Genomic DNA, 63,766 nt, shown 5'->3' on the forward strand with positions numbered 1-63,766 from the left:
GGCAGGACACCAGGACAGTAGGAGACAACCAGGACCGCCCCAGATGAACCTCTCCTATGGGGCACTTTATCCTCGGGCTCTATGGGGGGCTCCAATCTCAGACCCGTGTGGGGGTACTCTCTCAGTTTGGGGTTGCCACGCCTGGGTGGTGTAGGTGTCCAGGCCTTGCGTGAATGTGGGGCACAGGTGGGAACCTGCCCTCCCACAGTAGACGTGGGGTCCTCCACGAGTAGCTGCAGAAGGCTGCTCAGGGCTGGTCCCTCAGGCGGGTGAGAGGGAGGGGTTTTCTCAGTGGGACCACCCATTCTCTGTTCCTACCTTGATGTAGATAGCCTAGTTTATTTGATATCTGCATCTACTGCGTAGCTGAAACCCTAGCTCCAACTCCAACCTTTCGATGTTATGGGACCGAGCCACCCTTGAGGGTGAAGGGGGCCCCACAGGCTGACTGTGCCAACACAAGGCTGCAGGGGCCACCTTCTCCCCCCTGGCAGCCCCTGCAACACCACCTCCTCACTGGCAGCTTGGCTGGCACTAGGATGACGACCCTGGCCAGGCTGGGCGTCCACCTACAAGGGGTGACAGGACCTCCCATGGCAGGAGTCTTCCTGGGGAGAGCCAGGTCCAGTGGGGAGGTCAGCGCCAGTAGTGCACTGTCCACAGCTCAGGATCCGAATGGCCTGAGTCTGAAAGGTTCAAAGTCTTGGGGGTCCTGAGGGTCTCTCCGGGCACTGGCAGAGCAAGGTTGGGACACTGGGCATGGGTGTGGGTGTGGATGCGATGGTCAAACCTCCCTCAACTTGGGAGAAAGGCAAGGCAAGACGGAGCCTTTCATCCCTTTATACTTAATCAACCCAGCCCAGTGTCAACCAAGACTTCCAGTGCCTTCTGGACAGTACAGCAGTGCTCGCAGCCCAGTTTATTCCCAGGCTGGCCAGGGTGCCTGATTTTCTCCTGCTCCAGCATGGGAGTTTCCAGCATATGGCCTGGACTGGAGCAATACCCACTCACCCCTTCCACCTCCCCCCATGCGCGCGCACACACACACACTCACACGCACACACACACATGCACACGAACACTCACATGCACACGCACACACATGCACGCACACACGCACACACACTCAAATGCGTTCACACTCACATGCACACACACTCACGTGCGCACACACGCGTGCGCACACGCGCACACACACGCACATACACACACTCACATGCACTCACACACACAGCAACAGGGGTGTTTGCGATCCTGGTCAGGCCTGGACAGGATAGGACGGCAGCTCCTGCACTTCCCTCCAGGCCATAGCGGTTTCAGCCACACAGTAGATGTGGATGTTAAATAATGTTTGTGGAGTGAAGGATGAATACGTGAATGAATGAATGAAGGGATGAAAAATTTAAGAAAAACCTGGAAACTTCTTCCTCTGTCTAAAGAGGTATAGGGAAGCTTATCAAACTCCTCAGGTATGAAACACCTGCCCTGTGGCATCAAGTAAGACGGGGAGAGAGAGTCTAGGGTAGTGCTTCCGGCAGGGCCCCCTTCCCAGCCAGGGTCTCCTGTCTCCTGGACTTCTCTCAGAGGGTTCCAGGGCTTGTGACATGCCCTCTCCAGGGCTCCCTCTCTCTACCTGAATCCAGCCTGGCCTCCAAAAGCAGGCTGACTTTGCCTGAAATCACATAGACCCAGGCACACCTTAGGGGGCAGGACCCAGAGGGCAGCTGTGGCAACGGAGAGCTGGGCGTGATAAGAGAGGTGGGCATGAGGGATGAGAGCGTTGCCCAGTGGCTCAACTCATTGTTAGCAAGAACATGGGGCAGAGAGAGACAGAGAGTGGCAACATCCTTTCTTCCCTGATCTCGGGGGCCACAGTCACCTGCCAGTTATATGGCTGCAATAAGCCAGTAACTACAGGATTTGTGCAGCTGTTTGCACGAGGCACAATGCTGCAGGGGAGAGAGCACAGAAATAAGAGTCCAGAGGCCTGAGTCCTAGTCCCAGTTCCTTTACTGCCTGGCTGTGTGACTTTGAGTAAGTCCTCCACCTCCTTGAATCTTGAATTCCCTGCAAATTGGGGATAGCAAAGCTCCGTCTCTCTCCCGGGATGTCAGAGTGGGAGAGGGGCCTTAGACAGCAGCCAGCAACTCTTCCACTTGACAGAAGAGAGGCTGGGGCCCAGAGACGGAAGGGGCACGGGCAAGGTCACACAACAGACCAGTGGCAAAGCTGGGTTCAAAGCCAGGTCCCTGACCACTAGGACAGTGCTTACTCCCCTGCCTCAGTCTCAACAGTGTAGATTCTCACAGAAGGAAGAGTTTTCTGGAGGCATGCGGCTCTGGTCCTCCAGCAGGGAGACCAGCGCGTGCCCAGCAGGCTGCATGCAGTCAATCCTGTTGTACAAATCTCAGAAAGGAAATGGAATCTCAGGACCCATTCTCCCCATGCCGGCAACAGGACCCCTGAGCTAGCTGGAGGTCCCTCCTGGTGTCTGGTGTCAGCCTCACTCTCACCTGCTTAAACCCATGGGTGGTAGTTCTGTCCTCAGTGTCTAACCCCAGGCTTAGTCTAAAAGCGATATTTGCCTGCCCATCGAGTGCAAAGCTCTGTGCTGAGCAGAGGATAGCCTTCTTCACCGCACAGGGACAATCTATCTGGGTTGGATTTTCAGGTGCTAGAAGATGGTTTCCAGAAAGAAGATAGAGATAAGATGGTGAGTCTTGTTTTGTTTCTTTTAATTGTAAGAAATCTCTGATCTATTGGGTGCTGAGCACATCACAGAATACTTGCGTGATCGTCAATGGCTCCTCCTCAGTCAGAGCCACACGGGCCTTCTACTTCTTTGCTTTTGCTTTCTTTCCTTTGTTTGCTTTGTAGAACTTAAGAGAGTCCTCTTGAGCTGGCTGAGCAGTGATGGGGAGTGGGAAGGGGATAGGAGCGTTGAGATTTAAAGTCTTCTTCTGAAGTTTCAGGTCCAAAATATCAAAAGTTATCTGGATCTCATACTCCAGCAGCTCCTTCAGGCATTCGATTTGGACATGAATGGCCTCGTTGATGAGATTTTCTAACTCCTGGAAGAAACAGAAAGCGGCTGGTGAATGGGGCTCCGGGGAAGGCTAAGGCCCTCTGTGGATAGAGTTCCTCAATAGGATCCAATTCTCAACTCAGCCTCCTCCTTTTTCTGTGTGCTAGGACCTTCCACGTCCCCCTCCAGATCTCCTCTCCATCCTACTCTGTGCTCTGGGTGGCTGCGTCAACCAGCTACCTTGACCTCTGGCTTCTGGTTGAGTCAGCCAGTGGGAGGTCCTGGCAGGAGATCTGAGGGTGGGAGGAGAATGAAGCCTCTCACCCTCCTCCCAACCAGCTGTGGGTTGGCCATGACCATGACCTCTACCTACAGGCACACCTGCTGCCCCATGGCCCTCTCCTACAGCCACTGCTCTCTTTTTGGGTTCCAGTAATTGCTTCTCTCCTTCTTCCTTCAGGCCCACTGTGGCAATCACCCTGTTGATTACTAACATTGTTCTGGGCCAATAGGCCAGTCCCATATCCCCTACTTCCTGGTCAATGCAAGCTCCATCTGAAGATCATCCCCCTTCCTTCCCCTTTCCCTCCATCTCATTCTCACATCTCACAGTTCCAGAAGCAGGCTTCATTGGAGGGGACAGGGGAAATTGCTCAGAGAGCGGGGTGTCCCCCAACCAGCCAGCCATGGAAAGAAGGGAAACTTAGCCACCAACTGCCACGTTAAACAGAAGAACCTCTCTGTCATGTCAATCAGGATCATGGCATCCTGGGATCCTGGAGATATGGACCATCTAACTGTGTTTCTTCAAGCTCCCTGGCTGAGCAACCAGACAGAAGAGGAGAGGTCATGCCTGTCCTGGGGATGCCAGGGGACGTCCTTGGAGTATCCGCTTGCCTAGAGGACGTTTCTCTGAGATCTCATATTTGAACTTAGAATCTCATGCAAAATCTTACATTTACCCCAGAATGTCTCCTTGGTTGTTTTTATATAAAAATAGTGTTCTTCCCCTAAGTCTTTAGGGAGGATTGTGTTCCAAGAGGAGGCACCATGTTTATTCTATAGTGTTGAGTGTCCCCAGCTAAGGCACACCAGCAGGGGCACAGAGTGGAGGGGACTCCAGCCCACAAGCTCCACCAGGCAGGGACCAGCAGCAAAGTAATGGAGGCCCACAGGGGAGCTGGGAGGAGCAGAGAAGAGCAGCTGTGCGGGGAACAGGAGGCGGAGGAGAGGCAGCCCCTCCCATCTGTGGCCTTGCCCACGTATTCTAGAGCAAGGTCCCAGGAAGGAGGTGAAGACAGACTGCTGCTTGGGTTCTGTTGGATCCTGGCTGGAAGTCTTAATGTACTAAGATTATGTGGCAGCCCGATGTGCTTTTTATCCTGGAAACTTAACTTTACCTTAGAAGAATATCTTGTGTTAATTGTTGTGTTAATTGTTCTTTAGAGATTTTTCCAATGTGTTATATATATGTAAAGGAGAACTTCCCAGGGCCGTTCACTCTTTGGCTGACAATTCAAAGCCAAATCCCTTTTGGAACCCACAGGCCTTGCGATTCCCTACCCCCACCCCAGCACGCCCCTCAACACATGCACACATGTATATATACACAGGTGCACATACTTGTCTCTTTGTTCAAAGATGATGCAACAGTGATGATATCAGTGCCTATGTATAGTTAAAAAATAAATTTGGACTGTGCCAGGCCCTCAAGAAGTTGGCTGCCCTGGGCCAAGCTAGTCACCATTTATTGAAGAGCTGGTCATCGGAGACTCTGACTCTGGGAGCCCCTGTGGTCCTTAAGACCCGTTAAGAGGGCAGTCCACTTTCTTAGATCCACACACCAGACATGGATTCTCCTTAGATCTGGTTTCTCCCTCGATCTCGAGCCCCATCCCTTTGCCCACCTCTTCACATCACCCACCCCGAGCTGTCCCTCATGGTCCTTCTCTCATCTTCCCCCCAGGCCTTGATGGATGCTGGCTCTGCAGGCAGGTGAAAGGCACAGACAGACTCCGTGGTGGTTCAGAGCCAAGCGTCTTTTTTGGTGGAATCTGTCACTGATCGATGATGCAGTGAAAAGAACTTGGACTTCGGGGTCAGCCAGTCCAAATGTGGACTCTACCACATGCTAGCTCAGTGACCTTGGGCGAGTTGATTAAATTCTCGGAGCCTCAGTTGTCTCATCATTGAAATGAGGACATGAATTATACCTCACAGGGGTGTTTTGTGAAACCTGCATACAAAGCCTGCAGTAGTTACTCAGTGACTGTCCCCTCTACCCGCTCCCTGTGTGCAGACAACAGGATTCTGTCTGTGCATCTGACTCCAGCCTGGACCTTCTCTTGGGAGGAATGGGCGTTTGCACGTGGCAGGTGAGCATCCTCCCCACCTGGGGCACAGGCTCACCTCTCTCTTCAGAACCCGGCTCCGCTGCACGGACGCCTCCGAGAACGTCCTCTGTAGCGCGTGCTCCTGCTCCAGGCGCAGCGCCTCCTTCAGGAGCAGCGCCTTGGTGCGCTTCTGTCCCTCAGCCGCACTGAGCTCGGCCACCTGCTGCTTGTGCTTCCAGATCTCCCTGTCCACGCCCTCGGCCAGCGGGAGGGGCTGGGGCGGCGCACACACCTCCAGGTGGGTGACGGTCAGGTTGACGTCCTGCTCCTGGCCCAGGACATACTGGTAGAGTTTGTAGTGGCGGATGAAGGTGTTGTGGAAGTAGTCGCAGAGGGCCAGCAGGTGGGTGGTGTTGAACTGCCCCTGGTAATCTCTGAGCTTGTTCCCCAGGATCGTCACAGCCTCAGTGATGGAGCAGCCTGGGGACACAGAGGGGCAGGCATCGAGTGTGAACCAGGGTAAAGCTGCATTGATAGCGGATCAATATAGGCTCTGAATGCAGGCACTCTGACACCAGAGCCCACGTCCTACCGGCTATTCTATATTGCCATTTATTAGCTCCTGAAAGCTATGTAGTGTATCAGATTTCCCTTTTTACCTTGGCTTCTAGGAAGCTCAGAGCCAATTTTCTGCAGTAACGTACATTTATCCCATTTTTGCTTATATAATTATCCCACTCCTTACCTATATTTTTACTTTTAACTCTTGTTTTAAAGACTTACTTCAGCTGTCCTTTATATTGTTTACACTTCAAACCCTTTGGGAAGGAGACGAGAGGGTAAAAAAGGGATTTTGGAAAGAGTTGAGCATGAGATGATGGAGAGACAGATGTTCAGGCCACCGTTATACCGGAGACTTGTATCACAGAGTTAGGCAAATTTTGTTTATACCACGCAGAGATCAGCTCTGAGGGCAGCACCCTGGGCAGTGCTCCTCAGAGGGTGGACCTTCTCCCCCATGCCCTCCCGTTCGCTCCTCTTGCTCACCACGCCATCAGAAGCTCAGGGGAGTGGTGTGGTCAGGGAGGCAGGTGATTTGGGTCTTAACATGAGGGTGGTTCAGTACAGGCTCAGGGCTAAGTGAAGTGCGTGCCCTGGGGAACAGAATCAGGCAGAGAGGGACCAGACAATGGACAGAGAAAGAACATGGTCCCTGTGTGAGGAGACCTGGGTCTTCACACAGATGCTCCCTGTGCTCCCTGAAGCACACTGTGAACTCGGCCAAGGCTCTCCTGTTCCCTGACTCAGTGTCCGCCTCTGCAGAATGGGAGCTTGGGCCAGTGACCACCAAGTCACATGCCTTTGATGATTCCCCAGTCCCATCTCAGAAGACAGAGACCAGTGCTGAATGCAGGGAGCCTGGCTTTCCTCCCAGGGCAGAGGCCCAGGCTGCCTGCAGATCCCCCTCCTCATCTCTGCTGTGTGAGCCCCCCAGGGGGCCCTAGAGGAGTCTCCCTCCTCCCCAGCTACAGTGCTCTGGCCTCCTTTAGGGGGCTGTCTCAGCTTTGCCCACGCGGTTGTTTTTCAAGTCCTCCCCACCCCCATTCTGTTTTCACTTTGGCTCCTTACTCTTGGCCTGGAGTGGGAGCATTTACCTTCAATCTCCCCAGAGTACTGAGAGGGTAGAGGCAGCACAGTCTCAGAGAAATATTAGTAGATGGAGCAGCACTCCACTTTGAACCTTGTTAGAATGTGCTGGAAAGTGTCCCTTGGATTTAGGCTTTGGTCTCCTGGGGGAGGGAGGAAGGGAGGCCTCTCCATCGTGCAGAATTAAAGGTTGGTGGGCTGTGCTTTCCCCTTCTTTCAAGGCAAATCAGCAGGCTCAGAGGCCTGAGAGAGTGCTCCTATCTCAGGGCGGTGTAGGGGAAGGGCACTAGGTTTGAAGGCCTGAGACAACTCTGTCCCTTCCTATCTGTGACCTTGGGCCTTCATTCCCTCAAGTGTAAAATGGGGCATAATTGTATGTACTCCATAGGATTATTGGGAGTATCACATGGGGTGACATATCCAAGTGCCTTGTACAGAACCTGCTACAAGGTAGTAATCAATAAATGCTGTAGGAAAAGAAGAGTTTGCTTCTGCCCTGTGAGAAAAGTCTCTCCTGGCCATATCTATCCTTTCTTCCTTCCATCTCTCCATCAGTCTGCTCACCCATCCATCCATCCACCCATCCATCCATCTCTTCATCCATCCACTCATCTATCATCCATCCATCCATCCATCTCTCCATTTATCTATCCATTTCTCCATCCATCCATTCATGCATCATCTATCCAGCCTTCTCTTCATTTATCCATCCTTTGCTCCATCCATCCCTCAATTCATCCATTCATCCATCCATCTCTCCATCCATCCATCCATCCATCCATCCATCCATCCATCCATCCCTCCATCCAGTCATCTATCCATCTCTCCATCCATCCATTTATCCATCATCCATCATCCTTCCATCCATCCATCCATCACTCTATCCATTCATCCATCTCTCCATCCATCCATCCACCCACCCATCCATCCATCCAAGATCAATTTGTCAAACTGTTACTGAGTGTCTATTAATTACTAGGCACTATGCTAGGTTCTGGCAATACTATGATAAATAAGACACATCCCTTGCCCTCAAAGTGCTCACAGGAGAGACACACAAGTAGATGTTACAATACGTTTGTAAAGAGGAACAGAATCAGGTGAAGAAGAATGCTCAGTTGAGGATAGGGGTTTTCCTGGAGAAGAAGATGCATGAGCTATATCTCAGAAGCTGAGTGAGACTAAGTTGGCAAAGATGGTGGGGGAGGCACTTCATGGATACAGACTGAGTGAGAGCAGAGAGGCAAGAAGCTGCGTGGCATGGGCAGGGAACAAGACAGGGTTTGTTGCTGTTGGCACCTAAAGATGGAGGCAGAAAATGGCAAGCGTTGAGTGGAGAGGTGGGTGGAAGACAGATGGGAGGGCCTTGAATGCTGCGTTCAGAAGCCAGGGCTTTGTACCCTAGGCAGCGCAGGACCTGCCCAGGGTTGTAGGCAGGCAGTAGACGTGGTTATGCTTGCCTTGAGCTCGATCACATTGACGATCATGTGGTGGCCTGTGCAGAGACTGTGGCCCAGTCCAGAGGGGAGTTGCTGTGGCCTGAGAGTGCCAGGGCAGCAGGCCTGGGCAGAAGGAGCAGATTGAGTGGCAGGACTGATGGTCGGATGTGAAGCGTGACAGAGACCTGCACAACTCCCAGGTTCTTACTGAAGGACACTTGGGGACATTCACCTCTGACATGACCCCTGTCCTCAGAGAGCTTCCAATCTGTGGAAGAGGAGACAGTTGGACAAATGACATCTACCTTTTTATTCTCAGCCCCAGCACAGGACTCTGTGTACAGTCGGGGCCGATAGGTATCTAGGGAGTAAATGAACACATTCTGATACATCAAGCGCAGTGAAGGGGCTGTTCATTTATCCATTCAACAAAAATTTCTTAGGGGCTTTCTCTGTGTCCAGAACTCTTCCAGGTTCCAGCGAGGCAGTGAAGGGCTAGGGAGAGAGCACACAGATAGTATAACTCTGCTCAGTGCTACACAGGGCTGGGCGGGCACCCAATAGGAAGAAGTGACCTTCTCAAGGAAAGTCAGGGAGCAGTTCCCTGAGGAAGTGATGAAGGAGTTGAGATGGGCAGTGTCAGAGGAGTTACCAGGCAGAGAGAGGTGGGAAAGGTGAAGCAAGCAGGGAGAACAGCATGTGCAAAGGCCCTGTGGTTGGAGAAAGCATGGACCATTTGAGGAACTGAAGGGCTGGGGTGGGGAGTTGGCAGGCTAGAGAGCAACTGATGAGGGGCCCCCTGGTTCTAGATGAGGCTGGGAGGTGAGCAGGGACCTGGCCGTGCAGGGCCTCATAAGCCCCTGAGGGAGGAATTTGATCTTCAGCCTAAGGGCGATGTTGTTAAAACATTGACCCTTTCACGATGTGAGTCAGATCATGGTCCTCCTCTGCCTAACACCCTCTGCAGGCTGCCTGTCATACCTCACACGGCGAAAGCCAAAGTCAGCCAGAGGCCCATCCATCCCTTCCTCTGACTCAGTTTCTCCTCTCCTCCCTCTCCCTCTGCTCCTGGCACACTGGCCTCAGCCTAGTATGCCCTTTCCAACACAGGACTCACCTCTCACCCCCGGGAGCACCACTGTCTCACAGAGGCCTCTCAGACCACCCCACCCAACACTCCCTAGAGACTAGTTATTTTGCTGTATCAAGCAAGAGTTGAAAGCTAAGTTTACTGAAAATAACTTTTAAGAAATTAATTTTGTCAGTTGTTTTGCTAGAAAAATGACAGTTTTGAATGATATTTTAAGATTTGATTGCATTGCTGTTACCATTGTATATTTTGTATAAATTGCTTCTTTGCATATGTACAATTTATGTAAGTAAATAAATTACACTAAAAGTTACTTGGAAAGTTCAGTTATAATGTTAAATTACATGTTGATAGCTTCTTAATTTAACTTAAAATTTTTATTTAGTCATATTTTACCCTGCATCGTATACAAAGAGTAAGCTTTACATATGTATAAAGTAGATACACATAGCGTATGTAATCAGATATACAGAAGACCTATGGTATGAAAATTTAGTAGTGGTGGGCAATTAGGGAAAAATGTCTAAAACAGCTTCTCAATATGATCCAGCAATCCCACTTCTGAGTACACACCCAAAGGAGATGAAACCAGGATCTTGAAGAGATGTCTGCTCTCCCATGTTCATGGCAGCATCATTACACTAGCCAGGATATGGAGACAACTGAAGTGTCTGTTGATGGATGAATGGTTAAAGAAATTGTTTTATACGCACACACACTGGAATATTATTCAGCCTTAAAAAAGAACGAAATCCCGTCATTTGCAACAACACGGATGAACCTGGAGGACATCATGCTAATTGAAATCAGCAAGACACAGAAAGACAAATACTGCAGGATTCCACTCCTATAGGGAATCTAAAAGAGTGGAACTCACACAAGCAGAGAGCAGAATGGTGGTTGCCAGGGGTTGGGGGAGGGCAAATGGGGAGATGTTGGTCAAAGGGTACAAAGTTGCAGTTATGCAGAATGAGAAAGTTCTGGAGATCTAACGTACAGCATAGTGCCTATAGCTAACGAGACTGTTTTGTATATTTGAAATTTGCTAAGAGAGTAGATCTTAAATGTTTTGACTACAAATAAATGTGCTAACTGTGTGAGGCAGTGGGTGTGTTAATTAGCCTGATTGTGGTAATCATTTCACAATGTATATGTATATCAAAACATTACATCGTGCATCTTAAATATTTATTTTCAGTTACTGACAAATTGACAAATTTTTATTTGTCAATTATACCTCAATAAAGCGGGGGGGGGGATCACACAAAAATAGTTAATAAAATAAATAAAATGGCTCCTAAGGGAGACAATGATAAAAAAATAAGGTTGAGATGCTGCTTTAGCATGCTATGGTGTGCAATGCACTTTCCTCCCCATTTTCTCACTCGATTCTCACAGCTTGTCACCTATATCATGGAGACCCAGCTGGCACTGGGGCAGTGACCTATGCTTCCCTTGGCCTGTCTCCTGTGCTGGGAAATAAGCTGCCCAGGCCACTGATCCCAGGAGCCCCTTCAACCCTGAACCTGTGTCCCAGGTTGGCAGTGGGGAGGGAACTGGGGCCAGTGGGAGCCCTGTGTTCCAGAATCACCCAGAGCTTTCTAAAAAATGCAAACTCACATACACACACACCCATCTCAAAAAAGGAAGTGCTGGTTCCGGGGTGGCGGCTGGCTTGGGAATTGCTGCCTGCTGACTCTGATTGGAGTTATGAGCCATATTGAGCCAAAAGAACTCAGATGTTGACACACAGGGGCCATCAAGTCACTAAATGACCAACTGGCCGAAGGACAGAGCCAAAGCTCCTGAACGCCCTGCTCTGCCCAGTGACCTTGCCATTCGGCGCCTGCTGTGACACACCTGCCGAGTCTCTTCCTGCACCTGGGTGAGCCTCCTGTCACTCGGATTCTGTGGGCATTTTGTTCTAGTCCTTGTTGCTTTTGGAGAGGGGTGGTTAAAAATGACACAGAATATACAGTCTGTTGTGTTTTTTATGGTGCTCATGTACATTATGTAACTACATAGCAAGAGTTGAGGACGCCTCTGAAAGCAACATGCAAGCGAGTGCCCAGACGTGGGGCACCACTGCGCCCGCCGAAGCGCAGAGAGGAGGAAGGGAGAAGTGCATCAGAGAGCGGGTAGGTCCTCCCATGGGGGAGGGGAGCGCCCTGACCCAGGAGGCTGGGGGCGGGGAGCCGAGGAAAGTTGCTGCACAGCGGACGCTGGACCCAGTGTGGAAGAATGAGGAGGAGTTTGGAAGAAGACGGTGGGAAACGGCACCCTGGAAGAGGCACAGCAGAGATACAGGCAGGAGGCAAGTGGCGGGCGGACAGCGTGGGCATGCGCACAGATCCACACGGGTCAGAGGTCTGAGGTCCTGGGAGGCAAAGCTGGAGTCCGTGGGTCTGGTCTGGGACATGGAAGGGCTTGAGGTCTTCGGTTTGCAAAGGGCAAGCCCGTGTATACCATGTGAAAGAGCTAGACTTCATCACAGAAGCCGGACTCTCTAACTGGAATTCCTGAAACCCAAGGACCTCCAAGGATGGGCTTCGGGACCCACTGGGACCTCCTGGAACTGCATCCAGAATTTCGCATGCACATTTTTTTCTGGGGAGAGTGTGCATAGAGAGAATCATCAAATTCCTGAAAGGAAGGTTAAGAACCGTGGCAAAGAGCTGTGGAGCTGCTCAGAAGTGTTAAGCCGAGAAGTGGGAGGTCAGACCGGTATTTCAGAGGGATGGTGGCGGTGCCTGGAGGAATCCCTGGTTGGGGGTTGGGGAGCAGGGTGCGGTCTTCATCGAAGATCATCGAAGCTGGACTCCAGGCCTTGGGGAGGCGACTCCAGGCCTGTGCGATCTTCCTGGGGTGAATCATGGCACCTCCTCTGGGCTCTGCGGAGCTGATCCTGCGGGAAGGTGCCCTGCTTCTCCTCCGGCCTGGCAGCGAATGGGGCTTGGATCACCTGCATCCTCCACTTCGGGTGGCCGTGAGTGATTCGTGAGCTGAGGCCAGCCCCTGGCCTTCTCTATTTGGCTTCTGGCAGCCATGCACAAAGCCCAGGTTTGAAAGAAAACGTCTGCGGGCCCAGTGCGCTGAGTGCCCTCAGCAAACGTGTGCAGGTGTGCCCAGCTGCCTGCTGTCCTGGGGGATGTCCTCCTCTGGGCATGAGCTATGGCCTCAGCCTACAGGTCATGAAACACAGTGTGGGCCTTGTCCCGTGTCAACAGGGAGGGAACTCCTGGGCTGAATGCTAACTTTCAACCCCAAGACACTCTTTCAACTAGTTCTGGTTTTCAGCAAAGATGGCACCCCGCTGGCTCATGAGACACTTTCTTGGCCCCCAGACCACTCTCCATTTGCCGCAGGTCGAGAAGTCCAGGGTGACTCAGAAAGCCGAGGATTAAGTCTCAGGGAGAAGCCTGTGGCTGCCAGGGGACAGATCTGTACCTGCAAGTTGCTCTTCAATAACAGGGAGTGGCCTTCATTTGCATTGGCTGCTAGGAACTTCCTGAAGACAGTCCGCAAGCCCCTGGAGGCCAGCACCTGCACAGGGATGCGCACGGGAGTGGAGGAGGAGGGCAAGGAGGAGGGAGAGCGGGGGCTGGATGATGGCCCCAGACGCTCCAGAATCAGGGCAAAAAGGCACCGCGCTTGGACCGGGCTCTCTGGGTGCCTCCCCCAGCCCTCGCCTGCAGGGTCTAGGGCTGGGTGGGAGCAAGGGGGATGCCCCACGTCCTGGTGGGTCTGGGAACGGTGAAGAGGAGTTGCTCCTTCTGGGTGGGTGTGAGGGGAGGAGCCAGGGGCCGATGGTGCCCCTGACAAACCAGTCCGGTTGCCCCTGCCTTGGCTCGGAGGGCAGGAACCAACTCAGGCAGCAGCCCGGCCTGGCTTACCTTTCCAAACACTTGAGTGCCTACCAGGGCCGGGAGGGGGGAGCAGACAAACGACAGACCCACCACCTCCACCCCCATCCTGAGCCCTGGACGCTGCCCCTGCCCTCCTTTCCGCTCTTGGGAAGGCTGCCAATCTAATTCAGCCACAGCGCCAATGACAGCCACAGCTCAGAGACAGGCTGTGCTTTCCTGGAGGCAGCGGAGGGCTCCTGTTTAGGGAGCTCCCGGTGTGCTCTGCGTGTCCTGGGTCATCTCAGGCTCCGCCCAAGGCCTCCCAACTCTCGGAGGCAAGTGGAGGCACCATCCCCACTTCGCCTGTGAGAGAAACTGAGGCTCCGAGAGGTCAAGGGATTTACTCAAGGGCACACGGCTGGTGAGTGGCAGAGCCCCTTTCAGCCATCCAGCTCCAAGCGGCTTTGGGCTCTTTGTAGGCCCTTGGAGGTGGACCCTCGAAGGGACCCCCAACCCTCTGAGTCACAGGTTTCCAAAGGATGTTCTGCAGTAGGTATTGCACAGAAATAAATGTTCCACGACCAGAGACCTTGAAGACATGTTGGATCAAGAGAAATTAAACAGAGCCCTTAATATGCTAACGGGCTCAGCAAAATATGCTAATAGGCTCAGCAAATGGCTGAAAAGGGTTGAACATATTGAGCTGGTCTAGTCCTTTAGAGGCCCAGGGAAAGGAAGGGACTTGCCTAAGGCTCACTGTGACAAAGTCAGGACCAAAGTCAGGAGCTCCAGCCAGGGGTCAGAGGTCAGGGGTCAGGGACCTGGCAATGGGGTGGCATCCCTGTCACCATTGCAGCCTGGGGATGAGACTGATTCTGCTCCTTGTCATTACCCACCTGGCCCTGGAGCTTCTTGGTAGGTCAGAAACGTTTCAGAAAGGGGCGTGGGGCTCTGCTTGCTCTAGGAAGGGATGAGCTGGGCCAGGAGACACGGGTCTGGTTCTGCTCTTGGGAGTTTTCTCTGTGACTGCCCTGCTGACTGCTGGCCGCGGGGACGACAGGAGTCTGGGGTGAGAGCCCCAGAGCTCCCCGCCTCTGCTTGAGACCGCTCCCTGTGGCTCCTGTCTGTCCTGAGGTCTCTGGGCTGCGGGCCTTCCCTCCTCCCTGCGCAAAACAAGCAGTTCCTTTGGGGCCGCTCCTTTCCAGGGGAGTCCAGTGGTGGAGCTGCAGGGAGAGAAGAGTGGGCTACCTGCTTTGGCCTGACACCCCCCAATCTGGGGAGGAGGGCCAGCAACATCCTTGCCGACCTCATCAGCTCTGCTTGGGATTGGTCAGAGGACCACCAAACAGGCTGGAGATGGACCTTCCCTGCTGCCCTGTGATCCCAGGACCAAGGACTGGATAGCACTGCGTCTTGCTGGCCACATGCCCTGTTCTCCACCGCAGTTCACAGTCACGTGCAGGCCACCAGTGAGCCTGGGGCAGCCCCTGGACTGAAGACAGTGTGGACGCTGGGGGTCATTCCTCAGAGCTTGGCCCATCTATGAGGGGCGATGCGGGGTGCCAGGTAAGAGCACAGACGGGGCGTTCAGACAGATGTGGGCTCACGTCTTGCTTCTCTTTCTTAATCACTTACATAGGCTATTTGGCCTCTCTGGCATCAGTGTTCTTATGCATGAAATGGAGGCAGTAAAAATGCCCACCTCAGAGGGTCAGATGAGGGCACGTGTGTGCACTGCTTCCCACAGTGCCTGGAGTGCAGTAAGCACTCAATAAATAACGTGGTCATCGTTGTCATCGTCATCATCGCGAAGCCTCTACTGGTGTTGCAGCTCCCCGAGGGCTGTGAGCTTTCTGGACCCTGGCTTTCCAGAGAAAATAGCAGGACCCTCAGGCAATGTGTCCCGGAGACTGGTTTTCCTCAGTCCAGTCCCTCGGAGGTCCCTACCTGGCGACTCTCTTTACCTTGCTGGGGGGTGAAGCATGAGATACAGAAGTGCTGTCATTCCTGGTCACGTGTCTGCTGAGGGGGACGGATGGCTTCGAGTCAGCGGGGTCCCCAGTTACGGGGTTGGGGGGGGTAGAAGGGGCAACACTTCTGATCAGACCATTTACTGAGTGACTCAACAGTTCATGGCTCTCCCCTGTGTCTCTTGGGCATCCTCTTCTCTTCCCCCTATTGTGAGCTCCTCAGTGGCAGGAACCTGCTAGAATGGACCAGATTTCCCAAACCTGAAGGATCTTTCCAGAAAGCTCTGGATATGTGGTTGCTGCCCAGTGCCAAGCACTTGGTAAATAATAATACAACCAACCTACACTGACGTACTACTTTACAGTTTTAAAGCATTTTAATTATCCATCAATTTATTTAATTGATCACAGCCAACCTATGAAAAAGGTAATTGCTGCCATTTAACAGATGAGGAAACTGAGGCTTAGAAATCTTATGCAAAATCAGGACTCAAACCCAGATTCTTCGACCCCAGGATGAGTATACCACAGCTACTGCAGGATTTTTCAGGAGCAAATGGAAGATATATGGGATATTCAGAACTACAGTACTTCCACTAGGGCTTTTTAATTTTATTGTGGTAAAATATACATACATTCCTCCCAAGAATTAAAAATAGAGATGCCCTATGACCCAGCCATCCCACTACTGGGAATCTATCCAACGAACCTGAAATCAACAATCCAAAGAGGCTTATGCACCCCTATGTTCATAGCAGCATTATTCACCATAGCCAAGAAGTGGAAGCAACCTAAATGTCCCTCGAGTGATGATTGGATCAAGAAAATGTGGTATATATATACAATGGAACACTACTCAGCCATAAAAAAGACAAAATCGTCCCATTTGCAACAACATGGATGGGCGTGGAGGGTATTATGTTAAGTGAAGTAAGCCAGAAAGAGAAAGACAAACACTGTATGATCTCACTCATATGTGGAATATAAACCAACACATGGACAGAGAAAACTGTATTGTGGTTACCAGGGGCAAGGGGGGTGGGGGGTGGGCACAAGGAGTGAAGGGAGACATATATATGGTGATGGACAAACAAAAATGTACAACCCCAAATTTCACAATGTTAAAAACTATTAAAACATCAATAAAAAAATATATATATACATAACATAAAATTTACCATTTTAACCATTTTTAAGTGTACATTTCAGTGGCATTAAGTACATTCACCTTGTACAACTCACCACCCGCCATCTCCAAGACTCTTCTCATCTTGTAAAACTGAAACTCCATACCACTTAAACACTAACTCCCTATTCGCCCTTCCTCCCAGCCCTGGCAGCCACCATTCTACTTTCTGTCTCTATGAATTTGACTGCTCTAGGGACCTCATACAAAAGGAATCATACAGTATTTGTCCTTTTGTGACTGGCTTATTTCATTTGGTATAATGTCTTCAAGGGTCGTCCACATTGTAGCACATATCAGAATTTCCTTTCTTTGTAAGGCTGGAATGGATGGATGGAATGGAATGATATTCCATTCTATGGATAGACCACATTTGGTTTATCCATTCTTCTGTTGATGGACATGGGTTGCTTCCATCGTTTGGCTATTGTGAATAATGCTGCCATGAACATGGGTGTCTAAACATCTCTTCGAGGTCCTGCTTTCGATTCTTTTGGGTGTATACCCAGAAGTGGAATTGCTAGGTCATATGTAATTCTATATTTAATTTTTTGAGGAACTACACTACTGTTTTCCCATCCACTAGATTTTTCGTTTTTCCTTTTAAGATAAACCAAGAGTCACATTAAAATAAAAATTTACCCAAATGCTAGGATTAGAAAGATGTTGTTGTCTTTTAAAGAGTTCCTCTCTAGGTCTCAAAGGGCAAACACAGGGCCACGTATTTTAAAGATCGTGGTGGGCTTTTGCCCAAGCTCTTCTCTTTGTTCACAGTGGTCCCCCTATCTTGTTTGCTTAGCAAACGCATCCCTCCCTGCTTCTCGCCCCCATTCGTCAAGAAGTTGCATGCTTAATGCTAAAGAGCTTTGGCAGGAGGGACAGACTCTGGGGCCAGAAGGTCTCAAGGTTAATGCTGGTCCTGCCTGTTAGTGTGTGACAATTTGCAGGTTACCTAATCTCTCTGAAACTCAGTTGCATCATCATGAAATGGGGACAATAGTACCCACCCACCCAAGATCACTGAGAACATTAAATGAGATGGTCCACACAGAGAGCTTAGCGCATCGTGACTGCTGAGTGGATGTTCATACTTCTCCGCCCCCTAGCCCAGTGGTCTGGCAGTGCTTGCTGGACAATGGCTGAGTGAGTGGGGCAGGATTAAGCTGATTCAGAGAGGGTTCAGAGGGCAGAACAGGAGCCATCAGTTGGAAGGCTCAAAGAGACAGATGTCAGTTCAGCAACAGGAAGAACTTTCTAGAAGTGAGAGCTTTATCGGTGGAGTGGGTCTTGTCTTGAGGAGTGAGGAGGCATTTAGCTGGTGAGAGGATTCCTGAATAATGTGTGTGTGTGGTGGTGGTGCAGGCGGCTTGGATCAGGTGACCTCTTGGGGCCCTTTTGACTCTAAGAAGCTATGGTGATTTCTACAGAGCTGACAATCCCCCGTAGCCACATCTGGGGTGCTGTGGGCACCTCCTGGCCAAGCTCTGTAGCTGTCTCAGGTTTGGTGAGGCAAGTCCTCTTCATCATCCTTGTCATTATCATCCTCGAGATGAAAACAACCAAGTGATCCCACGTCTTGGGGACATGGCACTGCACCGAGGCTCAAAATCAGCTACTGGGGGGTTCTGAGACCGACCAGCAAGTTCAGCTGAGCAAGGAAGGACATGGGAAGTTAGAGGCAGGGCATAGGGTCACTCCAAAGGGCCAGAGGTCTTGAGGACACCAGTACCATCCGCCCACACACAGGTGGCAGATCTAGGCCAGGACACATTAGCCAACGGGCACAGCTGGGCCTGTGCCACCTACCACACTGGAGCCAGCCTGCTGGGGGCCAGGAGCCCAGATTCATGCTGTGAATAAGTAACAGATGACTCAGTTAGGAACCCAGCCCCCAGGTGTTCCACCTGGTTCTTCCAGGTGCTCAGCTCTTCCTGCACGCCAGCAGCCTCATTCCACCCACTGCAGGGTGCTCTCCCGGGCTTCATGCTTCTCAGGCCCTCATGTGCCCCGTGTACTGATCTCTCTGGTCAAGATAGAAGGTCGCGTGGCGTGGTGAGTGCTCTGCTGTCAGACAGACCTGGGCTCAAACCCCAACTCCACTTTCTGGAGCAGCAACCTGGGGCAAGTTACTTAAGCTCTCTAGGTTTCAGTTTCTTCATCTTTAAAATAATGCTTATGATACAAGGTCATGGTGAGGGTTACAGACTATACATGTGAAAATACCGGGGTCACAAAGCTCTTCCTGTTCCTCTGCAGGACGCACGCTCCCTCGGGGAAGGTCGGGGAAGGTTTCTATGGAGTAGTCTCACCTGGTCTGCTGTGACCGCACTCCAGCCTGGATTAACATGGTGTTCTCTCCACCCCTTTTCCCCCAACACCAATTCACATGTTGAAGTCCTAACCCCCAAGATCTCAGGATGTGACTGTCCTTGGAGGTAGGGTCTTTCAAGAGGCAATTAAGGTTAAATGAGGTCATGTGGGTGGGCTCTAATCTGATATGACTGGTGTCTTTATAAGAAGAGGAGATTAGGACACAGATGCACACAGAGGGAAGACCATGTGAGGACACAGGGAGAAGACAGTCATCTGCATGCCAAGGAGAGAGGCCTCAGGAGAAACCAATCCTGCCAACACCTTGATCTTGGACTTCCGGCCTCCAGAACTGTGAGAAAATAAATCTCTGTTGTTGGAACCGCCCAGTCTCTGGTCCTTCGTTACGGCAGCCTGAGCAGACTAATATGCTCGAGGAGGTATCTCTGAAATGATAGTTGCTCATTTGCCCTAAGAAAGGCTCTCCCAAGATCTCAGGCGATGGCCTCTGAGGAAACTTCCACTCTCCATCGACAAAGCAGTTGCCCCCAAAGGCCCTCCCTCCGGGTCTAGTCTGAGGGGTGTCGGGTTCAGGCTGCCTTGGAGAAGGCCGCTGGGGCAGTCACCATCCGAAAGCCTGAGGTCTGCCTGCTTTCTGCTCCAGCTGGGCCTGAGTTGTTGGGAGCTCCTGCACGCAGGGTGGGGTACATGGGGGCTGGCAGGGGAGACCCTGGGCATGGCCATGAGTGTGCTGGGAGGAAGAGTTCATGCAGGAGAGCTTGGGGGAGCCATTGGCTCTTGCCAGCCCCAGGCTGTGGGGGGCGGGCAGGGTGGCTGCCTTACATCCTACGGCTGTTTGGATGACACTTCCTGGAGAATCAGGAGTGGCCCTGGGTGGAACCACAGATACCAGTGATGTGACATACTTCATTGGGCACTCGCCTGGCCGCCTCGTGCCTCCACTGACCGGTCATCTAGGCCCACTTCCTCTCAGTCCCAGGATTTGGGGGCCAGGCCAGCAGGAAAGGCATTCCTCCCAGCCCAGATGTCTAGGTGGAGCATCAGGGAGAGGCCAGTGCCCGCCAGACGTGGACGATGACCAGAGGCAGAAGCTGTGAAGTGGCTGACATGATGGTTGGTGCAGGAGGCTCCCCAGATGAGCAGGTGGGTGTGGGCCCGGCAAGCACCTGCACTGGCTGGCACTCCTCCGGCCTCGACTCTCAGCTGAGTGAGGCCTGAGGCAGAGGAGGCTGTTCCCCCTATACTCCTCCCCTGCTGCAGTGTGCAGTCAGAGATGGGAAGTGCGGGGCCTCCCTGGCCCTCTAAATCTCTGCAGCTCCCCAAGGTGAAGGAGAAGACCTCAGGGTCCCCATGTGCCCCAACGTCTCTCCCCTCTCCTTTCCTGGAGCCTCGGTGGGGGATGCAAAATCTGCCCGCTTCCTACGATTTCCTCCCACTAGGACGGAGCTGGCAGCCTTCTGTCCCTCTGCGCCATGCCTGGTGACTTCACCTTGGGCCCCAAGGAGACAGCAGGATGGGATCTGCCCAGGGCTTCCCGGAGACTGGCAGAGGAGGTGCTGATGAAAGGATTCTTTCTTCTGGCCTGGGGTTAAAACCAGAACGTCCTGGTGAGATGTTTGCCAGGACAGAGTCAGCTTATGCTTTTGAATGGGCTACCCTTCCCCCCCAGGACCAAGGCTCGATTGGGCCTGCAGATAATTCAAGCTGGCGGCTGTCCTGGCAGAGCTCTGAATCACTGTTGTGCAAGCACGACCCTCCTTATGTGCTTCCTGCCAACTTTGTTATCTAGTATGCAAACACAACTCAACCAGCTTAGCCCCAGATTAACTAATGGAAAAAACAAGTCCCTAGAGAAGCTACCTTTCAAGAATGACAGCCCAGTGTGGACCTCAGCCGAAACAGAAGCTCGAATGTGAGCTGGCCGGCCAGTGGGACCTGGGCTATCTGTGTCCTGCACCCCACGACCTGTGATAGGTGGGACTTGTGCCCCGGAGGAGGGGCAGGTGGGATGCGAGATGGGAAGGGCTAGGACTCATTTGGGACCTGACCAGCTGTCTTGGCCAGCTCTCCCTGCCCCTTGTCACCTGGGTCCCCTGACAAGGGCAGTGAACAGATGCCCTCTCCCACATGCTGGCGGGCAGCGACGCTTGCTCACATGTGTGCCCAAGGGCGAGTCATGCGTGTGGGGCAGCTGGATTAGTGGCCAGGCTGCAGGCTGTCTGGACCCCTATTCTGCTGACCCGTGATTTGAACCCATCTGCGGTCCTGCCTGCAGGGTGAGGGGAGGATGAGAAATGGCACAGACAGCAAGCCTCCTGAGGGGCAGCCTGCGCGGCTGCTTCTGGTCCTGGACCACCAGCGTTTGTGTTCGTATCCTGCTTCACCTCCACGAGTGATGGACACGTGGGAGCTGACTCTGTGTCCTTTGTCGAGCACTTGCTCTCTGCCTGTCACTCTGCTGTGTGTTTGTACGCCCTTCTCATTTAACCTTTCCAGCTGCCCTGGGAATCGGAACTATTATTGCACTCATTTTACAGACGAGGAAACGAGGCACAGAGAGGTGAAATAACATTTTCAAGGTTACACAGTAATAAGTGATGGATTTGAACCCAGATCTCCTGACTGCAGAGTTTGGTGCCTAATCACTGCGCTATGCTGCCTCTCACATCACCCGGACACGCAGCCCTCAGTGAAGTAACCCGGGGACGAGGCAAGACCATAAACTCCTCTGCATACAGAATGTATTGTCTCCATGGGCATCAAGAATCTACTCATTCATTCATTCATTTCTTCATGCAACACTCACTGTGTGCCACATGCATTGTTTGGCACTGGGGGGGACAGATAAAGAGGACAAAAACAAAGAGGATGAAGACCTCCCTCCAGGAGTTCAAGCTTCCCATGGTCTAGCTTCCGTGCTGTCCAATCGTAGGCCTTTGGGGGAGGAGTTTAGATCTGAAGAGAGGAGGGGGGAGGACGGCTTGATGGAAACGGGGTTTGAGAAGGATGAACGAGGCAGCTGTCGCAGGCGGGAGTACGGTGAGCATGCATGCGGACACCCAGAGAGGACGCAGCTGCAGAAACCCAGGTGAGGTGTTGAGAGCCTTGGGGAGGTGTGGCCACGGCTGGGAGAGAGTGGCCAAACTTGGGCCTGATGCTGGAGGGCGAGGGTGGTAAAGTCCGGGGACCTGGAGGGTCTGGGAGTGTGGGAAGGCCCTGGACTCTGAGTTCAGCACAGCGGGCATCTCAGAGGAGTGGACAGGGCCTGGGGAGGGGCAGGCTGAGCTGAGGGTTGATTTGGAATTACTGCCAGCACATGGGGTGGATGTCAGAGGTCCCTGTGCCGAGCGGACACTGGCTCAGTCGGCCCCCACTGGGGTTGGGGCCGAGTCAGGAGGTCCTGGGGCCTGGTCAAGAGAGGAGTTTACCCAGAGCTGGTGGGCACAGGAAGGGACAAAGGGTCTGTGGACCAACTCCTTAGAGACTGGTCCAAACCTGGAGTGCAGCTCGGATAACACGGATGGGAGAGAAAGAGAAGATCAAGGTCAGGGCTGCACTGGGCAGAACTAACCAGGCAAAGGCAGAGGGTCTCGGGAGTGAAGCGAGCCGCTCTCTACGAACAGTGCTGAAGGGTTGCCTCCTGCTGCAGGCGTAGGACCCACGGCTCTCGGGGGACAGCTGAGCCCGTAGGAGGAGCGGGTATAACAGTAATAGCCACCCCGCTGCACGTACACCGGCTTCCTTGGTACCAGTCACTGTTCGAAGCACTTTCCATAAATGAGCTCATCTAATCCTCACAATGATCCCATGAGGTCAGTGACATTCTTGTCCTGGTTTTACAGATGAGTGATCTGAAGCACAGAGAAGTTAAGGGAATCACTCAAGGTCACACAGCAAGGAAATGGCAGAACCAGGACTTGAATCACGGCTCCAGAAACGTTGAGGGCAAGCCCAGCCTGAGACTGGAGTTGACTGCACAGTGAGGAGGAGAATCCCCAGGGAGGAAGGAGGTGCCAGCTGAAATTCTACCCCTACCTCGGGGGGATTGATGGGCTTGTTCGTGCTCTTGCAGATATCTCCGTTCTGGGTTTCCTGGAGGCAGTGTGGACACGGCTGCCATGGAGATGCCATCTGGGGCAGCCTGGTCATCTTCTGGAGCATCAGGCATCATCCTGAACGGCACCGTGGCAGAGCCCAAAGTGCACAGGACCCAGCGCAGGAGGCCTGGTTCTAGTGTGCTCTGCACCTGTGGGTTCTCCCACCACACCCCCACCATCTGCTCCCTCCAAGCCCGGAGCCAGCCTGGCATCGCTCTCACAACTGGTCGGTCACCAGGGAGCAGAGCTGGGGACAGTCTTCTCTGCCTTCTTTCTTGCACCCCTGCTTCTCGGACGAGTCTACAGTTTGCTTGACCTCCTGGGCCTCCCTCCAGCTGAAGTGTCAGGCCCCTCGTTCCCAGCCCATTGTCCTGCCCCACTCCCTGCGAAGCAGGATCATCCAGCTAGTGCTGGCTTCTGAGGAGAAAGGGCCCCGGGACGGTTGGTGTCTGCTGCCCTCGAGAAGGAGCCGATGTGACTCCTGTGCATTTGGAGGCTGATCTAAAGCAGGTGCTGCCTGAAGGGTGCCCAGCCACCTCTGATCGCCATCTCTGAGTCACATCACACTCTCTCAAGTCTCTGGTCTTGGTCCCTGTGGTCCCCTCCTAAAAGTAAGAGCTAGCATGCACTGAGCACTTACGAGGCACCAAGCACTCTGCTGTGAGCTTTATGTAATAACCTCCTTTAATCCTTAACACGCTCCTAGGCAGTGGTGCTCCTGCCTTTCCCACTCTCTAGATGTGTGATCAGAGGCTCGGAAGGGATGTGACTTGCCCAGGACCACACATCAGAAAAGGACTGAACTAGGCTCTGAATCTTCCCTCTGGGTGTTGAGCCTCCCGATGGACTCTACTTTTAGTGAGTTGAATTTCAGGCATGGGGAGCCCACCCAAGAGCTTTTCCTACTTGATGTTTCTACCAACCACGTTTCACAAATTTCGAGATGATTTAAAGGTAAGAGGAAGAACTTGTGAGCTGGCTGGCCCGGGATCAAGATTTAAAAGATGTTGGGAGGAAAGAAGGGTGGGCCAGCATTGACAAGACGGAATCAGTGGGGCTGACTGTAAAGTCCTGCGTGTACACTCCACCTGCGTGTGTGCAGAGTCTGCCAATCCTGCATGCGCACGCAGCATCTGCTTTGCCATTGCAGAAGGGCAGGATGGGAAATATGGTTCCCATGTGGGACTGCTTGCCCGATATGAATCAATGTGACCTTGATGCTGATAAACTAAAGGCACTATAGGCTATATAAACAGGAACATCATCACCAGGACAGGGGAGGTGATAAAACTCCTAATCACTTCACTGATTAAAATGCTGGTTGTATTGTATTTGGATCTGGATGCCCTGTTTTAAGAATGTTATCGACAAACACAAATATGCCCAGAGAAGAGCAGCAAGAAAGGGGCAGCGGTGGGGAGGTGGGGTGGAGGGGTCTATGGGAATGAGGCCATATTAAGAATGATAAAATGCACTGAGGCTGTCTAGTCTAAACGTGGAGACATGACAGCCACATTACATAAAACTCGTTCAATATCGGCAGGGCCTGCACTCTGCTGCCAGAGGGCGGACTGAGCTTTTGAGTAAAAGGTGTAGAAGGCAGATGCAGCTGGATATACAAAAAAAGCTTCCTAGTAACGAGAGTGGTTGTACCAGGGAGTGAACTGCCTCGGAGGGAGGGAGCTCCCTGTCGCCCGGAGGTGCCAGCAGCAGCTGGGAGAACCTCGTTGGCTGGTTGAGGGGCCTCTGAAGCAGAGGGAATTAAGTTTTCTGATCACCAGGTCTCCTTCCCACCCCGGGGTTTAGAAGTCCCTGAGGTGTAGACAGGCCGTTTTGGCGAGGTACGCGATAACCAGAAACGCCGACTGCTCCAGCGCCCTCTCATCTCCTCCGTGTGAAGCTAGCTTGTGTTATCACCAGCTGTTTTTCAAGGGCTCGGCTTGAGGAAGGCTCCGATGGAAACTTGAAAGAGCCCGAGCCCCCACTTGCTTGGGGCTGACATTCTTCTTCCTACTCGTCAGTGTTTGTTCTGGCCGTGAGCCGCTGCAGATCTCACCCAACGGGGCTGACCTCTGTACCTGTGCGTTGCTGTGAGCAGGGGAGCAGGACCCAGAGGGAGGCCTCAGGGGCGGGGGCTGGGGGTGGCTAGGGGGGTGAAATTTCCCAAGGATCCCTGAAACCAGCCCATGAGCAATGCCATGTCTTGCTTAAGCCTTCGGACTGGGACCACGGTGTGGGCATGCTGGCCTGGAGGAGAGAAGTGGAAGGGCACACGGGCAGCTCAGAAATAAAGAGAGGCTGATCCGAGTGCACACAAGATGTGCAATGGGGACACGGAATGGCTTGAAGCCGGGGAGTGATGGGATTTTATTTGTGTCTGAAAAAAAATCACTGTGCCATTTGGTGGATGGGTGCAGAAGCACAAGATTTGAAAGCAGTGGACGAGTCGAGGATGGAGGTGGGTTAGAAGGGGTGGTAGATGAGGAGGTGGTATAATTGGCGAGATTAGGGAAGGACACTGAGGTGCTGCTGATATGACTGGTAGGTGAGCTCTGGGTGCACTGGGGACGGGGACATCATGCATTGGGGACAGGGCATCCTGAATTCTGTTTGCTTGATGAGAAGGACAAAAGAAGACCTCAAACATGCCACACATTAAAAAAAATACTTAAAAAATAATTTCAGGGGCCGGCCTGGTAGTGCAAGCGGTTGAGTGCATGAGCTCCGCTGTGGCGGCCGGGGGTTCACCAGTTCGGATCCGGGGCACGCCCAGACGCACTGCTTGGCAAGCCATGCTGTGGCAGTGTCCCATATAAAGTGGAGGAAGATGGGCACGGATGTTAGCCCAGGGCCAGTCTTCCTCAGCAAAAAGAGGAGGATTGGCAGATGTTAGCACAGGGCTGATCTCCTCACACACACACACAAAAAAATTTAAAAAAATAACTTCAGAATAAAGAAATGAAGGAAACTTTCAAAAAGAATATGTAATCAAGACAGTGTGGTATTGGCAAGTGAACAGACAAATAGGTCAATGGAGCGGAATAGAGAGCCTGGAAATAGACTCACATGAATATAGTCAACTGATCTTTGACAAAGGAGCAAAGGCGATACAATGGAGCCAAGAGAGTCATTTCAACAAATGGTGCTGGAACAACTGGACATCCACATGCAAAAAAATGAATCTAGATATAGACCTTATAACCTTCACAATAACTAACTCAAAATGGATTGTATATCTAATGGTAACATACAAACCTATTACACTTCTAGAAGATAACATAGGAGAAAATCTAGATGACCTTGGGTTTGGTGATGACTTTTTAGATACAACATCACAGGCATGGTACATGGAAGAAGAATTGATAATCTGGACTTCATTAAATCTTAAAACTCTGCTCTGCCAAAGACCATGTCAAGAGAAGGGGAAGACAAGCCACACACTGGGAGAAAATATTTGCAACAGACACCTGATAAAGGACTGTTAACCAAAATATACAAAGAACTCTTAAAATTCAACAATAAGGAAAGAATCCAATTAAAAAATGGGTAAAGATCTTAATAGATACCTCACCAAAGAAGATATACAGATGGCAAAGAAGCATATGAAAAGATGCTGTTTTTGTCATCAAGGAAATGCAAATTAAAACAATGAGATACCACTACATACCAATTAGAATGGCCAAAATCCAGAGCGCTGACAATATCAAATGCTGGTGAGGATGTGGAGCAACAGGAACTCTCATTCTTTGCTGGTGGGAATGTAAAATGGTACAGCCACTTGGAAAGACAGTTTGGTGGTTTCTTGCAAAACTAAATACACTATGTGTATTTAGCATGTGATCCAGCAATCATGCTCCTTGGTATTTACCCAAAGGAGCTGAAAACTTATGTCCACACAAAAATGTGCACAGACATTTATTGCAGCTTTATTCATAATTGCCAAAACTTGGAAGCAACCAAGACGTCTTTCAGTAGGTGAGTGGATAAACAAACTGTGTACATCCAGACAACGGAATATTATTCAGTGCTAAAAAGAAATGGGCTATCAAGCCAGGTAAAGACATGGAGGAAATTTAATGCCTATTACTAATTGAAAAAAGCCAATATGAAAGTCTACCTACTGTATGATTCCAACTATATAACATTCTGGAGAAGGCAAAACTACAGAGACAGTAAAAAGATCAGTGGTTGCCAGGGGTTAGGGGGTGTGGGAGGGGTGAATAGATGGAGCACAGAGGATTTCCAGGGCACTGAAACTATTCCGTATGATTCTGTGATGGTGGATACCTGTCATTATACACTTGTCCAAACCGGTAGAATGAACTACACCAAGCATGACCCCTAATGGAAACTATGGACTTTGGATGATTATGATGTATCAATGTAGGTTCATTGATTGTAACAGTGTACCATTCTGGCCGAAGATGCTGATAATGGGGGAGGCCATGCATGTGTGGAGGCAAGGTTTTTTGTGGGAAATCTCTGTACCTTCTGCTCTATTTTGCTGTGAATCTAAAACTCCTCTAAAAAATAAAGTGTATTAAAAAAATAAACAGCCTGAAACCATAAAACTCCTAGAAGAAAACAGGAAAAAGCTCCTTGACATTGGTCTTTACAATGATTTTTTTGGATATGACACCAAAAGCATAGGCAACAAAAGCAAAAGTAAAAATGTGGGATTACATCAAAGTAAGAATCTCCTGCACAGTAAAAGGAATGATCAACCAAATGAAAAGGCAACCTACGGAATGGGAGAAAACATTTGCAAACCACATATCTGGTAAGAGATTAATATCCAAAATACATGAGGAACTCATACAACTCAATAGCAAAAACCCAAATAATCCAACTAAAAAATGGGCAAAGTACCTGAATAGACATTTTCCCAAAGAAGACATTCAAATGGCCAACAGGCACATGAAAAGGTGCTCGACATCACTAATCATCAGGGAAATGCACATCAAAACCATCTCACACCTGTTAGAATGGCTTTTATCAAAAAGACAAGAAATAAGTGCTGGTGAGGACATGGAGAAAAGGGAACCCTTGTGCACTGCTGGTGGGAATGTGAACTGGTGCAGCCACTGTGGAAAACAGTATGGAGTTTCCTCAAAAAATTAAAGATAGGACTACCATATGATATAGCAAACTCATTTCTGGGTATCTATTCCAAGGAAATGAAATCAGGATCTTGAAGAGAAATCTGCACCCCTCTGTTCATTGCAGCATTATTCACAATAGCCAAGACATGGAAACAACCTAATTGTCCATTTGTGGATGAATGGATGAAGAAAATGTGATACATACACACACACACACACACACACACACACACACACAGAGGAATATTATTCAGACATACAAAAGAAGGAAATCCTACCATTTGCACATGATAAACCTTGAGGGCATAATGCTAAGTGAGATAAGTCAGAAAGAGAAGGACAAATACTCTATGACCTCACTTACATGTGAAATCTGAAAAAGCTGAACTCGTGGAAACAGAAAACATATTGGTGGTTGCCAGAGGTGGGTGATGGGGGTTGGGTGAAATGGACGATGGTGATCATAATGTACCATCTTCTGGTTATAAGATACATAGGTCCCGGGGATGGAATGTACAGCATGGTGACTGTAGTTAACAATATGTGCTGTATATTTGAAAGTTGCTAAGAGAGTAGACTTTAAAAGTTCTCATCACAAGAACAAAAAATTTGTAACTAGGTGAGGTGACGGACGTTAACTTATTATGGTCATCATTTTGCAATATGTACATACATCAAATCATTATGTTGTACACCTCAAACTTATACTATGTTATATGTCAATTATATCTCAATAAAACTGGGAAAAAATAATACAAAGAAATTTTTGCCAAACTACTTAAAGAATAAGTGGCCACATAACGCCCCATCGTCCCAGAGTCCTTCTGTGTGCATTTCCTGACACAGGACATTCATAATGACAACCATCAGAATTGGGGGATCGCCCTTGACACATCACTGCTGTCCAATCCCCAGACCTCATTCAGGCTCTCCAGCTGTCCCAATAACGTCCTTGGTAGCAAGAGAACCCAAATCGGGGCCATATGTCACGGGGCCACGTCTCCTCAGCGTCTTTCAGTTGGGAACAGTTCCTCTGTCTTCCTTGGCTCTCATGACCTTAATGTTCTTGAAGCTAACGGGAGAGGGAGTTTGTTGAATGCCCCTAATTTGGTGTTTTCTACGACTAGATCAGGTTCAGAGGCTTTGCTAGAACCATCACAGAAGGATGCTGGGTTCTTCTTTTGCATCCTACCAAGCAGCACGGTGTTCTCAGTGTGTTCTCTTCCTCGTGGAGCATTTGATTAAGGAGGGGTCTGCCAGTCCCTCTCACTGTAGAATTCTTTTCCCCTTTGTGATCAGTAAGGATGTTGTGGGGAGGCTCTTAGGAAGTGTGTAAATATCCCGTTTCTCATCAAGCGTTCATTCACTGGTTCCAGCACCTGTTGGTGATTCTTGGCTGAGTATTACTATGCTGCTGGCCATAGAGGGGCTGCTCCATATATGGACAAACGTGACCACAGCCCCTCGTGCCGTGGAGTCACAGAGAGAGATGCTCATCCTCTTCTCATGAACCCCAACACGGGGTAGGGGTGGGAGAGATGCTCCCTCTATAAACTCACCTGATTGTTATTCCCCCAACCCCGCCAGCAGGCTGATGCCTGTAAAGGATTCCCCCAAGATATTCAGCAGGACAAAACCTGATACTGGGAACAATTTGCAGTCTTTCAGGAGTACAATGAGAAGTCAATGAAGGGTTTTAAGTAGAGGAGTGACAGATTTGATTTATGTTAAGCAAAAACAAAACTAAACAAAACAAAAATTCTGAATTATGGTCCCTCCTCTCTCCTCCCTAAAACAAGATTTGGCTTCCCTCTGAGGATCCTCTCAACTAGCTGTCCTAGAGGTATTGATCTGATGATGAAATTCATGCTAAAGTGTAAATGACTGACTGAGAAGCAAACACCCCGGCTGCTGTGTAAACAGCTTGGAGGGGTGCAAGATTTTTAGCCAGGGAGGGCAGTGAAAAGACTCAGCCAGGACATTCTGTTTGCTCCACTTTCCAGAAAGCCTGGACAGGGACCCTGTTTCTGAGCATGTGAGGAGGCTAAATGCCAGGGAAAGAAAGGAAGGAGCTCCAGGCTCCTCAGAGGGCTCCTGGGGCTGTGGGTCGCAGTGGGGTCCTGTGTGCCCCCACCCCCTGCAAGCCTCGCTGACTCTTGCCCCTGATGCTCCGTACCTTCAGTTTCCCTTAGCAGCTCTTCTGTAAACTTGACCACGCTGGCCACCTCCACCCACGGGAAGCCTTTGCCTGCGGCAAAGATGATGCTCTCATAGAGGGTATCCAGCAGGATGCTTCTGCGTGCGTCTCTCAGTTCGTCAAACTCTTCCCAGCTCAGCAGTCTCCGTAGGTGCTCCCGACCTTCTGGTTTCTGCAGGGCACAAGATGGGATGGAGGGTGAGGAATCAGGATGCCATCATCCCCAGGCAAAACTCTATTGGGGGCCCCACACAGGCTCCCACCATCCTGAAGAGTGACCGGGAATGTGGATACCCCTGGGCAGAATGGTGCTTTCCTACCTGGACAGCTTTCCCTCCCCTTTCTGGGCACGTGCTTTTCTTTCTAGCCCTGCCTCTGAGAGTTCTCATGCTAGCCACTGCAGCCCCAGCTTTATATACCTCAAACAGGCCTCAAGTCCTGAATTATGATCCCTTCCTCCTCTTCCCTAAAACAAAATTTGACTTCCCTCTGAGCCTACTCTCAACTAGCTGTCCCAGAGGTATCAACCTGATAATGAAATTCATACTAAAGTGTAAATGACTGACTGAGAAGAGGCTTGGTGAGGCAATGCTTTAGCAGAAGAAATATTTCTTGCTTGGTGAAAATTCAGGCACTCTGGTAGGCCAGATGGTAAAGACTGATCAGCGTACCATTTTTCCTATCTAGAGGTGAGAACTCATTTTGCCTGAGAGTTCACCTGGCCCTTTTGGAAATGTTCTTATAGATCACCAACAGATGTAAGAGAAGCAAGTGCCTTTAAAGAAGGGGGTAAGAAAAGGTGTGGCATGAAATGGAGACCCACTGAACACAGGAGTGTTGCTCCCCTGGGGTGAGGGGAGGCTCCGGCTATGGAGACCCTGGGGGACCAAGGGCAGACTTGGTGCCAAGAGGAGGCCTGGAGCCCTGTCCTCAGCCTCCAAGGACTCCTTTCCCACCACCACAGCTCTTTCGCCTGACCCTGGCAGCCCTTCCCTGCAGCCCTCACAGATCCCCAGGTTGGCGTCTGATGGGACAGCTGGGTGGAAGATCTAGAGAAGGCGGTGAAAGCGCGTGTCTGGGCCGGGGAGGGAGCAGCCTTTGCCTTGGCGCCTGCCCATCAGCTGGTGGCTGCAGGGACCTGCGCACATGGGGCATGGGGTCCTCTTGCCTGAGGTCTGCAACAGTGCCTGGACACCCCTCTGTGGACACCCTGTTCTGGAAGGAGCTTGCTGAGAGGTCCAGGTCCTGTGGTTGGATCCTCATCCCTCCACAGGAGCCCCCTTGCTCATGCCTTTCAACTTCAGAATTGGTTCTGAGAAACTGATAAAATCTGCCTCCCTCCTCGCCCCAAAGCGACAGAGCCTCCCCCGCCCCACACACCACCACACACTCCCTACGCACGTTGGCCTGCAATCCCAGAGGGCGCCTGGTGAGAGGTGGCATCCTGCAGTGACCCACCCCAGTTGGAGTGGAGGCAGGCCCACTTCCTCCATGCCCGCCTCCTCCTTCCTCCAGGCGGGCTCTGCTGCATCAGGGGCCTCCCTGTAGGCCTGCAAACAGCCCCCGAGCTTCAAGGGCTGGCGAGCCTTTGGCCTGGTGCTCCACACCCATCATAGGCCTCAGGGGCGGTGTGCTGGGGAAGGCGTGAAGTCCAAGGGTCTGTCTGAAGAGGCGCCCTCGAGGGCTGCTTCCTGCGCACCCCGCCCTGTTAGACCAATCGGACCCAACTGCCTTTTAAAAGCCATGTTGTCTCCTTACCTGAAATTGGAAGACTTTTTCCACTCCCTGGGGTGTTAAGAGTGCCATGGCCCCTGCATCCAGTTGCCAGGAGACCTAGCCAGGACCGACTCCGCGTTTCTGGAACCCTGGGAGTGAGTGTACCAGCTTTGTGAGGTCACGAAGACTGCTGCCAGGCGGCTCTTTCCAGGCTCCTTCCTCGCAGAGCCTGCTCTCCGCTGGGCTCTGGGTCTCGTCCCCGCCCCTGCTCAGGGACTTCGATCCCTTTCCCGCCTCTGACCTCCCCTTCACAGCTGTCCACCTTCAGGAGGTGGGCCATCTCAGGTCCCTCTGTGAACACACACGCATGTCCCCCCACGCTACATATCCTTCTAACCCAAGCCCCATTCTCTCCTTCCTTCCACAGTCAGGGATTTGTCTCTGTGAAAAGACTGGCCTCCACTTGCTGTCTTCACGTCCCCACCGACTCCTTGTCCCACTGGGAGCTGGCTTCCACTCGACTTCTTCACTGGCCAGTGGCATCCGTAACACCCCGTTTCCAGCATCCTGACTTTGCTTTGTGGGACAGAAAACAGTTCTGTGGAGGTGTCCCCAGGCACAGGGCCCAAACACCTACATTTGCGATTCGTAGGGATCCAGTCTCTCTCTCCTGGCTACCTTTGCCCTTCTCTGTCTTCGAGGCCCTGGTGCCTGCCGGTCGCCTGAGAGGCAAGTCCTGCCCTCCCCTGCCTCCCTGCCCATCAGCCCCAGCTCACAGGAATCTCATGGCCAGAATCGTCAGTGAGGAAAGTTTGAGAAGCTGTCTGGGGTTGGTGGCTGAGCCATCTGGTCCTGGTGAGCAGCCTGTCCTCGGCTCCCTCTCCCCTGGCCAGGAGGGAGAGCTCCCAAGTTACAGCTCTTCCCCCAGCAGAGGAAGGGGTAAGAACTCCCAAGGTTCCAGCATCTGCCACCTCAACCACTCAGAGCCATCGTCCACATCGTCCACGTGACTCCATCAAGGCCAGTTCCGTAGCCCATCTTCCCTACCCTCACAGCCATATTACTGCAGGGCCCACCTGCCCTTCCTGCCACCAGGAAGACCTTGGTTAGGGCCACTCTCCTGCATCCCCGCAGATTACTAGGGACAAGAGGATGGGGACGGGGTGTCCCTTCCCTCCCATGAGGCCCTCGGGCTCTTCATGCAAACTTACCCATTCTCTCTTCAGCAACCGTCACACTCTTGTTTATCACGTGGAGGGAATGAACACAGGAAGTGCGCCCCTTGCAACATGTGGTTGCTACATCACGGATCCCCTTTCATCCTCGTCATCTTTGGATGATGCGTCTGTTGACATTTGTTTACTTCTTGGCTTCTAATAAGCTTCTTTCTCCTGAACGATCTTTTCTCTCCACCCACTCCTTCTCTGCCTTCTGTGCAGACTTCTCTTCCTGTTTGTCTCTTACATGTTGGTACGTGCCAGGGTTCTCTCCATGCCCTCTCTTTTTCTAGGCCACATATTCTTTTCTTTATTTTGTTATGGTAAGAACACTTAACATGGGATCTACCCTCAATATATTTCTAAGTGTACAATACAGGATTGTTAACTACAGACACAACGTTGTACGGCAGGTCTCTAGAACTTACCCATCTTGTAGAATTGAAACTTTGTGCCTCTTGATAGCAACTCTCCATCCTCCTCTCCCCCCAGCCTCTGGCAACCACCATTCTACTCTCTGATTCTGTGAATTGAACCACCACATACCCATATAAGTGGAATCACGCAGTATTTGTCCTTCTGTGACTGGCTTATTTTGCCTAGCATAGGGTCATCAAGATTCATCCCATTTACACTTTTTTATTTTTTAAATTTATTTCTTCTATTGAGGTAAAATATACATACCATAAAAAGTGAAAAGGCAACCTACCAAATGGGAGAAAATGTTTGCAAATCATATATCTGATAAGGACCTAATATTCAAAATATATAAAGAACTCATACAACTCAACAGCTAAAAAACAAACACTCCAATTAAAAAATGGGCATAGTCCTGGACTTTTGTTTTTGGGGAGGTTTTTGATTACTTTTTCAACTTCTTTATTTGTGATTGCTCTGTTCAGATTCTCTATTTCTTCTTGATTCAGTTTTGGGAGGTTGTATGAGCCTAAGAATTTATCCACTTCTTCTAGGTTATCCAATTTGTCAGCATACAGTTTTTCACAGTATTCTCTTATAATCCTTTGTACTTCTGTGGGATCCATTGTAATTTCTCCTCTTTCATTTCTAATTTTATTTATTTGAGGCTTTTTCTCTTTTTTTCTTAGTGAGTCTGGCTGAGGGTCTGTCAATTTTGTTTATCTTCTCAAAGAATCAACTCTTAGTTTCGTTGATCCCTTCTACTGTTTTTTTGGTCTCTATTTCATTTATTTCTGCTCTGATTTTTATTATTTCCCTCCTTCTGGTGACTTTGGGCTTTGTTCTTGTTTTTCTAGTTCTGTTAGGTATAGCTTAAGATTACTTATTTATTTGAGATTTTCCTTGTTTGTTGAAGTGGGCCTGTATTGCTGTGAATTTCGCTCTTAGAACCATTTTTGCTGCATCCCATAAGAGTTTGTATGATGTATTTTCATTTTCGTTTGTCTCCAGGTATATTTTTTATTTCTCCTTTGATTTCTTCATTGAGCCAATGGCTTTTCAGTAGCATGTTGTTTAGTCTCCACGTATTTGCGCCTTTCCCAGGTTTTTTCTTGTAGTTGATTTCCAGTTTCATAGCATTATGGTGGGAAAAGATGCTTGATATGATTTCAATCTTCTTAAATTTACTGAGGCTTGCCTTGTTTCCTAACATATGGTCTATCTTTGAGAATATCCCATGTGCACTTGAGAAGAATGTATATTCTGCTGTTTTTGGATGGAATGTTCTATATATATCTATTAAGTCCATTTGGTCCAGTTCTTCATTTAAGTCCACTATTTCCTTATTGACTTTCTGTCTGGATGATCTATCCATTGTTGTAGGTGGGGTGTTGAGGTCCCCTACTATTATTGTGTTGCTGTCAATTTCTCCCTTTAGGTCTGTTAATAGTTGCTTTATGTACTTTGGAGCTCCTGTGTTAGGTGCAAATATATTCATAAGTGTTATGTCCTCTTGGTGGAGTGTCCCTTTTATCATCATATACTGCCCCTCCTTGTCTCTCACTGCCTTTTTTTTATCTTGAAGTCTACCTTGTGTGATATAAGTATGGCAACACCTGCTTTCTTTTGCTTTCCCTTTGCTTGTGTTATCATCTTCCCTCCCTTCACTCTGATTCTATGTTTGTATTTAGAGCTGAGATGTGTTTCCTGGAGGCAGCATATTGTTGGGTCTTGTTTTTTAATCAATCCAGCCACTCTGTCTCTCTCTCTTTTTTATTTTTTGTGAGGAAGATTATCCCTGAGCTAACATCTGTTGCCAATCCTCCTCTTTTTGCTGAGGAAGATTGGCCCTGGGCTAACATCTGTGCCCATCTTCCTCCACTTTATATGTAGGATGCCTGCCACAGCAGGTTTGATAAGTGGTGAGTAGGTCCGTGTCCAGGATCCAAACCTGTGAACCCCGGGCTGCTGAAGTGGAGTGTGTGAACTTAACCACTGTGCCACTGGGCCGGCCCCCAGCCACTCTGTGCCTGTTGGTTAGAGAACTCAATCCATTTACATTTAGATTATTGATATATGAGGGCCTAATACTGCCATTTTATCTCTTGTTTTCCAGTTGTTCCATATTTCCCTTGTTTCTCTTCCCTTGTGTTTCTGACTGCCATTTCAGTTTGGTGGTTTTCTGTGATGGTTTTCTCTTTATTAGATGGCTTCTCGGGAGAATTCTACCAAACATTCAAAGAAGATTTAATACCTATCCTTCTCAAACTATTCCAAAAAATTGAAGAAGATGGAATGCTTCCTAACTCATTCTATGAGGCCAACATTACCCTGATACCAAAACCAGACAAGGACAACATGAAGAAGGAAAATTACAGGGCAATATTGCTGATGAACATAGATGTAAAAATCTTCACCAAAATATTGGCAAACCGAATACAGCAATACGTTAAAAGGATCATACACCATGATCAAGTGGGATTTATACAAGGGATGTAGGGATGGTTCAATATCCGCAAATCAATCAATGTGATACACTACGTTAAAAAAAGGAGCAATAAAAATCACATGATCATCTCAATAGATGCAGAGAAAGCATTTGACAAGATCCAACATCATTTACGATAAAAATTCTCAATAAAATGGGTATATAAGGAAAGTACCTCAACATAATAAAGGCTGTATATGACAAACCCACAGCCAACATCATACTCAATGGTGAAAAACTGAAAGCCATCCCTCTGAGAACTGGAACAAGACAAAGGTGCCCACTCTTGCCACTCCTATTCAACATAGTATTGGAAGTTTTGGCCAGATCAATTAGGCAAGAAAAAGAAATAAAAGGTATCCAAATTGGAAAGGAAGAAGTGAAACTCTCACTGTTTGCGTATGACATGATCCTATACATAGAAAACCCTAGGGCCAGCCCTGATGGCCTAGTGGTTAAAGTTCAGCATGCTGTGCTTCAGCAGCCGGTGTTTGGTTCCTGGGCCTGGAATCACACCACTCATCTGCCAGTGGCCATGCTGTGGCAGCTGGTCACATAAAAAAAAAAAAGAGGAATATTGGCAACAGATGTTAGCTCAAGGTGAATCTTCCTCAGCAGGAAAAAAAAAAAAAAAAAAGAAAACCCTAAAGAATCCACCAGAAAACTATTAGAAATAATAAACAACTACAGCATAGTTGCAGAGTACAAAAGCAACTTACAAAAATTAGTTGCATTTCTATACTCTAATAATGAACTAGTAGAAGGAGAAGTCAAGAATATAATACCATTTACAATTGCAACAAAAAGAATAAAATATCTAGGAACAAATTTAACCAAGGAGATGAAAGACCTATACTCTGAAAATTATAAGACATTATGGAAAGAGATCGAAGATGATCATAAAAAATGGAAAGATATTCCATGCCTATGGATTGGAAGAATAAACATAGTCAAAATGTCCATACCACCTAAAGCAATCTACAGATTCAAAGCAATCCCAATCAGAATCCCAATGACATATTTCATGGAAATAGAACACAGAATTCTAAAATTCATAAGGAGCAACAAAAGACCCCAAATACCTAAAGCAATCCTGAGAAAAAAGAACAAAGCTGGAGGCATCACAATCCCTAACTTCAAAATATACTACAAAGCTATAGTAATCAAAATAGCATGGTACTGGCACAAAAACAGACACACAGGTCAATGGAACAGAATTGAAAGCCCAGAAATAAAACCACGCATCTACAGACAGCTAATCTTTGACAAAAGAGCCAAGAAGATACAATGGAGAAAGGAAAGTCTCTTCAATAAATGGTATGGGAAAACTGGACAGCCACATGCAAAAGAATGAAAGTGGACCATTATCTTTTGCCATACACAAAAATTGACTCAAAGTGGATTGAAGGCTTTAATGTAAGATGTGAAACCATAAAACTTCTAGAAGAAAATATAGGTGGTACACTCTTGACATCAGTCTTGGCAGCATCTTTTTGAGTACCATGTCTACTCAGGCATGGGAAACAAAAGAAAAAATAAACAAATGGGACTACATCAGACTAGAGACCTTCTGCAAGGCAAAGGAAACCATCAACAAAATGAAAAGACAACCCACCAACTAGGAGAAAATATTAGCAAATCATATATTTGACAAGAGGTTAATTTCCAAAGTATGTAAAGAACTCACACAACTCAACAGCAAAAAAACAAACAACCAGATCAAAAAATGGGCAGAGGTTATGAACAGACATTTTTCCAAAGAAGATACACAGATGGCCAACAGGCAGATGAAAAGATGTTCAACATCACTAATTATTAGGGAAATGCAAATCAAAACTACAATGAAATATCACCCTACGCTCGTTAGAATGGCTATAATTACCAAGGCAAAAAATAACAAATGTTGACGAGGATGTGGAAAAAAGGGAACCCTCTTACACTATTGGTGGGAATGCAAACTGGTGCAGTTTGGAATGCACTATGGAAAACAGTATGGAGATTTCTCAAAAAATTAAAAATAGAAATACCATACAATCCAGCTATCCCACTGCTGGGTATTTATGCAAATAAATTGAAATCAACAATTCAAAGAGACTTATGCGCCCCCTATGTTCATTGCAGCATTATTCACAATAGCCAAGACATGGAAGCAACCCAAGTGCCCATCAACTGATGATTGGATAAAGAAGATGTGGTGTGTGTATATATATATATAGATATATAGATATATAGATATATATACACACACAATGGAATACTACTCAGGCATAAAAAAGACAAAATCCTCCCATTTGCAACAACATGGATGGACCTTGAGGGTATGATGTTAAGCAAAATAAGATAGACAGAGAAAGACAAACATTGCATGATTTCACTCATACGTGGAAGATAAACAAACACGTGGATAAAGAGACCAGCTTAGTGCTTACCAGAGGGGAAGGGAGGGGATTGGATGAAAGGAGTAAAGGAGCACATATATGGTGATGGATAAAAATTAGACTATTTGTGGTGAGCGAGATGCAGTCTATATAGAAACTGATAAATAATAATGTACACCTGAAATTACACAATGTTATAAACCATTATGACCTCAATAAAATAACTGAAAAAAAAAATGAAAAAGCAGAAAATTACCAAAGGAAAAAAAAATTAAAAATGGGCAGATGATCTGAAATGAATCTTCATTTTTTCAAAGAAGAAGTACAGATGGCCACCTTGCCTGGACACTCAGATGATGCCCCTTACTTGAATTCTCTCCCAAGTCTGCAGTCCCAGGCAATTCCCAGGACACAACTGGATTCGAGAAGCAGTGCTGGGATGGCTCAATACCCTGGATCTAGAGCCCTTTCTCACCTTTCCCGTCCCTTTCAACTTTCTCCTGAGGGTCTATATTAATCACAACTCTCTTTGTTGCATCAGAAACTCAAACTGGCTTAGACCAAATGAAAATTTATTGTCTCATATAACTAAAATGTCTTGGTTTATGCTTTAGGTGAGGCTTGATCCAGCTGCTCAAATATGTATTCATTCTCAGGATCTTCCCCAAGATTTTCCTTTACCACTTCCCCTTCCTAAAATGCACTCTAACTCCCCTCACCTGACTAATTCTTATTGATTCTGCAAAATCTAGCCTGCATATTAGCTCTTCTGGAAAGACTTCCAGATCCTTCTCCCCCATGCTGTTTAGATGTCCCTCTACCTGCTCAAGCCTGCAAGTCATTTTTTCTTTTTTTGATTTTATTTATTTATTTTTTTCCCCCCAAAGCCCCGGTAGATAGTTGTATGTCATAGCTGCACATCCTTCTAGTTGCTGTATGTGGGATGCGGCCTCAGCATGGCCGGAGAAGCGGTGCGTCGGTGCGCGCCCGGGATCCGAACCCGGGCCGCCAGCAGCGGAGCGCGCGCACTTAACCGCTAAGCCACAGGCCGGCCCACCGCGAGTCATTCTTGAGTGCTCCTCCCCTCACTCCTTCTTCCCAGCCACTCCAAGTTCTACCAAATTTACCTCCTAAATATTTATTGAATCCCTTCTCTTCTCTCCATCCCCATGGCTGCTACTCAAGGATAGTCCTGCATCATTTCTTGCCTCAATACTGCCATATCCCTACCCCAATTACCCAACCACCCATTCTCCTCGCTGTCGCCAGAGTAAACCCCCCAACCCCAAACCTGATTATGGACTGGAAGTTGGCAAGGGGAACTTGCTAGGGCGATCATAATGTTCTGCATCTTGTTTCAGGGGTTGGTTACTCTGGTATATATTCTCACCTAAGATCTTTGATTTTTATTTTATGTAAATGATATTGTCCCCTCTCTTGACACACACAAATACATACACACATAAAATTGGCCTATGTCGCTTTCTTGCTTCAAAACTTTCCATGGTTGCTCACAGATAAGCACCAACACCTTCACGGGGCTTACAAGGCCCTATATGATCTGGATCCTTGTTTCTTCTCCAGCCCACCCCAGCTGCTCTGCCCACTGCCTCTTGGCTTCACCATCAGCACTTCTCCAGTCCTCCCCCCTCTCTCTCCAGAACTTTGCATGTGCTGCCTTCTCTTCCTAGAACGTTCTGTCCTCCCTCGCTCTGCCTACATCATTCTGGTGCCTCGTGTCTCAGCTTAATCATCTCTTTCTCAGGGAAACCTTTCTTGAGTCCCTGTCACACGGTCTTGTAGCACTAAATGCGTCACCAGCAGCTCTTGGCACATGATAATTTTTCACTTATTACATTTTGATGATTTGTTTTAATGCCTGTTTCATCTTCGATTGTAAGACACTAGGGCATTTCATGTTATTGATGACTGTTTTGCTCCCCGCCCTACATGCCATAGTAGGCACAACTGTGTGTTGAGTGGCTGTGACTGCCTTTATCATAACCCTTATGACATGGCACTTCACCCACTGGTTGAACACTGGCCTCTCCCTCTAGTCTGCTCGTCCCATGAGGTCAGGGACAATGTCCTCTTCACCTCTGGGGCCAGGTGCCCAGTGCAGGGCCTGGAAGGTGGCTGGCACTCAGTAAACGTTTGGTAGTTAACTAATGGAAGCATCATGACGTGATATTTACAGGAGGAAAACAGGTTATGGACAGAGCCTATCTATGCACGTGACTCATTTTGTCCACACTCAGCGTCCTTATGTTAAACACGGATATTCTCAACTCTCCCTTGAGATCCATACAGAAGCCACATAGTCTGGCTGTCTTGAACTTAATGGTGTTTGAGGTGTCTTTTCCTGTTTACTGTTTGTGGAATGAATATGTGTGCCTCATCTTACCTATCCCAGAGGCCTGTTTTGTCAATAAAAACAAAACTAAACAGAAACCTCATAGAATTCCCTATCAAGGCTAAAGAGTGTTTCCAGTTAGTAAATAATGCGAGTTACATTCCAAGAGCTTTAAATATGTTATCTATTTTAATCCTTCCAACAATTCTAAGATGGATGTAATGATTATCATTTCCACTTGACATATGAGGAAACTGAGGCTTAGAGAGATTAAATATCTTTTACAAGATCACAAACTAGTATTGGAACACTGATCTCAATAATCGGCCATAATAACTACTATTGCAGGACTCAAGAGCTTTCTAGATAAGGCCTGAATGTTTAGGCTTCACAGATTCTAGTTAACACGCAAGTAGAGTTTGCTTAACTGCTGGCTTCAGGCTACAGTATACATTATATATAGCCTAGAGATTTGGGCTATCCTTGAATGATTCAGGACAGATCTGACCATTATTATTTCTTTCTATCCTTTATTATCACCATCAACATTGTTTTTTGTTTTGTTTTGTTTTGTTATAGTCACCGTGTTACACGGTGACTATAAAAACCTTATTCATCTTACAGCTGAAAGTTTGTACTGCTTACTAACCTCTCCCTATTTCCCCACCTCCAGCCCATGGCAATCACTTTTCTACTCTCTGTTTCTATGAGTTTGACCTTTTTTTCATATTCCACGTATAAGTGAGATCATGCAGTATTTGTCCTTCTCTGTCTGGCTTTTTTCACTTAGCATAATGCCCTATGGGTTCATCCATGTTGTCGCAGACAGCAGGATCTCCTTCTTTCTCATGGCTGAATAATATTCCATTGTATATACGTATATACCATATTTTCTTTATCCATTCCTCCATCACTGGACACTTTGGTTGTTTTGTATCTTGGCTACTGTGAATAATGCTGCAGTGAACATGCAGGTGCAGATAGCTCTTGGATATCCTGTTTCATTTCCTTTGGGTACGTACCCAGAAGAGGGATTGTTGTATTTTTAATGTTTTGAGGAACCTTCCTACTCTATACTGTTGATCAACATTGTTTTTATCATCTTCATTATCATAATTGAGGCCCTACTAAGACATGACCATGAATGCTAGAAATATAAAAAGGCACACGGTAAGGTCAGATTATTTAAAGCTATTCCATCTGGAAGGGGACACAGAGATATTCTCATCCAAGCCCTTAACTTTTCATAATGGAATGAGGCCCAGAGCAAAGGGGGCGCCACTGTTAGATATCAGAGTCTGAACTGGAACCCAATCATGTGACCCTGTATAAGTGCCATTTCATCTACATCATGTCACCTGCCTGTGATGGTCAGTTTTACGTGTCACCTTGACTGGGCTATAGTAGCCAGTTATTTCATCAACCACTAATCTAGGTGTTGCTATGAAGTTGTTTTGTAGAAGTGATTAACATCTGCAATCAATTGACTTTAAGTAATTACTTTAAGTATTACTCTTGATATTCTTTTTTGTGTGTATGAGGAAGATCAGCCCTGAGCTAACATCCATGCTCCTCTTTTTGCTGAGGAAGACTGGCCCTAAGCTAACATCCATGCCCATCTTCCTCCACTTTATGTGGGACGCCTGACACAGCATGGCCTGACAAGCAGTGCGTCGGTGCGCACCTGGGATCCGAACCCGGGCCGCCAGCAGCAGAGCACGCACACTTAACTGCTAAGCCACGAGGCTGGCCCTACTCTTGATATACTTTATGAAACTTTTCCAATCTTAAGAGAAAGTTGAAAGTCTTAAGAGAAAAACTGAGGTTTCCTGAAAAAGAAGAAATTCTTCCTCAAGACTGCAGCATCAACTCCTGCCTGAGTTTCTAGACTGTTGGCCTGTCCTACAGATATTGGACTTACCAGCCCCCATAATCACACAAGCCAATTCCTTATAAATAAATCTCTTAATATCTGTCTGTCTATCTTTCTGTCATCTATTTATCAATCATTTATTATCTGTCAATCATCTATAAATTTATCAATCTATCAATCTATTTTCTATCTATCAACTATCACCTGTCAATCATCCATCTATCAATTTTTCAATCATCTATCAATCTATTATCTATCTAGCTACCTATCATCTATCTGTCAACAATCTATCTATCTATCTATCTATCTATCTATCTATCTATCTATCTATCTATCTCTCTATCTATCTATCTATCTTCTATCATCTATCTATCTACCTATCTCTCTATCTATCTACCTACCTACCTACCTACCTACCTACCTACCTACCTACCTATCATCTCTCCTCTTGGTTCTGTTTCTCAGGAGAACCCTGACTCATACTCTGCCCTAAAGGGACTTACATGGCACACACAACTTTTGTTCACATGTATACGGTATATGTAAATTTAAAGAAAATACATAAAATTATCTAAAAAAAACTTTCTACCTGCTGAGAATGCCCAAGGAAAGTTGAAAGCAGTCCAATAGGACAGTTGACAGATTGGCTGGGAGATGCTGGCTTGTGGTATCAAGAGAACTTGGGTTTCTACGGTAGAGATACAGAGAATGTTGGTTTTTCTCCAGTATTTGTTCTCCCCCTTTGCCTTACTAAAGGCACTCTCATGTTTGCAGGGAGGGAGCAGCAATGTGTTCACCTAAAAGCTATATTTCTCAGCCTCTGTTTCAGTTAGGGGTGGCCATATGATAAAGTTTTCCCTAATAGGATATAAGTAGAAGTTTCTAGGTGGAATATCAGGGAAGGGTTTTAGGAGGAGCATACCCCGCCAGAAAACACACTTTTATCTATCTTTCTCCTTTATTCTTCCTGCCTAGAACATGGATACCACGGCTGAGGCTTCAGAAGCATCTTGGACCATGAGGAAAAGGGCAATCAAATCAAACAGGTCTTCCCCTTGACATATTGAACAAACACCATCAGTTACCTGCTTCTGGACTGTTCATTAGATGACAAAAACAAACCCTTTTGCATTTAAGCCGCCATAATTGGGTGTCTGGTACTCACAGCTCTGAGAATTCCTAGAGTGGAATAGTGTAAGCAGGGATGAATGGAAATACCTTTCTCTTTAGTGATATATCCTCTGCCCACAGTCTATAATCTATGTTAGCTGAGAGAATTGCAATTTTTTAATTTATATATTTATTAAAGATGATTTTTAAAAAATTGTGGTAAAATGCACATAACATAAAATTTACCATTTTAACCATTTTAAGTGTACAGTTCAGTGGCATTAAATATATTCGCATTGTTACGCAATCATCACCACCATCCATCCCCAGAACTTTTTCATCTTCCCAAATTGAAACTCCATCCCCATTAAACACTAACTCCCCGTTCCCCTCCCCTCAGCCCCTGGCAGCCACCATTCTATTTTCCATCTCTATGAATTTGACTACTCTAGGAACGTCATATAAGTGGAATCATACAGTATTTGTTTTTTTGTGACTGGCTTATTTTACTTAGCATAATTTCTTCAAGCCTCATCCATGAGGTAGCATTTGTCAGAATTACCTTCTTTTTTAAGGCAGGATAATGTTCCATCGTATGTCTATACCACATTCAGGTTATCTATTCATCCATCGACAGACGCTTGGTTGCTTCCACCTTTTGGCTTTTGAGAATAATGCTGCTACAGACATGGGTGTCTAAAGAGGTCACTGTAATTTGGAGTCTTGCAGAATCAAAAAAATCCAACTGCTTCTATACTTCAAAGTGAGCAGTTTATAAGTGGCAGCTTCAAAATGGCAGCCACTGTGGGATAAGACTGCTATTCCAAGTCTCTCCTAGTAAAGATAGGATAAAACCTTCCAACGGGAGCTTATTGTTAGAAATCACCTCAAACCAGTAGCCATACTTTAAGGGCTAAGGGATTACACAGTGGCCAATAGGAAAAGGCAAGCAGCTTTAGCCCTAAAAATTAAGTCTAGAAAGGATCTTTGGTTCCGTGTGGTTACTTGCATGTAGAGTTGACCGGAAGCAATTAGAACCAAAGTCAACTAAGTTTTGAGAGAACGATGTTACCATCAAAAGTCCAGTCTGACCTACAACATCTCATGACTCTTAAATCTCTAAAACTATTCAAGAGCCTCCAAACCCAAAAGAACAGGAGGTGGGCTTTAAGGGCTGTGAATCTCTAAGGAAAATCATTCTCCCAAACACCGTTCTGAGATGGAGCTGAAGGCATAGTGGATGAGGCAGAGCCTTCCAGAGGGGAGAACAATAAGGAAAATGCTTAAGGGAGATTATTCCAGAAGGAGAAGCAACTGGCCAGGAATGTAGTCCATGGCCAAGACCAAGTCCACACTGGTTCTGTTCCAGAGTATTTCATAATTGCTATGGACCAATGACTGCTGTGGGTTTCCCATTATTCTTTTCTCTTCATGGGAGTCTTTACGACAGCTATCTTCCTTTTCTGCCACTGCAGATGGGGCATGCTGGGGCAGACTCTTTGACTTTTAGTTTTTAGAGCTTTGTACCACAGGGACCACATCTAGACATGATAGAAGGGAAAGCATCACCCTTAGTGGACATGAATATGAGTGTGAAGAAGGGTATTTATGGATGATGGGTAGCTCAAGAGGGGGGATTCTGGCAGATACTCTTTGTGGTCTGTCTGGTATTTGTTCTTCCCTAGTCTTACAAACAGGATCCCAGTTTTCCAAGGGGTAGCAATGTATGCAGCTGAAAAACATTTCCCTGCCTCCCTTGCTGATTGGAGTGGTCATGTGACATAGCCCCTGGATATGTCTTCCGAGCTTTGGAAAACCCATTTGCTTTTTATTCCTTTCTTTCTTCCAATTGGGAATGCAGAAATGATTGCTGGAGCACCAGCAGTCATGTTGCAAGCCCATAAGTGAGAATCCCATCCTGGGGTCCCTGATAATAGCTAAGGCTTGCTGCATCAGCCACTGGCTACTGAGCTCTGAGCTTTTTGTGATATGAGAGAAAAAACACCCATATCTTGTTTAAGCCACTGTTATTTGGGTTTAGAGCTACGTGTAGCTACACTCAATCTCTCAGTGCTCTAGGGACTAATTTCTGAGGCTCAAGTTGGGTCAAATCAGGTCATAAGATGGACCAGGCATTGAGGGGTTCTTGCTCGTAGAAGTAAAGCGATTTGCCAGAACCAGGAAGTGAGTGCGTTTAGGTTGCAGGATATCTCCCCTGGTCACCAATGTGAGCTGCACGTCTTACTTCCTGTCAGGGCCCTGAGAAAGGGACAATCAGTCATCTTGGGAGACTTTTCCGGGGGCTGGGGGTGGGGCATGAGAAGTCTGCTCATCAACATAAAAGGAACCCTATCAAGGTCAAATCATCATGATGAAACAAGACTCTACCCTTTTGTGGACACTTCTCAGAAGGTAAATTTGGGCTTTGTGAGCCTGCAGGTGGGAATCCTAGGTTTCCCTGGGGAAGGACCCCTGCAGGTGGGAGAGGGGAGATACACAGTGGAGAAAGGTCATTTTTAGGACACATTAAACCTCAGCATGTTTCTAAGAATTATTCATTCCTAATGAATCATTATTGAGCACTTAAGACTAGCCATTCTGCTACAAGCATGAGATACAGAGATGGCTTTTAAAGTCTTCTGTCATGCAGCCAGCCTGACATCCTCTTCTGCCCCTTTTCCTAGCACTGTCCCTCGCTCATTTATCTGCACTGCTGGACTTTCTGTGCCTCGGCACACTCCTTCTAGGGGCTTTTGAACCTTTTCTTGCCTCTGTCCAGGCCTTGACCACATGTCACACCTTCAGAGATGCTTTCCCCACCACGCCGGCTAATTCCAGCCCCTTCCTCTCGGTCCTTATCCCCTCATCCTGCTTTATTTTCCCTCACAACACTTATTACCATGTGACATGTATGTATTTACCATGTGTTTGTCTCCCCCACTAGAACGGAATCTCCATGAGAGCAAGGTCTTTGCTTTGCTCACTGTGGGGACTTGTGCCTAGAACAGTGTCTGGCATGGAGCAGACACTCCACACGTACGAGCTGAATGAGTGCACATGGGCCTTGCCCTCAAGATGCCCTCAGTCTAGGGGAGGGAGGATCTGCACAGTCTCCGTTCCAGGAATGGAAGAGAAGGATAGTTTGGCTCAGCTCTAGGGACAAGCCTCTAAGGGCTCTGCAGTCTTCTTGCAAAACTGCCACTTGAAGGCCAAGTGGAGAACAGGCGTTCTTTAGTGAATCCGAGGGCATGTGAGGGGGGCGGCTGTGAGGGAGGAGAGGAGGGGCCTTGGGTCTAGACAGGCATGGCTTCCCGGAGAAAATTACTCTGCTGGAGACAGAACGGGACTCACTGGGGACTGAGGGTCGGCGCAGAGAGAAAGAGAGGATGAGGTCTCATAGGTTAGCCATGTGGGGCAGGTTGGGGACTCCCATTCCTCTAAGTCAGGGGAAGTAAGTGGATGGTGAGACAAAGAACGGTAAGGTGTCGTGATGGAGGGTTGAGAAGGGCCATCACACAACATGACCCTAACTTCAATGCGGAAAGAGAAATGTGGAAGTTAGCTTTACAGCTAGGGGTAAAATTCCTTTTAGGGAGAGATTTTTTTTTAGCTTAATGGGCCTCCTTGGTTGTGGCAAGATAGCTCTCAGAGAATACTGGAGCAGAGGGCAGAAGGCTACGTGATTGTTAAATGGCTCTGCATAAGAAGTGGGCAGGACATTGGATATTCAACCCCAAAAAGTGGGGTTCTATTGGCAATGAAGAAAGTAGGCGTAGCAACTGGGTAGGCAATCAACCCCACCTTCCCAGAAACACAGCCTTTCTGCCAGGGGCTGATAACACGTTGGCTGGGGAAAGAAGTGGCAGGTCTCCAGGAGCAGGAGAGGTGAGGGATCTGGGGGATCCAGAGAGGAGGCTGGAGAAGAGGGCACAATGGAGGGAGCACAGTGGAGGAAGCTGGAATGTAAGGGCAGGGCCACCATGAAAACTCCTCAGTGGTGGGGAGGGGGTGAGGACCAAGGGCTTTGACATACAGGTGTGTGTCAATCGCTTTAAAATATCCTCCCTTGCTGGGCTGGGAGGCATCCCCAACTGCCCTTCCTTACCCCTAAAATCACAGACGTCTATTATGCACAATAGTCTGATTATGGGGAAATCAAGATCAACGTCGGGCAGAGAATGGTAGCAACACAAAAGCCACTCTGTGAAAGACTGGGAATGTAGTGGCAATAAATACAACTCAGATGCAATGAGATGAAAGTTCTAGCCCCTCAAATCCCGCCAGAGGTATGGGGCGGGGTGCTGTTTCCCACCCATGTGGCGTGGGGTTGGAGCTTGTTTAACTGCTTCTCTGAGCAGACAGTGACCCCAGTCCAGTTTTCACTTTACAATAGTAGGGCACAGATCCTGTTGTCACAGAGGCGGAGGGGGCAGGGATGGGGTTCGGGCCAGTGGGGTAAGCAGAGGTTTGGAAGAGCAGCTGTAGAGAGTAGGACGGTGATGGATGCAAGGATAGCCCTCATACCCCAAACCCAGACTGTGGAAAACTTAATTCTATCCAAGGCTTTACCACACAGGGTGAGTGTGCTCGGGCCAGGTCTAAAGTTTCCCCGAGGGCCTCTCTTGGAGAGGAGGGTGTGGCGAGGAGGCCAGAGGAGGGCACCAGGAACCTGAAGCTGGCCAGGAGCAAGCCTGGGTGCCGAGAGGGGAAAGAGGAGATTGGAGACCCCAACACCAACCCACGAGAGAACTTTTTGTTTATGTGACATCTCGTGCCTAGAACAGTATCAGACACATAATAAGGACTAGATTAATATTTGTTGAATTAATGAAATAAAGAAGTTCCCTGGCTGACAGTAATTTTGCTGCCAGTATTGGTTTCCATTTTACAGCTGGTCAGGCACTTCAAAACTGAGCCAAGGTCCTCAAGGTCCTGCCATATCTGCTGTTCTGTTACGATCGAAGAGCTAAGGTGTTGGCTAGTGTTGGGAGTAGAACGGAGAAGATGCAAAAGTTACAAGGACTGGGCCCTTCCTGCCTGACTTCATTAGTATCATGAGCTGAATTTTGTCCCCCACAAATTCCTATGTTGAAGCCCTAACCCCCAGGGTCTCACAATGTGACTGTATTTGGAGATAGGGCCTTTAAAGAGGTGATGGCCATTAAATGAAGTCATAAGGTGGGCCCCAATCCTTATGACTGGAGTCCTTCTAAGAAGAGAGTAGGACACAGACACACACAGAGGGAAGACCGTGTGAAGACACAGGGAGAAGATGGCCGTCTACAAGCCAAGGAGAGAGGTCTCGGGAGACATCAACCCTGCCAGCATCTGTGGGACTTTTTTATGGCAGCCCGAGCAGACTAATACAATGTGGATACTAGCCCTTCATGGGTAGAATGGGGTGAGATATGTACAATTCCAAGTAGCTTCCCTCCCTGCAAAGAAAGGAGAAGGATGCTGTGGCTTCTAGGGCAGGGAAGTGCTTCTCAAACAAACGATCCTTGGGGAAGAACCTTTTTGTTTTTTGAATTTCCAGTCTGTTGCAGGCCAATACATAAAAGAACACAATAAAATGAATTATTAGAACACCTACTTGATATGTTCTAACACATACAAAATACAGGTCAACCATTTCGCACTTGGATACCAGCACAAGGTCAAATTGTTGTAAGTTTTTACATGCTTGCTCTCAACATCTGTCTTATCTCACTTTGTACAGGTGACCGCAGTCCAGGACCTCATTTCTAGCTGCACTCACTTTTGGTAGCACTGGGCTAAGGCAGTCTCCCTCATTCTTTAAGTCTGGCTTCAAAGGTCAGACACATGGCTAACTGTGTCCAGCCGGGAGCTCCTGAGGGGCGCAGCCAGCCACCCCTCCAGTGACGTGGCCACTGGTGGCCTGGCTGCCTGCAGCTGGGAAGCCCTTCTCTGCAGTAAGGAGGAGGGAAGACGGCACCCCTCCCTCCCAGGAGTAGTGAGGGACGAAGAGCGGGAGGGAAGAGGAGGATCCAGATGATGACGAGAAGATGTTTATCCAACCACAGCAGCTGTCTTAGATCTGAGGTCAGGAGCTAAGATGGATTTCCTGTCAAAGCCAGTCTGAACTCCACAGGACGGCAGAACACTGCCTGCCACAGGGTGTGAGTAAAGGCAGTCATGGAGATGAAACAACAGGTCACCTAGTAATTTCTTTCAAAGGAATTTTCTATTCTTCTGCAAGGAGCAGAGAAATACTTTTAACCTTGTGGACAAAGATTTCAGCTCCTGTTATCCTGGTCAGAGGTCTGCTGAGACTGTGACTTGGGGAAATTGGTGACAGTTCAGAATAGCTACAGTGAGGACTGGGCCTGACCGGGGAGGGGTAGAGTATTGAGGAGCAGCACTGCAGGCTCAGTTAATGTTGAGACCATGAATTTGAAGGAACTTCAATCCACAGGAATGAGTGAATTTCTCCAGAAGCCTCCAACCCCTGGAGGTGGGAAAGGGGAAGGAGGTGGCTGGATTGATCAGTAGGAGACCCGCTGAGGCAACGTCCCACGGGCACTAGGCTGGAGGCAGACGGATCTGAAGGGGCCAATTCGGGGACGAAGAGATCTGAGGAGGGTGACTAAGGTCAGCTGAGGGTGAAGAACAGATGTAGTGGGAGGAAGAGAAGAGAGCCAGAGACAGAGGCAGGCCTGAGACTGATCTTGTAGAGTTGAGGTTTCCAGAGCTGAGCACGTCTGGGTGATAAGGCCTGGGGAACGGACAGGGGAGTGAGTTGGTGAGGTGGTGTGTAGACAAAGCTTGTTGAGTCAAGGGGATTTGAAGCCAGGTTGTGGGCTGGGTGCCACACAGGCGTCACAGTCTCAGGGAATGGTGGCTGGACTGAAGCGGAGAGGGAGACTCTGCATCTGACTGAGGAAGGGAGCGCATGAGTCCATGAGATGACAGCAATGAGGAGCAGCGGGTGGTGGCTGAGCCTGATGGTGAGCCCTCCAAAGGTAGAAGGGACCTGGTGCGACGGGTAGAAACAGAGGTCTGGAGGCAGCAGTTTTGTGGAAGACCAGCCGCAACCCTGGGAAGGTGTGTGTGGGGCAATGACACAGCATTCCCCCGAGGGCTGCAGAGGAAGTGCTGAGACTGGGAGAGCCAGGCTTCCGTTATAGCGAAGAAGTAGAGGTCACGTTCCACGAAAATGTTGACGGTGTAGAGGAGTTTATTGATAATCAGGGTTTCAGAGGACACAGCACAAAGGGCCAGGGCAGGCGAAACCAGAGAAAGAGAGAATGAGCGCGAAAGGGAACACAGAGCAGCAACAGTGACGCCAGGGAGTGAAAGAAGTGTTGCCCAGAGTCTAAGATTTTGTCTGGTGGCTGGGGATGACAGGGGCAAAGCATGTGGGAGGAATGACTGTCCAGAGGCTACAGCAGTTCCAGTCCCAGGTGATGCAGAAACCTGCTGCAGTCTTTCCTTGGTGTCTGAATGGTCTGCGGCAGAAGTTACCTGCTGGTCCCAGGTCCCAGTAAAGAGCTGCAATGCTTCCTCTCTCTCATCATCCCCTCTCTCCTGCATCCTCAGTCTGTCCCCTTCACTGGCTGGTCCCTTCTGTCTTCGGGCGCACACAGGCTGTCCCCTCTGGTTACCATCTTATTTCTTTCCTGCCTTTCACTGGCAAACTTCCCAATAAATAGTTTGTAGCCGCCATCTCTATTTTCCTACCGCACTCTCAACCACAGTCTGTCTTCTGCCACCGTCCCTCTATGCAAGTAGGTCTCGTGATGTCCGCCAAGCCTCTCTGCACTGCCAGCAACCGGGGCATTCATTTCCCTACCTTTCTTCTCCTTGATGTCTCAATAGCCTTCCACTGGATTATCATTCCTTCACACCAAAAATGCTCTTTCTTGGTTTTCACAATGCTGCACCCTCCTGTTCTCCCCATTCCCTTTTCGATGCTTCGCTCTCTTTCTTCCTTTAATAAGACCAATCCTTCTGGGGCCTGTGCCATTCTCTCTACAAAAAGCACAGTGTAGTGGTTAGATATCTGGAGACTGACACCAAATTACCTGGATCCAAATTCAGGCTCCACCACATACCTGTCAAATGACCTTGGGAAAGCTGGTTAACTTTTCCATGACTCAGTTTCCCCATTCATAAAGTGACACAATAATAATACCTACCTTACAGAGTTTTTGTGGAATTTAACAAGGTAATATGCATAAAGTTCTAGAACAGTGGCTACTAGATAATTCTTACAAAGCCTCTTTCTTGGTGCTCTCTCCTCTCTTCTTTAGCTCCAGATAGTGCTGATTTTATAGTCTTTGTCAGACTGTTCCATGGAGTCTGTTTTGACTGGGGTGAATTCATATTCCAACTGCTGATTTTGTTGGCTGCCTTTCCTTACACTCTGTTTCTTATGTGCTTTTCAGTTTTGGTTTGCAGGTTTATTTTGAGTGGGAGATTTGGTTTTGTTTGTTTTCTCTCCCTCTCTCTCTGCCACCCATCTCTGGGTAGTAGTTTTATGGTGGTTTTCACGTGGTTTCTAGGTCTCCAGTCAGAATAAGTTCCCATAATGATATTTTTAGAGTTCTTGTTCCACAATGATGTTGGGGGTATCGCAGACTCAGACACCAGTAATGAGGTCCCTCCCCTGTCCACTTATTAGGCCAATGGCTTCTCAACCTCAGCATCATTTCATGTTGTTGTGGGGGGCCATCCTGTACACTGTAGGATGTTTAGCAGCCTCTCTGGCCTAACTCACTAGAAGCCAGTAGTACCTTCTGTCCAGTTGTGACAACCAAAATTGTCTCCAACCTTTGCCACATGTTCCCTGGGGACAACCCCTGCTCTACCAGTTGAGATCCACTGTCATAAAGTCACACCCCCATGCAGTGGGGCAGCATTACCTTTTATCCCTTCTATTTCTGAGGGGAATTGGGGAGCCCAACCAGCCTACGGTTTCAGCCCCACTCAGTGCCTTGCATTTTTCTTCTAGTTTTGGGCAATGGAAATGTTTGCATTTTCTTTTTTTTTTTTTTTTTTTAGTAAACTTAGCTATAGCTTTTTGGTTTTCTTTGTTTTTATTTCATCTTTCGTGGCTATGAACTTGGAGTAGAGCATGTAAATTCAGGAATATACTGCTTCATCAGGATCGGAATTTCCTCTCCTTTCTATGCTTCAAGAATGGTGTCCTCCTTTGTGAAGACTTTTCCAATCAAGATATTCTTTCTAGTTTTTGAACTCTTACGGCACTTACTATCTCTGACACTCACTTGGTGTGCTCTGCTTTGGGCCACACGAATGGTTGTCAAACTCTAGGATTGACATTTAGCTTTTACTTGCTTCTCTCTTGTCTCTACAATTTGATGTTAGTTTATCTGAGATTTCTTTGTGTCTTCAATAGTGGCTAAGGAGGCAGCTGGAATATAGTAGGTATATTAGAGACATTGAGCAGTGAATCTCTTATTGATTGATACAAAGGCCTCTGAGGGTTAGGTTCAAAAGCTCTAGTTACCTTTTTAGAGCTTTGAGTAATTTAAATAGGTTCTCTGTAGGACAAAGGCTATTCGACCACACAACTCATGGAATCATAGATTTTTACGCATGGTCATTCTTAGACCCAGGGTAGCCCTGGGCGCAGATCGCCTGGGGCTGTCCTGGGTTACTCCTGTTGTGCTGAAGTAATCTATAGTGTCCTGTTTCACTCCCAAAAGTGTCTCAGTTTGGCTGATAAAATATATGGTCACTCTACTTAGAGGTCACTCGGTTCATTCAGCTCATTTCACAATCGTGGACATTGAACAGATTATATTTTCCCTTTACTTGCAATGATTTACCTCCTTCCTCTGGGGGAAAAAACAGCCAGTGAAAGGTTTGATTGCCCTTGTGTGCTTATTCATATGTTCAGAGGAGTTGGCATTTATCGAATACCAGTGACTGCCGTACACTTCGCAGGCGCTCCATAAATGTGAACCAACCCCTGAAATTGCTTGTGCTGCCGTTTCTGCACTTTGCATGACTATTGTGTTTGACAATGCTTTTGCTAACTTATTAAAATTACTTGGGCAAGTGTGATAGTTAATTTTATGTGTCAACTTGACTGGGCTAAGGGATGCCCAGATAGCTGGTAAAACATTATTTCTGAGTATGTTTGTGAGGGTGTTTCTGGAAGAGATTAGCTTTCGAATTGGTAGACCCAAATAAAGCAGATTGTCCTTACCAATGTGGGTGGGCATCATCCAATCCACTGAGGACCTGAATAGAATAAAAAGGCGGAGGAATGGTGAATTCACTGTCTCTGCTTGAGCTGGGACATCCATCTTCTCTGGCCCTTGGACATCAGCCCCGCTGGTTCTCAGGCCTGGGACTTACATCATCATCCCCTGGTTCTCAGGCCTTTGGGCTAGCACTGGAACTACACCACCGGTTCTCCTGGTTCTCCAGCTTGCAGACAGCACATAGTGGGACTTCTCAGCCTCCGTAACTGCGTGAGCAATTCCTCATCATCTCTTTCTGTATATCTCTATATGTTCTATTGGTTCTGTGTCTCCGGAGAGTCGTGACTACCACATGCAGCTTTCACATACAGAGTGATCTCCACTCTGTAGCCCACATCCATGCATACCTGATCGTTTGGACTGAATTGTTGTTATCCGTCAGCCAGAAGCAAGCCTTGAGTGATTCCATTTGTGAAATTGACCCGTCATATTGATGTTAAACATACATTGGCCAAGTCTTTGCCTCTTGATGGCAACACACTCTCAGCCCTAAGAGTTTCCACAGGTGGCTCTTTAACCTAGTTAATTTCCAGTGAGGAAACTGCCAGGCTTCAGGTCACATGGTTCATCCCTGCCTCCAGGCAACCCTGCACCTAAACACAAACATTCTAAGAAAGGACAGTTTTCTGCCCTCAGAGAGAATGGATTTGGTAATTCCAGACTTCAATAGTTCCCCAAAAGTGTTGCCAATGTAAAGCCAAAATGATCAGTTTAATCTAAAATGAGTAAGGAGGGTCCTCCAAGAGGGAAACTGGTTATTCAGCTTTGGACGGGTTTACTTGCCAGCTGGTTCTTTCGGGCCTCCATGTACCCTCTTCCATCTCATGCAATGGCATCAGATTTCCTTTTCTGCTTTATTCAGGGAGGTGGCAACCAGCCAGCCATCTTTTCCCCTGGTGTCCCCCACTCAGGACTTGTTGTTCCCATGGGGGGCCCTTGGTGGGGGTGGCCTGCCAGCCCAGGATGCTTGTGGCCCACCCAGGCGGCTGGAATCGGGTGGGAGCCCCTGGTGCTCAGAGGGCCCGCCTGCAAGCCCAGGGGGTTGTGCTTAACAGTCTTGAAGAGTGTACCCTTGGGCAGAGGGCCAGGAACAATCTGTGTAACTCACTAAGCTAATTACTGTCTCTGCAGATGGTGCCCCCCACTAATCCTCTCCCGGTTTGTCATAATCCAACTCTGCTCAGAGGAGAGCAGCCAGTGGCTGGCCTTTGTGCAAATGTGCTGTCTGCTTGAGCAGAGGAGGCAGGGTGCTGCTTTGTGAGGCTGGGGTTCTGGGCTCTTAAGCCAAGGAGAGCGGCCCCGAGGACTGCCAGGAGGAGGGCTGCCAGCCCTGCGGCCCCGGGAGGCTGAACCAACTGCAGGGAGAGGGGTGGCATCCACACTAGCCTGACTTTCCTCCACTGGACATTCCCTGGGTCTTCGGCCATGCCCTTGTGTTCTCCAGAGGACGGTGAGTAGACAGCTGTCTATGTCTCTTGGACACAGCCAAGGGGGAGGCGTTTCAGCCTGAGACTCTGGGAGGGACTTCTTGAGCAGGATGCTTGCAGTGATGCAAGATTGGGTCTCTTCCCCCAGCCTGCCGGGCTGTTTGGTGGTAGGTCATGTTTAAACACGGCGCTGCTGAGATTCAGGTTCCTGCTCGTTGATTTACGGGATGTTAATATTATAGCCTGTCTGGTTCTCCCACCTGGACCTGGAGGGTGAGCAATGCCGTTGCTAGAGCCAGAGAGAGAGAATCCCTCCTGAGGACCCTCCTCGGGATCTTGGAGTAGGAGGGGCTGCCCCTCCACTCCTGCAGGGTGACGACGGCCCATGGGGGATCGTGGGGGCACATTTGCTTCTCAGAGGATCAAGATTTCTAAAGAAGGCTATACAGAGCCAGGGCGAATATAGAGGGTGGCCAGGAATGGGGTTGGGAGTCCCTAGGAATCACCTCATTGAATTTTCTCTACCCAGCTTCAAGGTTAGCCTCCCTGTGCCCATTTCTATGGAATAAGAAAGTGAGGCCCCGAGAGATTAAGTTATGAAAGGGCCTCAGAGTCAAACCCGGGTCTGCCTCTCTCCTCCTTACTGCTCTGTTTATGGCCATCCCTGGGCAAGGCAAGTGCCATCCTCCTGTCCTGGGTTTACCCACCAACAGACTGAGGCTGGGGGAGTTGGGTGATTTGCAGAGGGCACATAGCCAGAGAAGGCAGGTCCTCAGTCAAGTCCAGTGTAATGGGTGCCAACCATCCCTGTGCCTCCATTCTGCACCTTCCCCCGGGGCCGCACCCCACTGCCGGCGCACCCCCCCCACTGAAAGCTCCCTCCACGGGGGAGGAAGTCTGTTCCATAATGACAGGGAAGGGTGCAACAGCCCTTGCGTGAGCTGTGGAGGGGGACCTGGGAGGGCATCTGGTCCCTTCCCACAGCCCAGAAGTGCCCCTCAGACAGTGGGAACATGGTCTGCTTGGGGCAACCTCCAGAGAAGCTAGCACACATTGTTCTTTATTTAACCTCTTAGATATATAAACATCATCCAGAAATCCTCTTATCCATTATGGTGGCCTCAGACAGTCCTCGTCTAACCCTGGGGGGAAGAGAAGAGCTGGCAGCCATTTTCAGCACCTTGGTACTTCAACGTATGTTTGCGTGTGTGTGTGGGGGGGTGTGCGTGCCTGTAGGGGGGGGAGGGATCTGTGTGTTTGTGCATATGTGTGTGTAGGTACATGGGTGTTTGCATGTGTGCACACGCTGGCTGGGGAGGCCTGGTGTCATGGAGAGACCATTGAACCAGCAGTCACAAAGCTTAGCCCCACTCTGGCCAGCTGCAGCTGCGTGGGACCCCTGCTCTCCGAGCCTTGGTTTCCCAGGTGGAGAGTGAGCGGGTTGGACTTCTTTCCAGTACGACAGCCTGTCCATGCAGTGTTCAGCAACTTTCTCAGCTCCAAGTTAAATAACCCCAGTCCCTATAACCTTTCGCTGTAAAGCACATTTTCCAATCCTTTAATCATCTTAGTTACTTTCCTCTGAACTCCCTCCAAGATACCTATGTCATTGGATAAGTATGTCGTATAAATTAGTCAGTAAATCATTCTGTCAACAATATCTCTTGAGCAACCATTCTGTGGCTTGCAGGAGGCGCTGGGCTGATACAACCCAACCACACGGGAACAAAAAGAGTGTTCACTCTGGCTCAGACCAAAGGTTCATTGGTCCAGCAGTGGCTTGAGGCACTGGGGTCACACTGCGAGGACATCATTCCTTTTAATGCCATCATTCCCCAAAGACTAGGGCCTTCCTCCAACATCGATGTCTGCAAGTTTTAAGTAAACACTCAAGGGCACCTGCTCTGTTCAGAGCCCTGTGCTAGGTAGGCGCTGTGAGAGTTAAAAAAATCAGTGTGATGTGGTCCCTGACCCCCCGTGTTAGATAGAGGCTGCTTTGAAACACTTTCTCCCAGATTCAGCACAAAAAATAATAAAGTGAAGTAGCCCAAAGAATTAAGAATTTGGAGACAACCAGACCTTTATTTGAATAGTGATTTCACTGCTCATTAGCTAGCTGAACCTTGGGCGAGTTATTTAAGCTTTCTGAGCCTCGGGTTCTTTAAGGATAATGTGGCAGGATTAGACCTACCAGGAAGGATTGTCTGAGCTTAGATGACATCACATTTGTAAAGTGTCTGGTGCATAGTAGGCGGTCTTTATGTATAATCTCTCTTCTCAACAACAAATTACAGATCAGTATCTGAAGAGTCTTCGACTCTTCTAGATGGATCTATGTTGTTGGCTGTCCCACTAATTGGGGTGCTAAGTTCTATTAGTCAACTATGTGACGTATACAATAGTATCATCTCTGCTTATTGATCCTTAAATAATTTTCTTCGAGCTTGAAGGACAATCTTTTATTTATAGTACAGCATACGCTTCATGATTTTATAGTCTTAGATCAATAGCTATGATCTTAGCTTTTATCTTTAGAGTTGGGGGTCCATCCTCTTTTTCAGGTTTTGCCTCAGTTTTCTGTTTTAGAAAGAGTGATTGGCCCTTGGTTGAGACCTCTGGCTGACCAGGCAGAGTAACTTCGGACAAGTCACCGAAGAGACAGCTGTGGCGCAAAGCAAATGCTTCTGGAACGTGAGTGAGCATTAGAATCACCTGGAGGTCTTAGGAAAACGCCGAGATCCACCCGGAGTTTCTGATTCAGTGAGTCTGGGTGGAGCCCAATAACTTGCATGTCTAAGAAGTTCCCTGGTGATGCTGAGGCTGCTGGTCCGGGGCCTGCATCGTGAGAACCGCTGGTGGAAGAACAGCCCTGGAGCTTAGTGGAGCTCAGCCAAGTGAGTTGACCCTCATGAGCTGCTTCTACCTTTATAAACTTTTACCTTACAGATTAGATTTAAAGGTAACAATTAGACAAATTATGATGCGCAAAGCACTTTATAAACTATAAAACATAATTTAGCTATTAATAGCTTAATAATCCCCATCGGCTTTAGCTTACTCACCTATGAAATAGGGATAATAATAGTAATTTTTATAAAGATTAAGAGAGATGATCTATATAAAAGCACTTTGTAAAATATAAAGAACTATGGAGTTTTGTTCTTACAGCCCCCCTAAGCCTCAATTTCCTCATCCATAATAAGACGGGATGGCCTATGGGCTCATCCTGTGTGCCAGCCTTGGCCATGTGGCAGTTCATTATTCTAGACATGGATAATGCAAATTTGCATTTAATACCCTGGCTGATGCTGCCCTGGGTCCTGTTGGGCCCTTTGGTCAAAGCTGCATGTTGGGCCACTATTACCCGTTAGGATGCTTCTGGCTGCAAGAAACAGAATTCCCAGCTAAAAGTGGCTTTAAGATGTGGGCTTTATTGTCTCATCTAACAAGAAGTCCAGAGTCAGGGTGGTTTCAGGGTTGCTTAATTCAAGGGCTTGACCAAGTCAAGACTCTGGAATTCTCTTGGCTTTCTCCTCATGGTCACATGGAGGCTGCAGCAGTGCCAAGCATCACATCCACATACAACAATAATCAAAAGCAGGGAGAGATGAATCCCTGACTTGTATTCCTTTTAATGAATTAAAAAAACTTTCTTAGAAGCCTCTTATTGGCCAGGGTTGTATCACATGCCCTATGACAAGGGAAATGGAATTACATGATTGGCTTCGACCTGTGGCCTATGAAACATGTGGTCTCCCAATCAGGCCTCTGAGAGGCGAGAAAGTGGTGTGGGAATAGCTGAGGGGAGGCGACCAGCAGTGTGTGCCACACTTCACTGTCTCTTTCCAATAAGAATCACGTCCACAAGGGCTTTACTTGCACATCTACCACATGACATTGTGAGATCTTCTGGTAGCTGGGGGCACAGCTAGAAAGGGCCCCCAGCAGAATCTTGAAAAGCTGTTTAAATAGGTATTTTCGAACCTTCGCAAGAGGGACTGAGCTCTCTGGGAGCCAGGTGCAACAATCCAGCGCCCTGTCCTGGTGGGGCGGGATACAGGTCTAGGGTCAGGGCAAGACCACAGCCTAGTGGACTCAGAGGCCACAGGATCTTCCCGAGCAAAGTGCTTGACCCTGAGGATTCCCCAGTCTCGGCGTTACCACTGTGCATGGGGATGGGGAGAGTGAAGAAGGCTTTGCTGGTGGAAAAGGGTTTGCTGGCATTCTAAGAAAGTCATGTCTGGGCATTATTATGACCTCATCTTCCTCCTCTGTAAGAGCTCTGTGAATCCATTGGAGTGGAGGATCCAGAGGTTTTCTAAGGGAAGGGAAGGGAAAGGAAGACCCCACCAGGTTTTTATTCTAAGGAGCAGGCTCCTGCCTGGGCTCAGGGATGGCTGCGGAGCTCTGAAAGGAAGCAGGGCTGGGAGAGCAGGGGAGGGCCGCAGCCCCACTGCCCTGGCCCTCCCTGCCTGCTGGTGGATATCCTTGGCCCTGAAAACCCCTCCTAGCTCCTATGAAGTGTTGTGGGGAAGCTGTGTGGTTGAGACCCTTGGGGGCGTCTCTGGGGGAGGTACATGCAGCATCGAGGAGGATAAATGCTGAGAAGGTGGGAGACTGTGTCCCATTCCCCTGTGTGTGTGGCGTCTGTCCAAGCTCAGCAAAGGTGATTTCTCTAAACGCGTTCCCAGCTGAGTCTCATACCCAGGATAAGAGTCGGAGAACAGCAAAGCCAGATGGACATTACTGCTCTTCTGGTTCGAAGCTCCCGTTTTACTGGCAGATATGGAGACCACATCAAAGGAGATGAGGAGCCCAGGGCTTTGGACCTCAGGGTTCCAGGCCTGTCTCTCCACTTCTTGTGATGCTTGTTTTAAAAGCTTGGAAATGTGTATCAGATCCGTGCAGGAGCAGGATGCTGTGACTGCTGGATTTCAGAGCTGTGGTTCTCCAACCTATCTGTGTGTCAGACCTGCCTGGAGCACTTGAAAAACACAGAACCTCCAGGAGCGGACCTGGGAATCCACACTGAAAAGCAATAGCAGCATTAGGGTGGCTCCCATCAAAAAACAGAAAGTCACAGAGGCTGGTCAGGATATGGAGAAATTGGAACCCTTGTGCACTGTTGGTGGGAGCGCAAAATGGTGCAGCCGCTGTGGAAAACAGTATGGTGGTTCCTTGAAAAATTAAACATAGGATTATCATATGTCCAGCAATTCCGCTTCTGGGTATATGCCCAAAAGAAATGAAAGCAGGGTCTCGAACAGACGTTTGCACACCCACGTGCATAGCAGCATTATTCACAATAACCAAAAGGTGGAAGCATCTCAAGTGTCTATTGATGGACGAATGGATAAAGAAAATGTGGTGTATATATACACACAAGGAAATCGTGACACAGGCTACAGCATGGATGAAACTTGAGGGCATTATGCTCAGTGAAATAAGCCAGTCACAAAAAGACAAATACTCTATGATCTTACTTACGTGAGGTAACTAGAGTAGTCACATTCACAGAGACAGAAAGTAGAATGGTGGTTGCCAGGGGCTGGGCTAGGGGGAGGTGGGACAGGGAGTTATTGTTTAATGGAGACAGAATTTCAGTTTTGCAAAATGAAGAGTTCTGGGGGTGGATGGTAGTGATGATAGCACAAAAGTGTGAAATACACATTTAAAAATGGTTAAGATGGTGGGGTTGGCCCAGTGACATAGTGGTTAAGTTCGTGCACTCCGCTTTGGCTGCCCGGGGTTTGCAGGTTCGAATCCCGGGCGTGGACCGATGCACTGCTCATCAAACCATGCTGTACCAGTGTCCCACATACAAAATAGAGGAAGATGGGCACAGATGTTAGCTCAGGGCTAATCTTCCTCAGCAAAAAGAGGAAGATTGGCAAGGGATGTTAGCTTAGGGCCAACCTTCCTCACCCAAAAAAAAAAAAAAAAAAGGTTAAGATGGTAAATTTTATGTGCACTTCACCACAATTAAAAAAAAAAAACAATAAAAGCACACTGTCAGCTGTCACAAGTTGGGTGCCCCTGAAAGCAGACTCTTAGAGGGAGGTTAGGGTGCCGAGGTTCATTAGGGGGTGCCCTTGGGACCAACCCCTGTGGAGGGGAGCGAGAGAAGCAGAGCTGGCAGAGGGAGAAGCCAGGCTGCCACGCAGTTTCAATGGAGCCTCAGCCAATTTTACAGGGAGTTCTGCAGGCGGGACGGCTCCTTACTGCTGTCCCAACTTGGGGTGAGATGACGGGCCTTTATAGCCAGCATGGATCCATCACTGGATGTGCACTGCCTTGCAAGGGGTGTGGCCTTGGCCAAGTCTGTCTTCTGCTGAGGCAATCCCTAAGGGGGCTGACAGCTGAGGGTTGTTATCTGAGAAAAATGGATGCAAAGTGCCTAAGAGCACAGGCACATACTAGGCCTTCCATATCTGTCCCTGAATCTTTATGGTAATCTTCCTCGTACCCTCTGAGGAAAGCAGCATCTCCTTGTTTGGTAGGTAAGGCACTGAGCAGTTAGGTCGCTTGCCTAGCCACATAGCTAGTAAGTTGCTGAGCTGGTTTAGAATTCCAACCTTCCTGTCTGAGTCCAGGGCTCTGTCCACGCCTGCCACCCTTAGGTGCCGGCAACAGAGGCTCTGCCTTGGGCTCTGGACATCAGAGGGGCTGGCTCTGGCCTCCTCATCTACACCCCTTCCTAGGGGATGAGGAGTCCAGAGGGACAATGGGATGTGCCCCACCTCGAATGCATATCCTTCCCTCCCTTCTTGACCACACACTGGGGATCTGGAATTCCCTGGAAGTTTCTAGGACCTGCATCACCTCTTCTCTGGGTCTATCCTCCCAAGGGCCCTGGTAAGGTATGCAAAATCGTTTGATGGCTCCTAAATGAAAGACAAGGTCTTAATATAGCACACAAGGCACCCGGCTATTCAGAAACCAGCACTGGCGTCCACGCTTCTGGACTCCTCAGCTGCTGCCTGCCTCCAGGTGATTTAAATCCCCAAACCTCCATTTCCTCCACCGTAAAATGGAGGTGATATGGGGGTCCTGCAGGGTGTGGGGATCAGGTCAGCAGGGTAAGTGGTCCATGAATGGATACTGCTGTTACGAGACCCTCATCACAGTGGGCTCTCAGCACATCGCTGGGTCTGATGCCTGTCCATGCTGCTCGCATAGCACCTTCTGCTTCTCCTGACACAGCCTGGTCCTTACTTGCCTCCCAGAATAGACTGTAAGCTCTGAGGTGCAGGGACAGCTTCTGCCGTGCTCTCTGCGGTGGCCCCAGTGCTGGGCCTGGGGCTCCGTCTGTATCCGCTGAGTGAAGATGGGCCAGGGCAGCTTGCAGGGTGTGGAAGGAATCAAGTCTTTCTGAGTAAGACAAAGGGCAAGTAGGAGGGAGGAGAAAGCCCACATCAGCAAGTGCCTCCCACATCGACAATGTGGAGTCTGAGTTCACTGTTGGCTGATGGGCAAAAATGTCCTCCACCTGGCCTGGTTGTGACATGGGGGCTGTACCCTCTTGCATGGCGGGAAACAGCCTGTGGGTTATGTCTCTGAGCATCACCAGAGCCCGGCATTTACTGGTGTCCCATTTCACAGTTGGGAACATGGAGGCCCAGGAAGCAGAAGCCAAGGCTCAGGGTCACAAGATGGCTTCCCTCCCCGGAGGCCTTCTTTCCCGGCAGGATGTGCCCATCCCGGAATGTGTTAGCGGTGATTCTCCACCCTGGCTGGGCTTCAGAATCACCTGGAGCTGGAGCGATGGCTCACACTGATTCCCCACCCTCAGAGGTTTGGATTCAGTTCTATAGAGTTGTGTTTGGAAAATCTGTGACTTCAACCCAAACCTCTGGTGGTTTGGCTATATTTGGTGTTGAAGACTGATGTTTGGGAACCACCAGTTTAGAGGAGATCTTTACAGAAATTAAAGATTTTATTTTTTCTTTTTGTTTATTTCCTCATTCCCACAGAATCTGAAGCATTATAGAAATCCAAGAGAGCACCGTGTGGGCTTGCTCAGTGTTAAGTCAAACAACGTTAAAATAAATGGTCATTGGTACAAAAATTGGTCAAACAGGTTGTTAGTGTTGGATAAACTAAATAACTGCTTGGCTGAATTGTTCATCTTTATTGGCAATAACAGCCCCTATACTTATGCGGAATTGAGAAGAAGTGCTTCTCACCCCTGGTCATCCATTAGAAACCCACAGGGAACGTTAGGAAAGTGCCACTTCAGTCAGGATCCCTGAGGGGGGTTCTCTGGTGG

At 48.5% G+C, this 63,766-nt stretch overlaps 1 protein-coding gene across 1 annotated transcript; it reads right to left on the bottom strand.

Annotated features, from left to right (window-relative positions):
• Positions 1-2,834: 2,834 nt before the first annotated feature.
• C11H8orf74 (chromosome 11 C8orf74 homolog) lies at positions 2,835-32,068 on the bottom strand. The gene is made up of 4 exons (XM_058549797.1): positions 32,021-32,068; positions 30,242-30,434; positions 5,435-5,838; positions 2,835-3,071 (listed from the first exon to the last, which is right to left on the bottom strand). The coding sequence occupies exons 1-4, from the start codon at positions 32,066-32,068 to the stop codon at positions 2,835-2,837; spliced, it is 882 nt and encodes a 293-aa protein (XP_058405780.1).
• Between the last annotated feature and the right edge of the window lie 31,698 nt (positions 32,069-63,766).

This window comes from Diceros bicornis, chromosome 11 (assembly GCF_020826845.1).
Source record: "Diceros bicornis minor isolate mBicDic1 chromosome 11, mDicBic1.mat.cur, whole genome shotgun sequence".
Taxonomy (NCBI): Eukaryota; Metazoa; Chordata; class Mammalia; order Perissodactyla; family Rhinocerotidae; genus Diceros; species Diceros bicornis.

Bases quoted from the DNA above. Each gene is read 5' to 3' on its own strand.
- C11H8orf74 (XM_058549797.1), bottom strand. From the start codon at position 32,068: ATGGCACTCTTAACACCCCAGGGAGTGGAAAAAGTCTTCCAATTTCAG. The intron at 30,435-32,020 runs GTAAGGAGACAA...TGTGCCCTGCAG, and splicing joins AAAAAGTCTTCCAATTTCAG to AAACCAGAAGGTCGGGAGCA. The intron at 3,072-5,434 runs GTGAGCCTGTGC...TGTTTCTTCCAG, and splicing joins GCCGGGTTCTGAAGAGAGAG to GAGTTAGAAAATCTCATCAA.